The 72,089-nt window shown below is 36.9% G+C and overlaps 1 pseudogene across 1 annotated transcript; it reads left to right on the top strand.

Moving 5' to 3' along the window:
• The first annotated feature begins 18,431 nt into the window (after positions 1-18,431).
• LOC308415143 lies at positions 18,432-46,659 on the top strand (annotated as a pseudogene). Its single transcript has 2 exons — positions 18,432-18,539; positions 45,987-46,659. The product of its transcript is annotated as an uncharacterized misc_RNA (transcript).
• Positions 46,660-72,089: the final 25,430 nt, after the last annotated feature.

Here is a 72,089-nt window from a genome sequence, read left to right on the forward strand (position 1 = left end):
ATCTACAGAACATCTCATCCTAAAACAAAAGAATACACCTTCTTCTCAGCACCTCACAGCACCTTCTCCAAAATTGACCATATAATCGGTCACAAAACAAGCCTCAATATATATCAGAAGATTGAAATACTCCCATGCATCCTTTCAGATCACCATGGACTATGGCTGGTCTTTAATAACAACAGAGACAAGAAAAAGCCCATATACACATGGAAACTACACAATGCTCTAATAAATGATAGTATGATCAAAGAAGAAATAAAGAAAGAAATTAAGGATTTTCTAGAATTTAATGAAAATGAAAACACAACACACCCAAACCTATGGGATGCAATGAAAGCAGTACTGAGAGGAAAATTCATAACTCTGAGTGCTTCAAGAAGAAAAAGGAGAGAGCATAGACTAGCAACTTGACAGCACAGTTAAAAGATCTAGAACAAAAAGAAGCAGGTACACCCAAGAGGAGTAGACTACAAGAAATAATCAAACTCTGAGCAAAATTTCACCAAATAGAAACAAAAAGAACCATTCAAAGAATCAAAAAAAAACAAGAGTTGGTTCTTATAGAAAATTAACAAGATTGATAAACCCTTAGCCAGACTAAATAAAGGTCAAAGAGAGAGTAACCAAATTAACAAAATTAGAAAGGAAAGTGGAGACGTAACAAGTGAAACTGAGGAAATTCAAGAAATCATCAGATCCTAATACAAAAGCCTATACTCAACAAAGCTGGAAAATTTGGAGAAAATGGATGAATTCCTAGACAGATACCAGATACTAAAGATAAACCAGGACAGGTAAATCATCTAAATAATCCCAAAAACACCTAAAGAAATAGATGCAATAATCAAAAGACTCCCAACCAACAAAAAGCCCAGGTTCAGATGGGTTCAGTGAAGAATTCTATCAGACATTTACTGACAACCTAATACCAATACTCTTCAAACTATTCCACAAAACATAGTCATATGGAACACTACCTAACTTATTTTTTGAGGCCACAATAACCCTCGTTCCTGAATCACACAAAGACCCTACAAGGAAAGAGAACTTCAGACCAATCTCACTTATGAACATTGATGCAAAAATACTCAACAAAATCCTTGCAAACTTAATCCAAGAATACATCTAAATAATCATGCACCATGATCAAGTAGGCTTCATTCCTGGGATGTAGGAATGGTTTATACAGAAATCAATCAATGTAATCCACCATATAAACAAACTCAAAAAAAAAAAAAAAAAAAAAAAAAAAACCATGGTCATCTCACTAGATTCTGAGAAAGCATCTGACAAAATTCAACACCCCTTCATGTTAAAAGTCTTAGAAAGAACAGGAAACAATGCCCATACCTCAACATAATAAAAACAATATACAGAAAACCAATAGCCAACATCAAACTTAATGGTGAAAAACTTGAAGCAATCCCACTAAAATCAGAAACTAGACAAGGCTTCCCACTCTCCCTCTACCTATTCAAAATAGCACTGGAAGTCCTGGCTGCAGCAATTAAACAGCCAAAGGAAATCAAAGGGATACAAATTGGAAAGGAAGAAGTAAAAACATCACTGTTTGCAAATGACATGATAGTGTATATAAGTGACCCCAAAAATTCCACCTGAGAACTTCTATAGCTGATAAACAAGTTCAGCAAAGTGGCTGGATATAAAACTAACTCAAACAAATCAGTAGCCTTCCTATACTCTTAGGACAAACATGCAGAGAAAGAATTTAGGGAAAAGATACCCTTTAAACAATATGAAATACCTTTGTATGACTCTAACTAAGCAAGTGAAGGACCTGTATGACAAGAACTTCAAAACTCTCAAGAAGGTAATCGAGGAAGATATCAGAAAATAGAAAGATCTCCAATGATCCTGGACTAGAAGGATCAACATTTTAAAAATGGCCATCTTACCAAAAGCAATCTACAGATTCAATTCAATTCCTATCAAAATTCCATCTCATTTATTTATAGAGTTGGGAAGAGCAATGTGCAATTTCATCTGGAATAACAAAAAACCTAGAATAGCAAAATACATCCTCAACAATAAAAAAGATCTGCAGGAATCACGATCCCTGACCTCAGGTCATATTACATGCCAATTGTATTAAAAACTGCGTGGTACTGGTACAGAAATAGGCATGTGGATCAATAGAATAGAATAGAAGATCCAGAAATGAGCCCTCACATATGTGTCCACTTGATTTTTGACAAAGGAGCTGTGAACATTCAATGGAAAAAGGACAGCTTATTCAACAAATGGTGTTGGTCCAACTGGCATTCAGCATGCAGAAGAAAGAAAATAGACCCTTTCTTGTCTCCTTGTACAAAGCTCAAGTGCAAGTGGATCAAAGATCTCCACATTAAACCAGATACACTGAAACTATTAGAAGAGATAGTAGGGCAAACCTTAATTACATAGGCACAGGGGAAAATTTCCTGAACACTAATGGCTCATGCTCTAAGGTCAAAGATCGACAAATGGGACTTAGTGAGATTGCAAAGTTTCTGTAAGGCTAAGGACACTGTCAAGAAAACAAAATGGCAGTCAATAGATTTGTAAAAGATCTTTACCAACCCCACATCTGATAGAGGCCTAATATCCAAGATATACAAAATCTCAAGAAGCTAGACACCAGAGAATCAAACAACCCTATTAAAAATGGGGTACAGAGCTAAACAAAAAGTTCTCAATTGAGGAATATTGAATGTCTGAAAAGCATGTAAGGAAGTGCTGGACATCCTTAGTCATCAGGGAAATGCAAATCAAAACAACCCTGTGATTCCACCTCACACCAGTCAGAACGAATAAGATCAAAATTTCAGATGACAGGAGATTCTGGTGATAATCCGAGAAAAAGGAACACTTCTCCACTGTTGGTGGGGTGGTAAACTGGTACAACCACTCTGGAAATCAGTCTGGCTATTCCTCAGAAACCTGGACATAGTACCTGAAGACCAGTTATTTCACTTCTGGGCATATACCCCAGAGAAGCTCCAACATACAACGAATACTGAATACACATGCACCATTATATTATGTTCACAGCACTCCTATTTATAATAGCCAGATGCTGGAAAGAACCTAGATGTCCTTCAGTAGATGAATGGATACAAAAATTGTGGTACATTTACACAATGGAATACTACTTAGCTCTCAGTAACAATGTCTTCATGACATTCCTAAGTAAATGGATACATCTAGTGAATGTCATCCTGAGTGAGGTAACCCAGTCACAAAAGAACAGACATAATATGTAGTCACTGATAATTGGATACTAACTCCAGAAAGCTGCTCTGAACACCCCAGAAACAACTCAAAGGCTATATGAGACTCAAGAAAAACAAAGGCCAAAAAGAAAAAAAAAAAAAAAAAGAAAACCTCAGTCATTCATAGAAAAGAAAGTGTATAGCACCCTCTCAGAGTGTGGTATTCCTGGACCTCAGATCATTAATAATCCAAGAGTTAAGATAATAGCCATGTGGTTTTTGGTATTTAGAGATCATTATGCTTAATCTATACCCAACAAGAAATCTGTTTCCATGTTACGTTCTGTCCTACATGTACTTCATGCTTATGGCAACTAGTGGGATTTCAATGCATGCTATCAAACCTCTAAAAGAATTAAGTACTGGCAAAATAATTCATATAATGTAATACCAACGTGTCTTTAAAAATTTGTAAATGTATTCCTTCCTTTTTTAAAAATAAAGCGGTAAGAATAATAAAAAAAGAAAAAAAATAATAGTTCTAAAAAAAAAAAAACATCCTAGTGTACTATTTTAATCTTACATTGGAATGATGAGAAGAAGTTCTTTCCTTCATTGTCATTTGACCTGACATCCCAAGTGTCTTCAGTTTGGTTCACTTCAAAAAAAAAAAAAAAAAAAAATAGTGCAAGGTTGGAATGAGGGTATGATGCAGAAGATATCTAAAGTATATAGATGACAGAAAGCTGAATATCAAGAACTCAAGAAACCCAATCAACAGATGGGCACTGACATAAGCAGCTCTTAAAAGATGAAGTACAAAAGGCCAAACAATGTGGAAAATACCCAAAGGTGAGAGCAACCACAGTAATGCAAATTAGAACTACCAATTGAGGCTGCTTCTTGTCTCATTCAGAGTGGTGGTCATTAACAAAACTAATGACAATAAATGCTGCTGAGCACCTGTGGAAAGGAGAATCCTTATTTACTGCTGATAGACATTTGAATTCATCCAGCCATAGTGGAAATCAGTATGGAGGTTTCAAACCATGAAAAATAGATCTACCGTATTACATAGCTACACTGCTTATGGATATTTATTCAAGGGCTTCAGTAACTCAATATCATCTCAGAGATACATGCAAATCAATCTGTACTGTAGTATAATTCACAACAGCTCTGTTATGATGCCAACCCATGTGTTCATCAGAAGATGGGTAAAAAAAATCTGGTTCATATATACAATGGAATTTCTTTTAAGCAACAAAGAAAAATAATGTTGTGTCATTAAAAAAAATGGATGCAACTGAAGGTATTCATGCTGTGAATTAACTCAGACTCATACAAATATTTTATGTTTTCTTTCATTTGTGGATCGTAGGTTTTGTATAACTATACAAAGTATGAATATATGATATGAAAGTAAGAATGTGATTATTTAGGGGCGTGAAGAGGGTTAGCAGGAGTGGGGAAGTAAGAACAAGGGAAGCAGGAAGAATTATGGGTGAAACGTAGTCAAATTATTCAGTGTACCTACATAAAAACGTCCTTATGAAAGCCATTCCTATGTATGATGAGTATACACTAGTAAAAGCCATGAAAGAGAAAGCAGTTTTAGATTTTTGAGGCATAAAATTTCAAAATGATGTAGGGAAAAACATTAAGTCAAATAAAAGTAGGATAACATTTCCACAGGGTTAATATCATAAATACAATCTTTTCTTATTCCATCTACCTATCTCCCTGAACTGACTGAAGGCAGAGTGTAAACTTCAACAGTGAGGCAATCTCTAACTTCATATGGTGGGGAAAAAGCTTATTCTTTCAGAAGTAAATTACAATGGTCTCTGAAAGACTAGAAAACTAGTGGAGAGTGTCACTCCAATAATTCAAGGACAAGAAATCCAGAAAGAAATATTATTGATACAATAGTATGCATATATAACATTTTACAATGTACTGGTTGCACACCATTGTTTTATTTCATTCTGAAAGGAACCTTGAAGTAACAAGCTAATCATTTCCCTCACTTCATGGAAGATAAAACTGAGGTCTATACATAAGTAACCTCTCCCATAAGACATTAGAGGATAGTTGCTAAGGTAATCTCTAGTCTCATATTGCAATTCTACCGTGGATTTGTAGCCATTGTGGAAAAAAATCTGGATTTGAGATTTTTCTACATTGTGTTATAGATTTAAACCAATGAATTATCATATCATCATGTTTTAGTTTTTGTAATGGCAACAGAGAGAGAACAAAAATATTGAAAATTGTTTATGTCAATGAGAAAAAAATATTCCCTGCTTAAGTTGATAGGATTTAATGGTATTATCTTTTCTAAACATAATATATAAAATCTTTTACTTGGTATGTTTTTCAAAAGCTAATTTTAGTGTTACAGTTTTTATAGGGTGATATAAAATAGAATTTGCTTTCTTCATATTGAAAGACCCCCGGAGGGTATCTTCCGTCTGAAGAGACCCCTCCCAAGGAGCAGCGAGACCACTCACTTCGGATGCAAGTAGCAAGAGGTTTATTTACACAGGTACCTGTGGGCACACAGTCTCTCAGAGGACTTGTGCGCCAGACAAAGGGACAGTCCCCTTTTTATAGGGCTTGGGGGGCAGAAGCAAGGTACAGAAGCAGAAGCATAGCAACAGGGTTTTAATTGGTTAATTTAAATGAAACCAGGGTGAACTGGGGACAAGCCTCAAGTTCTTTGGAAAAGGGTGGCCTTGGTCCCTCCTCTGGGACAGGGTGCTGTTTTTCGTCCTTGTCTCAGCACGTATGGCAAAATATTGTGTCTTTAAAATATTGTGTCTTTACCCCGGTCCAGGTGGTCAACTGCAGATATTTTTGTTTTGACAGAGATTGCGCTGTCCTCTGGTTCACTTTTGTTTCAGTATTTTTCCATCCCTGCCTGCTCTGGGCCTAGCACAAAATGGCGTTACTACAGCTAAAGCAGGAGGGGGTCTTTCAATACATTTCAGACTCAAATTTTGAGTATTAATTTTGTCTTGAATCAACAAAGAGTCCTGGTGTGTTACTCCACAAACTTCCTAGCAACCCTGACTATTTGATGTCTTTTACAGTTTCCTTTTCTGAAAGCACTTTGCCTTTATTTTGTTTTAAAATTGGGCAGTATAAATGAACTACCTTCCAGGATATGGCATTTATTACATCTTCCACACTCCTGTCAGCATTCGTTTAAACTACCTATTCTTTTCTATGTAGCTTAAACCATTTCAAAGCATCTAAATGCTTATTGTTTTTGGGAGGGGACACTTTTTACAACTGCTGAAGTCTGATTCATACAACTTTTTTTTTAAATCAAAGAAACTACATTTATTTTCTAAACTTTGTGAGATTATCTACTCAGCAAAATCAAGCAAGTATAGATGTCATACAATGGTTATTTTTTTTCTATTTTTCCACATTTATTTATTTACTTATTTATCTGTTCACTTCACATCCTGATTGAAACTCCTCCCCATTTCTTCCCTCTCATGGCTTCTCCCCCACCCCTTCCCTTCACGTCTGAGAAGAGGGAGGTCACCCCACTGAGTCCCATCCCACCCTGATACCTCAGGGTTAGAGTTAAGGTTAGGGTTAGGATTAGGGTTGCTGTGTGCCAGGATGGAATTAATGGCCACTCCTGCTTCTGTGTGCCTGGATACCAAGGCAAATATTGTGACTTGAACATGGATCCAACACTTTTTGAAAATTAAATTCTATCTATCTATCTATCTATCTATCTATCTATCTATCTATCTATCTATCTATCTATCTATCGTGTGTGTTTGTGTGTGTGTCCACATATGGAAGCCAGAAACAAAAATCTGAGGGAGCCAGTTCTCTCCTTCCTCTATATATGTTGTAGGGATTGGAAAAAAGCATCTACTTGGTTGCATGAGCCTAAACCTGCTGAGCCATATTACCAGCCCCACACAACACTTTTATGACTCTTTCTGCATGCAAGAACTCTTACCATGTGGAGATTGTCAAATGATTAATTGTATTAATGTCACAGGGTTGTGTCTATGATGAAGTAATATAATTTTGACAATGAATAAAAATTAAAAAATAAACAAAAAGTCAAGACTGGTGTAAAGCAAAAGGGTTTTATTGACAACTAAGTGAAAATCTTGTGAACTTCTCCAAATCTTGATCATTTATTGAATGGCAGGCATGCAAATTCTTCCTTTCAAATAAAGCAGACATAAAAGCTTGATATATGGCAAGGACTTGGAGATATCAATTTAACAATTACATTTTTTCTATTGGCTACTGAATATATTAATTTTGATTTAGACTTTTCAATGAATCAGCTTTGAGCTAGCTGAATTGTTGGCTGATCCTTCACAGTGCACCCCCTATTATTTCCCACACAGTATCTTTTTTTTTTTTTTTGCCCGACCCAGATCATCTCAGCACTAGGGATCATGTCCTTGCTATTTTCATGGTACTCCTCAAGTACCAGCATCCACTCTTGCATGCTCAGCTGTCATGTTCTCCCCAGGCCCCTTACTACATTTTGGTTCCCAATCTCCAGTTTCCTCTCAGAGGCAGCTGGTTCAGTAGCTGTTAATTCAACATCACCACGAATGCTTGTTATTCCTCTGCCCCATTCACATCCCCTGGGGTAGCCTACCCATGTGCTATAAGGGTTTGAGACAGGAACCAAAAAGGTCAGAAAGGCCAGCTTAATCTGGTAAGAACTGATTGGGTGGCCGGAAGTGGTGATGGGAAGGACTGAGGTTCTAGTGTTAGCATGAGTGAGAAGCCACTGAACACTTTACAGCTATTGTACAGGGGGACACGCTGGAGGACATTTACAACCAAGTGAAGCAGATCATAGAAGAGCAGTCTGGTCCTTACATCTGGGTCCCAGCAAAAGAAAAATTATGAAGACGGATGTTGCTCTTTCTTTTTTCCATGGTCTCACCTCTCTGCCCTGCTCGGGAGTCTGTCTTCAGTGTTCCTTCCACGCTGAGGCAGATTCCCTCCTCATGGTCAGCAGTTGTGCCCATTCTTGACATGTGTCCTTTCATGTTGCATCATCTGTATTATTCTGTGTCACTATTGGTTTCTGGCCACTCTTCAGAATGGAAGACGAACAGCCTGACCAGCTATCTAGGGTTTGGGGAGATGTAAAATTGTAAAATTCCTTAATATTTAAGGGAAAGTTAACTTTAAGAAAATTTCAGAAAAGCTTTATATACATTCTTTCCAATTTCAGTACAAATGAGAGAAAAGTGGTTTTAATCATTGACTCAGTGGGCCTTGAGCAACTGTGCACACTTAACTCTAATAGAATGGTTAAGCCAATGTATTAGCTGTCAAGTTCTTTCCTCAATTGACTTCTGCCATTAAAGTAATTACTTAATTAAAAACAAATAAGAAAAAATAGGATTTGTTTTTCAAAATTAATGTCCGAGTTAGCTCAAGATTTCAGGATGGCTGTTTGTTATTCATGAAAGGTCTTTATTGTGTTCCCCACCCCTGGGACACTTGCCAGGAATAACTATGGGAGTGTTTTTAATTGGCTTATGCAGCACTGTGGATAGTGGCCCTTGAGCATTGTCTGTACATATTGTGGTTACTGTTCCATCGGGCACAGAGAGCTCACTTCACACACAGATCTGCAGACGAGGAAATGTCTTGGTGCACATGTAGCAGTCATGGCAGTAGAAAAGAGTCCAATTCATAGCCTAAAATTTGAGGGGAAGATTTGAATATTGGATAAAGAGAAGGGGCAGGATCTGGTGATAAGCCTGGACATGATACTGGAAGCCTGTAAATTCAGGATATTTGGTTCACCTTTTAAATGTTTGGATTTGATGTACTCCATTATGCACTGGATCTGGGACAATGACTAAATCTCAGCCTGACTCCATATGGCAGCTCATGATTTGGTTTCCTAATGAGTGGCCCTTCAATCAAGTTCCAGATGTCCTAGAAAACAAGTATAGTAGATACTTTCTGTAAATATGAAGGCTAGGACCTATTCCTGGGCCAGGACTTAAATGTAAGCATGATTTTTGTCCTAGACCTGGCCTTGAGCTGATTCTGTGGCTCAACTTGGGCCTATATCTGCCCACGAATGCCTATCAGTTCCTGGAGCACAAAACTAGAGAAGATGGCTTTTCTGGTGATGGCCCACCATTTTGAAGGTCTTGCCATGGGTGAGCTCTGAAACAAGGTCCCTTCTTGTTGTTGATATGCCTTTTCTTTTCATAATATATAACCTAATAATTTCTTTCTTTTTTTACTTTTTAAAAACTTTATTTAAAAAAAAACAAAGAAAAAAGAACAAATTTTAAGCATTTTTGCATAAATGTATATGAATACATTTTTGTCAGTGCTTGGCTCTTTTTTTAAGGTTTGATACTCTGCATTAAGGTCTTACTAGTTACAATGAGCAAAAAGTACATGTAAAGCAGGATGTAACCCAGAATTAGTCAAAGTATTCTTGGTGTGTAAGGATTGAATATAATGTTTTTTTTTCTTGAACTTCACACAGTCTGTGAGTTGTTTCTGGGGTAGTCTGAGCTTTTTGGGTTTAGTATATCCCATTATCAGTGACTGCATATTATGTCTGTTCCTAATAATTTCTTGGCATTAGCTCACACTATTGGGCAGATTTAACATGAAGATGTACTCTAATGTAGTAATGCTGTGTAGACTTGATGATTTCATAATTTCTAATAATGATTTTATAAAATTCCAAAATTTATACAAGTAATTACTTTTGAGTCTTCTAAAAGCAGCAAATAGGTCTCTATAAACCTTCATGTGTCAAGGGCTAATTTCATTAAGATGAGAAGAAAGCAGGCTGAGAACAAATTTACAATCAGGGAAAACATTCCTTCTAAGTGAAATTAAAAATCATAAATGGGGAATGGACAATTTATTATAGGAACAAGGCCAGAAAATAAAATATTGACTGGGCATCTATACAAAACTTCAAAATAATAAGACACCAGAAAGATGATTCATCTATTGACAAAACCAGGGTGACTTGTGACAAAAATTATTGCTTTAGCTGACTGAGACAGATGCAGATACTTACAGCCAACCACTGGACTGAGGTCAGGGACCCCTATGGAAGAGTTAGGAGAAGGACTGAAGGAGGGGAAGGGGGTTGCCACTCCATAGGAAGAACAACAGTATCAATTAGTCTGGACCCTTCAGACCTCACAGGGCTAAATCACCATCCAAAAAGCATACAAAGGCTGGTCCATGGCCCCTACTACACATGTAGCAGAGGACTGCCTTCTCTGGCCTCAGTGGAAGATGATGTGCCTAATCCTAATGCCTCAAATGAAGTGCCTGATCCTAATGCCTCACAGAAGGGTGATGTTGGGGAGCACCCTCTCAGAGGTTAAGTGGAAGGAGGATCGGGTAATTTGAAAGAGAGGACAGGGGCTTGTGAGATGGCTCAGCAGTTGGGAGCACTGACTGTTCTTCCAGAGATCCTGAGTTCAATTCCCAGCAACCACATGGTGGCTCACAACCATCTGTAATGGGATCTGATGCCCTCTTCTGGTGTGTCTGAAGACAGCTACAGTATACTCATATACATAAATAAATAGTTCGTAAAAAAGAGAGGAACAAGGGTTATATGTGAGGGTTTGGAGTGGGGGAATAAGAAAATTAAAAAGTTAACTTAAATGTTCATCTGAAAAAGAAGCTTTTGGGTCTGGAAAGATGACTCAGTTAACAACATGCATTATTTTTATATAGGACCCGAGTTCAGTTCCTGTTATCCATATCTGGAGGCTTACAATGCCTGTTAATCCATTTCCAGGGAATTCTCTGGCCTCTCTGGTTACTTGCTCTCATGTTCATATACACCCTTCTCATGTACATGACTAAATACTACTTAAAGAAATAATAAACTATAGTTTCTTAACTAAAAAAAATTCTCAATGGCTAGTTCTCAGTGCAAGAAGTACTTAAGGAGCAAGGGAAGCACAGGATCTACCTTATGACATATACCTGGTAAAGGACATTGATTCAAGTGCGCTTTTCTCAAATATAATGAAAAGAAGTAAAAATCCAACCAAGTAAAGATGAAATGTTGTCAAAACGACAAAAAATAAATACTATGAAAAAGAAAGTTTTCATATAGGAAATAGAAAATGTCGCATGTGCTTTTTGCTGTTAGCAAAACCAAGCAGACATTGGTTTTGTGAGCAGTTGCTCTAATAATGAATGTGAAGGCACAATTAGATGTCCAGGGATGAATATCTGTTCAAAGAGGAGGCCAAATGACAGAAATAACTACCCTTTTGTGTCTCTAGGAAAATGAACGAGGTACTGATCATGTATTGAAAGGAGGCTCTTCCGTTATGTTTGGTGAGTTTGAGGAATGGCATAAAAGGATAACTTTTAGTGAACCTGGATAAGGCTCTAAAATGGTCTGCCTCCTGGCACATTTTAACTCCCACTCTGGCTGTTCTTATTGGAAACAGTGTCACCAAAATAAAAGCTATATCTTAGTAAAGGAGGAGACAGACTATTTCCATTACAGTGATCTGCCCTCTTATGAAAACTTTTGCCTTCTAACCTTTCCCTTTAGGGTTTCCCTCTTTTTTATGGATGGGGTTAAAAACTCACAGGGCAAGTGGTGGAGAATCTTTCCATTATAGTAACTTTTGAGGTATGTGGCTCTAGAGATGAGAGAGACCAATTTTTAAAATTGACTCCCATGGATAGATAGTTCATTTCTCAGTGGCTGTTAGTCTGTACACTTCTGTGACAACAATATCTGAAACAATTTATTTTGTGAGTTGTTGTTGTCTTTGTCTCTCTGTTCCACAGGTCTCAGTCCATGGTCCTTTGCCTCTGTCTTCATGGGGCCGGTTCTAAAGTATAATAGCACAGTGGCACGAGCACATGACAGGAACAGTTTATATTTTGGTGGACAGGAAACAAAGGTAGTGATACAGACAAGTGCCAGAGACAAATTTGTCCCTGGAAAACATACTCCATGGCATTTGTCCTTCAGATAAACCCTGAACTCCAAACTTTCACAACCAGCCAAAATAGTGGACTAAATAAATAACACATGCAAAGGTGACAGGCATTATTTCACATATCCAGTCTATAACATTCCACTCCCCAAGGGTTGTGACCTTCTCGAATTAAAACTTGAAGATAAATTCATCTCTAAGAGACCTCAAAGATTTAACCACTTTAACATTTTTCAAATGTTCCAGTCCAGACCACAAACTTTTAACTTTCAGCCTTTTGAAAATTCAAGAACAGTTCACATATTTGTAATGTACAATGGCAGAGAATAATAGTTTCATTCTAGAAAAAGAGGAATGAAAGGCCAGCAAGGAAGCAAAGAATCAGAGCAAGGCTGCAACTCAGCAGGCAAAACAGGAAACTCCGTGTCTCCATGTCAGGTATCAGGACATGTGCTGTTATTACTTGAGCTTGAGTATACTCACCCCTACATCTTCCCAACTATCTACTCGTATGGTTTGTCTCTTGATTTACTTGCACTCATAACTGTGACTTTTCTCAAGAGATCATCCATGCTCTTGGCATTTTCAGCATCTTGGATTCTCATATTTACTTTTGGTCCCTCTTGGAGGCTTCTTGAAGGATCATTCCTTTGTCAGGCATTGTGTGGCTTCCTGAGGCTTCCTGTACAATCTCAGTTTAGGTGACTATGATTGCATGTATCACACAACAGTTTGTGAGTGCATGGATGATTAAACCTGGTTAAACAATTCTGTAGATTTACACTGGTGAGCAGGCATCATGTATTTCTCTCTTCTGACAGGGGAAAAAAAAACTTTCTTTTTTTCTCCAACATTTTTATTGATTATTCTCTGCATTTATATTTTAGATGTTTTCCTTTCCCACAGTCCCATCCCCCTCTTCCTCATATTGCCTACATGAAGGTACTCCCTCTCCCAACCACCCTCTCTTACCTCAGCACCTTGGCATTCCCCTACACTGGGAAAATGGGCCTCCTCCCATTGATGTCAGACAACACTATTCTCTGCTGCATATGCACCTGGGGCCATGGGTCTCTCCATGGAAATTCATTAGTTGGTGTTTTAGTGCCTGGGAGCTGTGGTGGGTTTGGTTAGTTGATAATTTTGTTCTTCCCATGTGGTTGTAGACCATTTCAGCTCCTTCAGTCCTTTCTCTAGCTCCTTCATTGGGGTCCCTGAGTTCAGTCCGATGGTTAGCTGCAAGCATCCTGCTCTGTATCAGTATGGCTCTGGCAAAGCCTCTGAGGAGGCATCAGGTTCTTGCCAGTAAGCACTACTTGGCATCAGCAATATTACTTGGGTTTAGTGGCTGAATATGGGGTGTATCCCCAGGTGGGGCAGTCTCTGGATGAGTTTTGCTGCAATCTCTGCTCCTCTATTTGTCCCTTTATTTTATCCCATGAACGTTTTGTTCTTCCTTCTAAGAAAAACTGAGGTATCCACCTTCTGGCCTTCCTTCTCTTTGAGCTTTATAACTTCTGTAAATGGTTTCTTGGATATTCCGATCTTTTGGGGCTAGTATCTGTTTATAAGTGAGTACATACCATGAGTGTTCTTTTGTGACTGGGTTATCTCACTCAGGATGATAGCTTCCAGTTCCATCCATTGGCCTAGGAATTTCATGAACTCATTGTTTTTAATAGCTGAGTAGTACTCCATTGTGCAAATGTACCAAAATTTCTGTATGCATTCCTTTGTTGAAACACATCTGGGTTCTTTCCAGCTTCAGGCTATTATAAATAAGGCTGCTATGAACATAGTTGAGCATGTGTCCTTGTTAGATGTTGGTGCTTCTTTTGGGTATATGCCCAGGAGTGGTATGACTCGGTCCTCATGTCCAATTTTCTGAGGAACTACCTGACTGATTTCCAGAGTGGTTGTACCAGTTTACAATCCCACCAACAGTGGAGGGGTGTTCCTCTTTTTCCACATCCTTGCCAGCATCTGCTGCCACTTGAGTTTTTGGTCTTATCCATTCTGACTGGTGTGAGGTGGAATTTTATGATTGTTTTGATTTGCATTTTCTTGATGTCTAGGGATGTTGACTATTCCTTTAGGTGCTTCTCAGCCATTCGATATTTCCCAGATGAGCATTCTTTGTTTAACTCTGTACCCCATTTTTGATAGGATTATTTGATTCTATAGAGTCTAACTTCTTGAGTTCCTTGTATATATTGGATACTAGCCCTCTATCAGATGTAGGATTGGTAAAGATCTTTTCCCAATCTGTTGGTTGCTGTTTTGTCCTTTTTACAGCAATGCTTCTGTAAAGCAAAAAACACTGTCCAAAGAACAAAATGGAAAAAAAAAAACCTTTCAAATAACTATACAGTTGTATACCCTGGAGACTGGAATGGATGGTGGTGGGTAACTATTTGGCTGCCTTCAAGGTACTGTTCCTATTGAATGGGTACAAAGTTTTTGATTTCTTTTTAAGATGGAGATGTTTTAATAATTCTACCATCCTTATCCATTATTTTGCACTTATAAATATTTTAAACCTTTGAGAATATCAGAACCCTTCTGACCTAATTGCATTTGAAATCACCTACCCACGCACAGTGGTGTGCATTATTAATCTTTTAGGCATACTTCAATGCAATCCAGGTGAAAGTCCATAACTATCACAACTCTATCTCTATAAAGGCTCTGTGTACTCAAGGAACATCTCTACTATCTCCTTTCCTTAATAACTGCTTGATCTTAAGCAAATACATTGGAGGCACTCACATTCACACAGTAAATCATGTATCTCACTGATAAGAGTTCAAAGTTACCAGCAATCATTGTGATTTGTTTTAGCTCTACTGATGATCATAGGACATGACAAAAGAGTTTAAGACTGAATAGATATTAGACTTTTAGAAAATATACCAGATATGACATCTATCTTGGAGGGGCTACATTCTACAGGTATGTCCAAATACCCTGGAAGGACATAGGAATGATGGGAAAAGAGGCATTTTTAATTTTTTTAATTTAATTTTTATTGGGTAGTCTCTGTATTTACATTTCAAATGTTATCCCCTTTTCCCCAACTCCAATCCCCAAAAGGAAGCATTTAAGTTCTGCTCTCTTTGGTTTCACATGTCAAACAAGCCTGATACAAAAACAGTTCTGGTGGACACACATTGGATCAACACAGACACACAGCAAACTTGCTATCTATAAAATGTATCATTTAATGCATTAAGTTGGTTAATTTTGATAAAAATGAAGATGTGAGTAGACACTGACTGGGACAGTTGTGACAAAAATGGCAATAGAATGTAGTAACTATGATGGTAGATCAGAAGGTCTACTTTCATTGTAAGTGAAAAATGCTTGGGTGGTACTCATTCCCCTATTCTCAATTACAGGTATTTCTTAACACTCCACCCACAGTCATTTTCTAACCCTGTTAACATTGTCTGCTTTCTCAATAATTATTTTTTTCCATGCCTTTACTCTTAGTCAACAAGCCAGTGATCTACTAGTAGTCAGATACCTTGTGACCCCCTGAGTACTCTTAGCATCACCTGTTAATGGCACATTTCAGAATTATCTCAGGGAGACTCAATTAGGGGGTTTCTTTAATCTGATTGGCCTGTGGGCTTGTGTGCAGGGATGTTTTTGAGTGATAATAGATATAGCGTGGTCTAGCCTACTATTTGTTTGGCAGTACCATCCCTTGTTGCCTGGGCTATATAAGATGGCTAGCTGAGCAAAGGCTGGGAGAAAGTAAGCAGCGTTTCTCTGTTTGCTACCACTGTTCCTGCTTGAATTTCTCTCCTTGACTTCCCTCAATGATGGATTATTACTTGGAGTTGAAATGTAACATAAACCCTTGTCCTACCCAAGTTGCTTTTGATTGTGGTGCTTATCACACCAACAGAAAGAAAACTAGAACAAGTACATTTCCAAGCAGCAATTAGCTTCTGTCCTCTAAGCTGTCTCTCAGCCACAAATATCATAGCACTCCGTGCTGTATCTTAGTCTGTATTTCAGAACTTTCCAACTTTTGCTAATTTTACACAAGGGTGTCTTGAGGTGACCATGTTTGTGAGTCTTTAGTCTCTACCACAATTTGCAACATGTAGCAAGTGTATGTTCTGTGAGTGATGGAATGGGTTAAGTCTGAGATATCCATCTCACAGCTTCAAGTAGATAGTCAGCTCTTTGTGAATTAGGAAGGTACTTGTGCCAAATGTGTGTATGGTGTATTATTTTATCTCCCAAACAAATACATCTACTTTGGTCCCAGCTGTTTTTTATTTTTACCTTCCCTGGGGTCCTAGGATTACAGACTGTGTAAGATACTGAATATATTAGAAGATGACTGAAGATATTACCCTGCTATTAAGCATAAAACCGGACAAGAAGAAAAACCCCAAGAGACTATATAAGACAACTTGAAATGAATTTATTCAATATCTTGTACTTCTCAATTGTCTGCATTTGAAATGCTAAATAGTGGTTCTAGTGCAGAAATGAGTTCTCTTTATAAATTTTTAATCTTTTGAGAACTTCATATACAAGTACACTGTATTTACATCATTGGCACCGCTCCCTTCCCTTTCCAGCTTCTCCCCTGTACTCCTTGTTTTGAATTCATGAACTCTTTGTCTATAATTGTTGTTAAACTAAGAACATCTCTCTCCCTCCCTCCTTCCCTCCCTCCCTCTCTCCCTCGTTCTCCTCCGTGTGTGTGTGTGTGTGTGTGTGTGTGTGTGTGTGTGTGTGTTTAGAGCTGGTCACTTGAGATTGGATAGCCAGTCAGGGACTTGCCTCTAGAGACAATTGATTTTACCCTCTCCTTTGACTATATGTAACTTTTCATTTTCATCTAGGTTTGGAGCTTTTTGAGCATTCCCTCACCTCAACTGACATGTAAACTGGTGTGATCAGATGAACATTCTTAATGGGGAAGTATTATTGATTGAGTGACTATGCTCCCATCCTAGTATATTGTTGAATTTGAGCCTTCAGTGACTAGATAAGGCCAGAAACATTCTCATACTAAGATTTTGGGAAGCTCCTTTATATTGGCCATGTGAGAATACAGCAAGAAGATAGCTATCTGAGCTGAGGATATTATAAAGCGATAAAAGTGATGTAGCTATTGTGTGGCAAATAGTCTTTCCCAGAATAGCAAGGAGATGGAGAAAAGAAGGCAGAGGAGAAAAATGAGGAGGGAGGATGTGAGGGAGAAAAAGAGGGCCATGAGAGCTAATCTTGGTTATCAACTTGACTGTATATATGGATCTAATAAAATCCAAGTTTCTAGGCACTCCATCGAGGGATTTTCTTAATTAGATTATTTAGAATAAGAAGACCCTAAATCTTAGCCACACCTTCTAGTTGCAGCCTATACAAAAGAAAATGAAAGGATTTTTTTTTTTTTTTTTTTGGTTTTCTCGCCCTGACTCCCACAGACAAGTTTATCTATCCAGTGTCTTCAGAATTGCAGCATAGACTGGCTTTAGTAGCTGTCCAAGAATCCCCCAGAATCTAATGACAAATTGGGATTAATGTGATACTTAGCCTCATAGACTGAATGACTATTACATTCTGGGTCTTAAAATCATGAGATAGCCTTGCACTACATCTTAAATCCTAAATCCTGAGTAATATGTATAATATATATATATATATATATAATATATATATAATACATATATATATGCGTTCCTTAATATAATCTTAATACAGGGGAATATTATGACAAAGAAAGAAAAGGGAGGAAAAGGAGGGAAGGAAAGAAATTGGGAGAAGAAGGGGTGTGGTTTAGAGAAATACTTTCAATATTTGGAGGATCATCTGCTTAAAAAAATGTAACATTGTAATTAAACATTCTTTTTACTAATGTAGTTAACTATTCACATGACCCTGGGAATATATTTTAGTGTATATATAAAAACATAATGAAATAATTTTTCTAAATAGATACCTACACTCTGAAGTTAATTTAAGTACTGTTCACAACAGCCTGATTAGAGCATCAACAAAAGTGTATCAAGGGACGAACTGAGAAAGAAGTAAAGGTACACAATGGAATAGTATTCAGCCTTTAAAATGAAAGAAAAAAAATCTTCCACTTATGACAACATCATGAAAGAATTTGGAGAGCCTTGTGCTTGTTGAAATAAACCAGGAAAGAAAGGTGTATGTTGTGTGTTCTAATGCATGTGTGGAAAGTATAAAAAAAGGATTTGAAATGCAGAGATTGTATTTTTGTATTTCTGGGGATGAGAAGCCAGAAAATGAGAAGATGATAGTTAATGCTTATAAACACTCTCACGGGAAGCATGGATTAGATCTTCAGGTAAACTGCCATTGTAGTCACTGCACCTTATAACAAAATAAGGAACATTGAAGTTGTTACTACAATTTCAGAAGTAAACTTCTGATGTTATTGTCACACACAAACACACATACACAACACATTAGATGTTTGAGATGATGAACATTTACCTATATTTATTCATTCAATATTGTATGTAAACTTATATCATCACTTTGTATACATAAGCACATATTATAATTTTCAAATATGTAATTACAATACTTTAGCCTGACAAACATATGAATGTATATAGGAAAATGGTGCTAAGAAGCTTCAGATAGAGTGAAACCTTCCTCTCTCTTTTGCTAAAAGTCACCTTAACCAGAAAGGAAATTGCATTCCTTCCTCTCTCACAGTGCTAACAAGTGATGGCTTTCATCTGGCCTCACAACCTGCATTCATCATCCTAAGCAAACACACAGCCCAGGGATTGTGAGTTGCTTTACAGTGCAACTGCAATGCACTGTGTGAACACCACCTCTACCTCTCCCCTCTCAGGTCTCCACTAATAAAGAAGTTTGGGAGTCACTCTCTTCTCTCTCTTCAGAAAATTATATAATCCTATTTCTTATAAGATGCTAAAATAATGAAGAGATGCTTCTCAGGGAAGAACAAAGCTCAAGATTGCACAGAAGATTCAAGAATCCTAATAATCATAAATCTTACCCCGAGTATTGATTGAATAAATAACCCCGGGTGCTCAAAGGCTTCCTTGCCATTTATGCCTCCTCAGAGGCTTCAGGGGAAGATGGTGATTTCTGTATTGATCAGTTAAACCGCCAGCTCCCAGGTCTCACATCACATTACAATCTACCAGAGGACTTCAAAAATGCTTGGTTCTCATCTTTAGACATTCTGATGGAATTGGCACAGGTCCACACCAAGTATTTGGATTTTAAAATTTTCTCTCTGTTTCTATTATGCAACAATTCTTGGGAATTTCTGACATAAATCCTCAAATCTCTGTCTCAGTGTGTAATATTTCTTCAATCACTCCTGCATTATTTTAGACACCCATGTGCAATGTGTGTGTGTGCAGGTGTGGAGTGTGTGTGTGTGTGTGTGTGTGTGTGTGTGTGTGTGTGTGTGTGTGTGTGGTTTTATAATAGATGTGCAGCTTTCTTTGATTTTTAGTTAGTCTTAAGCCAACTTTCCATTCACTTGCACTTATTTTTGTTATACATTTTAATCCTACCCACAACAAAAAACATAGCTAGACAGATTCTTGAGCTAAATGCCCATCCCTAGACATTTTTGTAAGACAAAATTGCTCCCCTATGACCTGTAAAGAGCAATTTTAATTTCAGTGTTACACCTTTCCTTGAGAACTTAGATTTTATGGACTACCTCTGGGATATGAACTTTGTCATAAAGCTCTCTAGTGTGAGTATTCTCAGAGTCTTTGGCTGGAGGACTACCCAGATATCCTGAGTTAACCTCCACATTCGACCTATGCTTTCATACCCTTACTAACCTTTGTCTTACTTTTGCTTTACATCAGTAATGCTAGTGAAAATGAGGTTATTAATGAGGTTGTATGCTCATACAGTACAAGGACTTTGTGCTGACTTTTGTACAAACTTGGGATTTGGGGTAGAAAGTTATTTGAAAACTTGTTACATGGATGCATCCTTTCTTTCCAAACTAGAAAGCCAGGACACAAGTAGATAAATGAGCTCAATCACTAAGACACTCAGCAAATCTTATAGGACCTAGGATTAGAAATTGCTCTATATCCTTGTTCTATAATAAATACTAGCTACTGTTTTCTCCCACTGATCTGAACAGCAATACAGGAAAGTCCTTAGGAATGTGGACCTTGTAACCAGAGTTCTGATAGTCCAATCACCCACAGCCCCCCCATAAACACAGCTAGCTAAACATAGCCTGGAGCAAACTATCCATTCACAGATATCTTTACAAAACTCAGTTGCTCCCTCTTGAGCTGTAAAGATCAATTTTAATTTTATTTTCAGTGTTATGAACCTCCTGGAGGATGTAGATTTTCATTGACTGGCTATCATGTACTATTCTGTTTCATCTACCTCTGTTTTAACCTGTATTTCCATCCATATGCTACTTTTGGATACTGATTACTTTTATTTTTCTGTTTTCTAGCTTTACAAAAATTAGGTGATTGATTTTGTGATATAGTCTCTGTTTTTACACACATATTTCAAACCACAGGTATAGTTGCTTTTACCTCCATGTTTTTTCCATGCTGATTTTGTTTTTATTTTCATGAAACCCTTGCCTGATTTTACTTGTGAGTTCTCTCTCTCTCTCTCTCTCTCTCTCTCTCTCTCTCTCTCTCTCTCTCTCTCTCTCTCTCTCTCTCTCTCTCTCTGACTCACTGATTGCTTACGGTAAAGTTGGATGGTCATCTCCAATTTGTGCTTGGAACCTGAAGTCAAAGTTGGATGCTCCATTTTGAGGTAGAGCCTAGATGGAAGAAATAAGTCCCTGGGCCATGCCTTGAAGAGCAATATCTTGTCCCTGGCCCCTTCTTTATTTCCTGTCTGCTGTGATTTTAGAAGCTTATGTTTCTGCCTTTCAATAGGATTAGATGCAATAGACCCAGCCAGCTGTGGGCTGGAATTTCTTAATGAGTTATGCTCGTGGGTCTCAGAAGACTGGAATGCTGATAAGGCTGCACAGGAGTGCAGACAAAAATGATTGTGCTCTTGAGATTTCAGATTGGAATGAAGTCTCCATTAGGAATTTGCTATTCATGGTACATTATTGCCATTCAGTTTTGCCCATACTTTGAAACTTCTTAGGAGACTGATTTTAAACATGGAAAACAAATCTGGTGAATAAAATATGGCAGCATAACCTCAGGCTGTTGTAGCAAAATTTTAAGTGAAACTTAGAACACAATACATAATGAGATGATTTATAAAATGTATAGTTTGGCCAGAATAGGAAAAAAAAAATTGGATCAATGAATGTGTGTCTTTGCATCTGGACAATAGGTATTAGTTGGAAACTAGTCATTAAAGATTCAAGGGTATAAAGCTGTAACCGTACTTGAAAGGTTTTGCTTTGAGAAAAGTACTTCAAGTTGCTCACCTGAACAGGGCCACTAGGGAAATATTCCCCCAAGTTTATCTAATCATGTTCACAGAGGCCATTGCAACCACGGTCCAACGGGTTTCACCTAATGCTGATTTTGGAGACATACAGAATACAACAGTTATAGAACACTGGAAGCAGATACATTTTTAAAGGCACAGAAAATCAGTCACTGTGTGGCTAGGTGAGAATCCCAGGAATCAGTTCCCAAGAGAGAAGGGTCTGAAGCCATGATATTCTATCTGATGATGCAATGCGGGCTCCAAGAAGTTAGAGATATCAGCAGTGTAGAAAGCCTGCTAAGAAAAGCTGTAAGCACTGAGCAGAACCAATTTAAGAAGTGAGCCACAGGGATCAGGCTATGCCTTCTGGTGCTCACACTATATCATCCTGTATGAATTTCATGCATGGAGATCCAGGATTAGATGTTTGCCCCAGTGACTTTTTATATTGCTTTGGCCCTATCCCTCTTCTGTGCCACTCTTTCTTCCTTTTGGATTGTTAGTAGTTTTTGTGCTTATCTCCTCAGTGAGTTTTGAAAGCATGTAAGTGGATCTTGAATTTCACAGAACTTGGGAGCTAAAATTTTCTTTGTGTCTTGGAGAAAAATGGACTTTTCAGCAATGCTGGAGCTGCTGAGACTGGAGGAAGTCAGAGATGGGCTTAATAGATTTTGCACCATGAGGTGCACTTGGGGGGCTGTTAGAGTGTTTTTTCTTTCCTTCCTCCCTTTCCTTCTTCCATTTTCTTCTTCAGTCCCCTCTCTTGTCTCAGAGACCACCACATGTGCCTGCTGCCAGGATTTTCTGCCCCGCCTCAGGTCCAAAGTGCTGGAGCCAGCCAACCATGGACTGAAATCTCTTAAATCATTCTTCTTTTTAAGTTTCTTTGATAAACACATTGTTTTTTTCCCACCAGGACAGAAAGTTGATTGACACAAGTGTATTAATCTGGTGACTCATTTAGATTTCTTTCATATGTGTGTATATTTTAGGACGCTTCTACATAGTAGGTTTCCATTCCTTGCTCAGGCTTTGAGGAAGGCCAATAATCTCCCAGCCTTCTTGCTCTTAATGGCAGCAGTAGCAGAATCTTTCCTTAAAAAATGTGTATCTGTTCCAGGGCTAGTGTGTCTTAGACAAGAACTAGGTCACAGAGCTTCATCCTGAGACAGGTAGGGTTTTTGTAAAGGTGGAAGGAGCAAGGTCTTACTCTATAGTTCAGTCTGGCCTGGCACATGCTATTACTTCAAATGTTCAGTGATCTACCATACCGTTTGAGAAAAGTCATTTACTAGAACATACTCCTATTCTGGCTTTTAGTAAGTTTGTTCTAGAAAATTTGTGTTTGAATTTGTTACTAATATGGAAAAATTATTTCTGTCATTTGGTCATTTGTTGCTTCTGTTTCTCATGCTATTCATTTTCCACACCATTCCAGTTTTGCCTTTTGTGATTCTTCCCTTTTATGCCATTTTGATGCCTTGCATGTTTTTAAATTCTCTGTGTATATTAGTTGATTATTGTTCATTATTATAAGAATATTTATTATTATTATTAAATTATGGGAATTGCAACTAGGTAGGCAGTTCAATGTACAGTCCTGAGAGAGTTTAGGTCTGGAGAAAACATTGATAATATTTGGTGCATAGATTGTATTAAACTTGTATTGGAACTTGGTAGAGAAGAGCAGAAAATGCAGTACTAACCCCTGAGGAGCATGAAGTCATAACCTCCCTATTGATGGATGATTTATATTTACTCATTACAACTGCTGTTTGGGTGTTGGTACTGCTTCTCATTGCTAAGGCAACAAGGTAAAAAAAAAGGATTTTCTATTATTTCTAAGTAATAAAACCAGATAAATTCTGTTATTTTATTTTTTTTTTAGCTGTAGGGTGCTCTTTTAACCTCTTTTCTTGATTATATCAATTCATTACTTACTCTTTTAGTTTCAAAAGCATTAATTTTCTTTACAACTTAAAATAATAACATTCATTTTTTCCTGGAGAACATCTATCTTTAGAAAAAGTAATACTTTGTGTTTCTTGATTCTCCAGATGTGCCTAATAAGGTCAAATATTTTGTTAATAAACTCAAAGGCATTCATATTAAACCATGTAAGTGACATAGGTCAGCTACATGTCATTTTACTGGATTGCAGCTTTTATGCTTGCCTTGATCAACTTTCTCTCAAAAGTGAGGTGGGGTGGGGATGAATTTTTCGAGAAACAACACTACATTCACTACTTTTTTGGAGAGAAGTCTGAGACTCTTAGTTTTTAGCTGAATAATGGTATACCCTGACCCTTAAAACTAAGCAGTTTGTGGGAGACAGATGGATTATGAATGATGGGGCATACGTACAATGCAGCATGTAAAATTACGTTATAAGCTAATGGAATACAGTTTACAAGTTGCCTCACCCCTACTTGTCTAATTCTCATTATTTTCTCTATGAGTCACTTATAGTTGCTTGCCATCTGCAAAACAGATTTTTCACCAATTCTTGACATCTAAGAATCAGAGAATTTGAAAGTATGTACTTTGAACTCTCCTTTGGATGGGGCAGAATTAAGCAGGTTGGAGTCATTTCCCCACCAGTGGATCACAAGTATTTCTCAGCATAACTGGAAGACAACTTCAACAATGACTGGGCTCATAACATTTGGTTAAGCCCACAGAGGAAATGTAGTCTATTTTCTCTGCCCTGATGTCTACCTAACCTAGAGAAGCTGGAAAACAAATTCACTAAACGTCTATAAATTTTATTTCCTAATTGCCTCACCATGGCAACACTATCTTTGCCCAGGAATGCACTTTATGTAGTTCTCTTTGAGAACATAAGCATTTGTTAAAGGAGCCCATACATGTCTTCTATGGGATTTTAAAACACGTTGTTTATTTTCAGGGTTAGAAGAAGGCTCAGGCTTGGCCTCAAACTCCCAGTTTAGCAGGGCAGTTAGACTAAATACTTACAGCTGTTCTCAGCATCATATCACTGATGGTCTCTGAGGATCATGGGAACCTTAGTAAATGTAATTCAGTGTTTAATGCATATGCAATGCTTTTGCTATACCACCCACTGGGGCTCCAGAAAACTGTTCTGCTTCCATTGTACCTTTAAGAGTTCTCCCTTTATCTGATCAGTTAGATCATTCTGTAACTCCTCTTTAAATGCCACTGAAATACTGTGAAAACAAATGGATTAGATTAGAATTGTAACTAGGATCAAAACCTACAACCTACTTGCTGCTTTATCATGCTGGGAACTGACAGGCCACACTTCAACTGTACCTGCCCACAAAACCCATGACATTAAATGTCACAGAGTTTTCACTGGAAAAAGGTGCAGCCCCAAGTTTAAGAATGGCTGAAGACAATTCTCATTGCTATTAAAGGATTGTTTTGACATTGACTCTAAACCAAATTATGAGTCAGATGCTGTGCTTTATACTTTCATAAATGAAACTCAATTTCCACAACCACTTTGTGAGGTAAATATTGATATCTTAATTCTGTAAGCTTGGAGGAGTGAAATGACTTGCCAAATATGTTAGGGAGATGTCAGAAGTGAAAATGAATCTTCCCATTGCTGCTCTTGCCTGGGGTCTTGTGGGAGTAGTGAATGTGTCCCAAAGACTGGTTTGGAGCTGATTCTCCTCTTTGAACTTGAAAAACAATTCACTTCCCAACAGTTGAGGAGAGGTTCTAGGGTGCCACAGTGACTTCAAAAGGTGCAAGTACTATTATTCCAGAGGCCACTGTTCTGTCCCCTGGAGCAATTTGAAGTCTGCCCGTATGTTCTCTAAATAACAGTGGCATTAGCCCACACTGAAGCCACCTCCTCAGGATTTTGAAGTGCTGTGCAAACAGCTAAGAGAGAGCATTGTCTAAAGCCACATGAAAAGACTGGGATTTGTCTGGTGAACGAACATTTTGCAATCATAACACCTTTTACTCCCACAGCAAGCAGAACTTTTCCTTTGTGAAGCAAGCAAGCAAGCAAACATTTCATTTTCAGAATAATGATGCTCTTTAAAGAGACAGTAACAGCAGTTTAGCTCTTGATTTCTTGTGCATTTAATGGCATCAGAGGAAAAGAAGCAGGCTTTCAGATGTATAGTCTTCAAAGCACTGAATGTCTTGTTGCTTAAGTGGCTACATGTGGGCTGTATTGACAAGCTAACAGGCACAGCATTTTGAAAGCAATGCCTATTTTATCCCCAAGATTATAATTACCTTAGTGTTATGGAAAATGTAGATATTTAGATTTCATCATAAAGCTACATTCAGAGCCTCTTGAGTGGGAGGAGGCATAGAGCTTTGGCATATGTATTTTAGATGCACCTTTAAAGATTTTTTAGATCCATTAGTCTGAAAATAATTGCAGTGGAAGGACCACCTCCATAAAAAGATGAGTAAGAATATTTTTGTTATAATGGCATTTGGTTAAAATGAATCCATTAACTACTTACATTCTGAGAGGAAGAGCCAAACTAAAAGTAGCTTTTCTGTAGTGAGTTTTGTACATGAAAGATAGTTGGAAAAATCTTGTGGAGAGGAAACTTAGGCTTTTCAAGAGCAAGAAGGGAGAGTAGACATAGTTTGTGACACTCTGGAGGTCATATGTATAAGTATGTGAGGTTGTCACACTTTAATACTGTGTAGCTCAGGCCTAAAATTCACAATCCCTTTGACTTAGCCTGCTACGCACTAGAATCAAAGGTGGGTTACAAGTGTCATAGAACACTGTCCTCAGATCATAGCGGCCACTACTCTCTTCATCGGAGCAGCTGTGACTACTTGCAAGTCAGCCTTGAGATTTGGCTTGTTGACATTTGCTCAGGATAAAAAGAATGGGAGGCTAAGCAGAACCATACCTGAGATCTGAGTAAGCTAGTCCCTTGCAGCAACCCCCTGTCAGCTATAGAACTGTGCCCAGTCCAAATTATACATGGGTTCATAGTCTAGAAATACTAGAATACACAGAGAGGAGAAGGTTAACTGAAGCAGGGCAGTGTGACTACTACCACTCAGTTATTGTCAAGGAAATCATAGTCCATGCTGAGGCAAGACTTTCTGCAGCTGTTTTGTTGTCTCCCATACCCTGCTTCCCAAAAGAAACCCATCACCCATGCTGTCTAAATAAGCTAGATGAACCAATTGGTTCACCAAGTCAGATTTTTCTGGACTTGTACCATGCATGTCCTATCAGGTATGGCCCATCCAGGGTAAGTAGATGTTTGTTTACATCTTTCCAGTAAAGTTCACATAACTTGCCATCACACCCTTGCAAATAAACAGACATAATTGGTTGAGGCCGGTGCAAATCTACTTAGAGTTTCTAAGAGGAATTTACCAGTGCAGTAGATAGAACACATGACCTAAAATATGAGAGTAGAGCATTTGAGAGGTTAGGTCAGTAATTAACTATGCATGTGAATGTGAATATGAGTGTATGTGTGTATGTGTGTCTGTGTGTGGATTTGAAAGCATATATTTATAAGATGAGGTGAGGCAACTCCACTGGAAAATTAAGGCTTAAAACATGACAAAGGAGCAGTAAACATTCAATGGAAAAAGGACAGCCTTTTCAACAAATGGTGCTGGTTCAAATGGCAGTCAACATGCAGAAGAATGAAAATAGATCCTTACTTATCTCTTTGTACAAAGCTCAAGTGCAAGTGGATCATAGATCTCCACATAAAACCAGGTATACTGAAACTATTAGAAGAGAAAGTAGGAAAAACCTTAGAACACATAGGAACAGGAGAAAATTTCCTGAATAGAACACCAATGGCCTATGCTCTAAGATCAAAAATTGATAAATAGAACCTCATGAGATTGCAAAGTTCCTGAAAGGCTAAGGACACTGTCAAGTAAACAAAACGGCAACCAAAAGATTGGGTAAGGATCTTTACCAATCCCACATCTGATACAATATATACAAAGAACTCAAGAAGTTAGACTCCAGAGAATCAAACAAATCTATTAAAAATGGAGTACAGAGCTAAAGAAAGAATTCTCAGCTGAAGGGTATCGAATGGCTGAGAAGCACCTAAAGAAATGCTCAACATCCTTAGTCATCAGGGAAATGCAAATCAAAAAGACCCTGAGATTCCACCTCACACCAGTCAGAATGGCTAAGATCAAAAACTCAGATGACAGCAGATGCTGGTGAGGATGTGGAGAAAGAGGAACACTCCTCCATTGTTGGTGGGGTTGTAAGCTGGTACACCACTCTGGAAATCAGTCTGGTGGTTCCTTAGAACATTGGCCTTAGTCCTACCTGAAGACCCAGTTATTCCACTTCTGGGCATATACCCCAAAGATGCTCCAACATACAATAAGGACACATGCTCTGCCATTCATTGTTTTTTGTTACATGCATACATACATTTTTTGAAAACCAAGTTATTTTTAACTGATAGTTAACTACTGTGTATATTTATAGCTGACTCTCTTATTTTATCTTGAAATATTTCCTTGGATGCTACATACTATTGATTCTTCATCAACTGCAGTGCTTTTGAATACTTTACCATTGTTTTTTTTTTTATTTTGAGCACTGTTATATGAAGATCTAAATTTTCATTTTTCCCAGTTTGTCCTGATCCCCACAGCTGGTATTACTCATTTGATTATTGAGGATGAAAATGCCCTTTTGTTTGTAGTTCAGAGTCAAAGTTTTATGGGGAGTTGCTAGATAATTGTAGCTATTCCCTAGGCTTATTCTGTTTTTGGAGCCTTTTCATACAAGAAAGAATATATTTATGGAGCAATCTACTCTCAATTTTAGTGACAGATTATTGCCTAATATTTTATGGAGGTGTACATATATACATACATGTGTGTGTGTGTGTCTGTGTGTGTGTGTGTGTGTGTGTGTGTGTGTGTGTGTGTGTGTGTGCATTCATGCAATCAAATAATTAAGTAACCAGGAAAGGGCATCCAAATTAAAAACATTTATTCAGGACACTAGTATTTTGCACATTTTCCTTTCCTGATACTCAGTGACCTTGACCTACCTTGGTAAAAGAATAGTTATAAAATTTGAGTCTCTTTTGTCCTTGGAAAAGGGAAATTTGGATTTCTAATGCTTTGAATTTGAACTCACCTCTAACTCAGGACTTGGAGACACTGAATACAGATTTTGAAAGGTTTGGCCAGGCTGAGGGTTGAGGATGGAACACTAGTAAGAATTCATCCTAAGTGAATTGAATTTGACCTCATAGACTCTTTACATTTGGATAATTGCATTTAAGGCAAATTTTGAAATAGTGACAAGAATAGATCTTTAAATTTGTTTTTAAAATCTAAATAATTTATAGTCAGAGTTTAAAAAGTTGACTTGTTGTATAAGGCAGATATGAGAAAGCAGTAGTCATCCTGTACTTAAGTATTTTATTTTTTCATATTTCTAAAAAATTAATTAATTTTTATTGGTTTTGAACCTTGAGACACTATTAGCAGTTTAATATGCCAATAACCAATATTTAGTTTTTTATGGCATAGAAATGCAAATACTGTGAACTATGTTGTGTATAACTCTACTTTTCTTTACAAGTCCTGTTTTATTTGGAGTTCATGATGATCTGATATCTACTTTCATTTTTTATTATCTATTATATATATCTACCAGAGCGGTATGCTTTTTGGATATCAAGACCCAGAGTCATTGATCAATTAGTTGCTCATGAATTTCCTGTTCACTCAACTCCATCTGAACTGTATGTTATGTCTTCTGAGCAGCTGTCCTCTTCATTTCCCTCCACCACAATCAGAGTTGGTGTCGAAGTTTTCCTGGTTCTGTTTTGGGGATGCTATGGTGTCATATCTATTGTCTTCTTTCTGATGGAGCTAATTATTCTTTGAGACTTAGCATGTCTGGAAGTGTCTAGTCTATTGTCACATTTGACAGAAAGTGTGAAATTCTGGGTCCAGAACTGGTTTGCCTCAGACTCTGAAGGTCTTAGTCCTCTCTTACCTTCTAGTGTTGATGGTAAGAAGCTCTGTTATTTGCTTTCATAGTCCAATGCGTGTCTTATATTATGTCCCTTTGACAGTTTAAAACACTTTCTATCCATTTGAGGTGCTCTATTGTATGTTGTATGTGCTCTGTGCTTTTAAACCTGCGATGACATAACTTCTAAATTGAAGCATTATTTTTTGAATTGTTTAATTTCCTTCCTATTATTTCTTACTCTGTGGCTATTGAATGCCTTGGCCAGACCTTATATTTTACTATTTCTCTGTTATTTCTTATTTCTTTGTCTTTTTGTCTTGGTTTCTAGGAAAAGGTTTTTAAACTTTTCTCCCAATATGTATAAACACATGTTTATATGGATGCAAATATCTCATCCTATTCCCTTTTTCGTTCTCTTTATTCTTTATTTTCTTAGCAGCATTTTTGTTTAGTTTGTAGAATATCATCTCTTAACTCTCCAAAGATGTTAATCGATTAACATGTTTCTGTTTCCTGCATTGTTTTTCATTCATGTTTCTCTTGTTTATATCTGTTCATGTTATAGTGTGTCCATAGATGGAATGATGGCATGGGTGGTCATCTTTCCACGGTTGTCACAGAATATAAGAAGAAAATGCTTTAAAGAAGCAATCATTTATTGATGCTCATAATTTTAAAGCTTTGAGCACATGGTCAGCTGGCTTCATTGTTATGGGCCTGTTCCCAAGGTACAACATTATGCCATAAGTGTGTGAGAGAGCAAATTTTCTTTCTCCATGGTTGCCATGGAGAAAAGAGAGAAAAAGATGGGTCAAATTTTCAATATCTGTGTTCAATACACAGCCCAAATAACTTCAATTCCTAATATTCCTATAACCTTCAAAGAGTGCATAGGAGTTAGCACATGGGTTTTTGGGGGATTTTCCAGATCCAACTCTCACAGTGATGTATGATTATGGGTTAACATTTAGCAGTATATCACTTAACACTAACTGAGAGATACTTTTTCGCAGTGGTAAGGATCAAACTCTATGCTTCATGTACAATAAGCAAATAGATTATTTATCTATACACAGTGCAAAATAATCTGTAATAATAGTCTATCTCTCTTTTCTCTCTTCCTTCCTCTCACCCTCTGTATCTCTTCTTCCTTCCCTTCCCTTCCCTTCCCTTCCCTTCCCTTCCCTTCCCTTCTTTTTTTTTCTTTTCTTTTCTTTTCTTTTCTGATTGTGATGATTAAACCTAGAATTTGGTACACGCTAAGCATATTTTCTTCCATTAAGTTGTTCCTCCAACCTAGGAGGCACTTCTGATATGATGGAATGATTGATATGTCCTTGTTTTCCAGCAATCAATTAGTAGAAATCTGGAGATGGCAGATGAATGAACTAGTTTTGGATTTTGGACTACAAACAGCAAGTCTGTGATCTCTGGGGGAATGGAAATAACTCGGTGATCATTGTTATCAGCTCAGTTTTTGGCTTGAAGGCACATTCCAGGCCTAAAAACAAGGAACAGGAGGTCCAATCAGAAAAACCGAAGTTGGAGTTTTGGAGAGTCCAAGTTAGCTGGAGTTTTCCCTGTAAGATACTAGTTTTTTTTTTTTTTTTTAGTTTTACCTTGGCCACAGGGGGGAAAAATCAATAAAGGTTGTTGGTACATTTGTTTGTATTATCAGTGGCATGTACCAAAAGAGCCTTTTGGTACATGCCACTGATAATATTATTTACCTATAGATACCCATTGACTTGGAGAAGTGGGACAAAATAGAAGTTGTATTAACATGATGTAATATCCTACCATAATGAAAGGAGGGCAGTATAGATATAACCAGCAGTAAAATCTGAAATACACTGATGAAAACAAACCAAATCCCCAAATGTACACAGGGTGTGATTCTGTTTGGATGAAATAAATATTCAAGAAGTTCTATACCAGAATGTAGATTGAGGTTGCCTGAAATCCTTTCTGATGTCTCGAAGACTGGCTGCAAAGTTGATAGAAGGCACTTTCTGTTGCATAGAAGTGCTCTATATGTCAATCGTGGTATGCATTAGTGTGCTCATTTTTCAAAATTATTAACTTTACACTTGAGTCTGTGAGTTTTACTCTGAGAGTTATATCCCAATAAAGCTGATTTAAAAAGAGAAGCAATGCTAATGTGGAGTTGTTTAGAAATGAACAGGGCTTATTATTTTTGCTTCCCCCTACTGGATGTCAATCTGATTATTCACTAAGAACTATCAGTTGTCATTAGGCTTTTCTAAAACAATGCCACTTAGATTTTATAGAAATAATTTGTCTTTTGTGAAGTCACATTTCACTATTTTATGTAAACCTTGTTTTATAACTGATTATAAGCATAAATGGCATCTAACAGATTTAAGAATTCATAGAGCTGACTCATCCTATGTATGCAATTCAACTGGAGACAGCTGAAGTGAGAACAAATCCTAGAACATAGTGTATGTGGTTTTAACGTGCTGAAGGCTTCGGTGTATTTTAAAGTTGGAACTAAGAACTTATCTTCCTTATTTAAGTAAAAATACTTTGGTTACGAAAACTAAAAGTGCTATACCTTGAGCAGTCCAAAATATGTGAATGTCACTGCATTGCTGTGCTTTACCCATGGATCTGGTGGTATGGAGAAGAAGGACAGTATCCAAGGAAGGTGACTGCTGATGGGTGATATGGCTGCACTTAAAATCTCCATTCGGTATACAGAAGATGTTTTTACAAACCAGAAAAAATAACAAAGCACTGCCATTAACCACTGAACATTAATTTAGACTTCATTTCACATTAGAGGCAATTACGCAAAAAGACAAAAAACGAACTCTTACTCATTTAGAGTACGCTGTGTGTTAATTAGATGTACTTATCCAAAGAAAACTCAAGTTTCTTGTATCTTTCTGATAAGCAAGAAATTATATATTGGAGGTAAATTTCCACAAGGAAAGAGGGCACAAGGAAAAAGGAGACCATCTCTCATGATTTTGAGTGTGTGTGTGTGTGTGTGTGTGTGTGTGTGTGTGCTTGTGTGCATGCACACATGTCCACATATGTGTGAACAAGTGTGCACATATGTGTGAAGGCCGGAGGTTGATACTTGGCATCTCCTTGATCACTCTCTAGCTCATGTATTGGGGCAAATGAATTCAGAGCTCTCTACCCAGGCTCAGCTGGATACCTAGACTGCTCTGGAAATCCTGTTTCTGACCTCTGAGACAGGAATTAGATGCAAACTCCTCACACACCTGCTTATGTGGGTTTGGGGATCTAAACTCTAGTTTTTACACTTGTACACCAAATATTTATTGAGCCTTCTGTTCTATGGCTTTCATTTCTAAAAGACGCGATTCTTTGGCTGCCAAGGATAATGTGCTTGTGGTACAAAACTATCAAGAAGTCTTATTATAATTGTATTCATGATCTCAATTTCACAAAGGAATTGCTAAAGAGAACAGGAATGGAGAAAGTTCTTCATTCTTACACACTGAGAAAAATTCTCCACACTTGATCTTTCCCGTTCCACTCGCCAACCCCTCCCCCAATCGGTTCCCTTCCTCTATGTCCCTGATGTCCATGTCTATTCTATTACCCCTTCCGAGTGATATTCTAGTGTCCCTCCTTGGGTCCTCCTTGTTACTTAGCTTCTTTGGGTGTATGGATTGTAGCATGATTATCCTGTACTTTATGGATAATATCCACTGATAAGTGAGTACATACCATGTTTGTATTTCTGGGTGCTGCTTCACTCAAAATGATCTTTTCTAGTCCAGTCCATTTGTGTGAAAATTTCTTGATGTTATTGGTTTTATTAGGCAAGCAACATTCCATTGAATAAATACACAATATTTCTTTATCTATTCTTCAATTGAGGGAAAGCTAGGTTGTTTCCAGTTTCTGGCAATTATGAATAAAGCTGCTATCAACTGATCAGATATTCTTGTGGTACGGTGGAGCATCTATTAGGTATATACCCAGGAGTAGTATAACTGGGTCTTGAAGTATATCTGTTCCAAATTTTCTGATTTGCATTTCCTTGATGACTAAGGATGTTGAACAGTTTTTTTTTTTTGTGTGTTTCCTGGTCATTCTGTACCCCATTTTTAATTGGTTTATTTGGGTTGTAGGTATCTTACTTTTTTGAGCTATTTATATATTTTGGATATAAGACCTTTCTTGGATGTCAGGTTGGCAAAAGCCTATTCCCATTGTGTAGGCTGCTGTTTGGTCCATTTGATGGTGTCCTTTGCCTTACAGAAGCTTTTTATTTTCATGCAGTTCCACTTATTAATTGTTGATCTTAGTTCCTGAGCTGTTGGAACTCTATTCAGAATGTTGTGCCTTGTGCCAATGCATTCAAGGATATTCCCCACTTTCTCTTCTATCAGATTTAGTGTATCTGGTTTTATCTTGAGGAGAATAGAGGGAGAGAGAACTGGGAGAGATAATTAGAATTGTGGGAAGAGCTAGAAACCTTGGACAATGTAAATTCCCAAGAATGAGGCTGATCCAAGTTAAGACTACTAGCAGTGGGGTATATGGAAACTGAAACAAAGACCTACTGTAACAAGGCAAGACTTCCAATGGAGAATGAGGACACCAACACAGCAACAAAACCTTAGATCCACAGTATGTCCCGCCTATAAGATGTGAAGAGATAAAGATGGATAGGAAATTGAGGGAATGGACAACCAATGACTGGCCTAACTTGAGATCTGTGCCATGAGAGAGATCGCACCCCTGACACTATTAAATTTTGCTATAATTGTAGACAGGATCCTAGCATGACTGGCATATGAGAGGTTTCACCCAGCAGCTGATGGAAAAAGATACAGAGACACATGAACAAATTTTAGGTGGAGCTTGGTAAATCTTGTGGAAAGGGAGAGGAAGAGTCGAAGGAGCCAGAGAGGTCAAGGACATAAGAAAAATCTACAGAATCAACTAACCTGGGTCCATAGGGGTCCACAGAGACTGAACTGTCAACCAAGGAGTAAGCATGTAGTGAACCTAAACCTCTTACACATGTGTAACTGATGTGAATCTTGGTCTTCATGTGGGCTCCCTAACATCTGGAGCATGGGGCTGTAAAAACTCTGTTTCTTGCCTTTAGGTTCCTTTCAACTAACTGGGCTGCCTTGTTTAGCCTGAATTGAAGAAGACTGACCTATTCCTACTACAACTTGATGTGCCAGGGTGGGTTGATATCCACGGGAGGTTTCCCCTTCTCTGATGTGAAAAGGAGGAGAGATGGGGAGAGAAGAAATAAGAGGGAGAGACTGGTAGAAAAGGAGGGAGGGAAATTTGTGATCTAGATGTAAAGTAAATTAATTTAAAAAGGAAAATCCTTTAGATTTGTGTTTACCCTCACATTTTTTCCCTATTTCCTAGTGAAATTAGTATTATAGTTCTCCATAATGCCATTTCTCATTTCCTCTGGGCAGTTTGCAGCACAGAAACTAACCAATAAGTCCACGGTGAAACATAAAACAAAGCAAACATAAGAATTAAAATGGGATAAAATAAAAATTAGTACAACATTCAACTTAGAAGAATAATCTGAAGTGTTGCATACCAATGATGAATGATTAAGGCAGATTCTTCATTAGCAATACATAATTTTTCTAATCGTGCATTAATTTTATGAGCTATTGTCATATATTTATTATTTCTGCTTTCAAATGACTACTTGAGAATTATTTTGCAGTTTTTAATGAAATTCTACCATCTCAAAGCTTAATGTGTAGCATAAATCTGGAGTCTGTTAATCTGGTTTTATCTGAAACTTTCTTATAAGGCCCAATAAATTTCCCTAGAGTTCTCATTGTTTTTAACAAGGAACAGAAAGCTCACATTCTATACTACCTCCAGTGACTATCCCATCAACACGAATAATTTCTCCCAGGAGCAAAACACAAAGACAGCGATGATGAGTACTTCCTGCAGGGCAGAGATTGAATGTGTAGTGTTTTAGGTTCAAGGTATTAAGTTTGGATAGCCAATATGATCTGTGAGATGTTTTTCACCTTGGTTCAAACTAGTGGTTACATTAGCTATTTAGATAGCTATAACTTCACACACACACACACACACACACACACACACACACACACACACACACACACACATTTGTTTCCTTAAACTAAAGAAATGACATCAAAGTCATATTTTATAGTCTTTATCTGTAAATGACAAAGAAACTTTAGCAACATACTCCTGTGTGTAATTGAGAACCTGAAATTTTGGATGTATATTGGTTATTCTTACTTCAATATTAAGACAATAATGAATATGATTGCATTTTATTCTGCCCTAACCCAAGTGCTAGAGTTATGCCCAGGCTATATATAGAGTAGAAGAACAATTTAGGTAGATTGGAAATGTGATGATAGAAACTACTTGGACTATAGAAAGAAAAATTTTACAAACAATGTTAATATTTTAGAAAAAAAAAGTTTTTTTTTTTTTTTTTTTTTTTTTTAACTGAAAACACGATCCATGCCTATTTGGAGAGCAAGACAACCAATGCTAATCACAATACCTTCTTTCAGCCATGTTCAATACCGATGCCAGTCACTCAGGATATCATTGGTAAGGACGTTCATGCTCATGCTCTCAAGTTACCTGTTGAAAGCATGGTTTAATTCCGAGGAACTGGCCCCATACAGGAAACATGAGTTCATGCAGATTTTCTTTCAATTTGACAGACATATAAATAGGCAAGAGTACTTCAATGGGGTCCATCCAACATGGTTAGAATCTGTCACCCTTCCTCTAGAATATGTATGAAGAAGTGTACATCTTTTTTTAAGATACTCTGTATTTACATTTGAGATGTTATCCTTTTACCCCACCCCGATCCCATGCCCCCTCCCCCTCCAGTTGCCTTCACAAAAGTGCACTCCCTCCTGATCACCCTCTCTACCCCATTGCCTTGTCATTCCCTTACATTGGGAAAATGTGCCCTCAATGGGCCAAAAGCCTCTTTTTATATTGACACCAGACACTGCTATCTTCAGTTACATATGCAACTGGATCAATAGGTCTCTCAATGTGTGCACAAAAGTTGGTGTTTTAGTGTCTGGGAGTTTTGGAAGGTTTGGTTGGTTGATAATGTTGTTCTTCCCATGAGGTTGCAACCCCTTTCAGCTACTTTGGTACTTTCTTTAACACCCTCATTGGGTTCCCTGAGTTCAGACTGATGGTTAGCTGCAAGCATGCTCAGCTGTAACCATATGCCTCTAAGATAGTCCCTGAGGGGACATCTCTATCTGGTTATTGCCAGTGAGTACTTCTTGGGATTAGCTATAGTGCTTGGATTTGGTGGCTACATATTATGGTGGATCCCAAGGTGTGGCAGCTTCTGAGTGAATGAGTGATCTTTTCAATCTCTGTTTCTCTATTTGACCTTGCATTACCTCCCCTGAGTGTTTTGGAGAGCTGTACATCTTTTGTTGTTAGTGTTACTCATGCTGGATTTGGACTCTTATCCTTAAGTCAAGCTTAGTTTCTTAAGAAGCTGAAAATACAAGTACACACCCCATGCTTGGCTTAATTGTACAGTTTGATAAAGCAGATAGATTTCTTCCAGTGAAATTTGACTTTGTATCAGGGTTTCTAGAAAAAGAGAAGACTTACAAAGTACTGAGTATGATTCAGTTAAAGAAGACATTGTGAGTGTTTCAGACTCAAATTCATGGGCCTGCCAAACAGAAATTCAGGGAGATATAACGGTATTTGTTGTAAGACTCAATCTAACTTTTAGCAAAGCAAATATAAACAAGGCAAGAAGCAAGCCTCCAGGTCATTTCAACCCTGTGGATTGCTGAATAGCAGCCAAGGATTTTTTTTTTTTTTTTTTTAGAGTTTAAGTTATCCGTTCTACCCGGAGTGTGACAGCATGTTTTGTTTTAAGATGAAGTCTTGTTGTATTGTAAAAATGGCTGTGCTCAAATGTGCCTCATATTGCAGCCTGCCAAATAACCCAGGCTCTAGACATGCACCATCATGCCCAACTGTAGAATGACAGCTTTTCTTTTTCAGATATTTGTTTTAATTCCTGGCTAGCAGTGACAATAAAACAATTCCCTTTGTTTTTTAATAAACTGTAATTTCCTAACAGTGGGGATTAGGATATTTTTAATTTTCCTCTTATTATATTAGCAGGGGGTACCTGCTGGAATTGGGGTCTGAGGCAAAGCAGCAAGTGGGCTGAGGGATGATAGAAGGCGATGGTTTGTGGGAGTCACAGGAGTTGTATTCTGTTGCAGCTCTAGGGAATGAGACTGGGAAAGTGTGTCTGGGGCAATAGAGAAAGAAGTGAAGTTATGCAGGTAGCCTACCTGGTTTTCTGGCAGGCATTGCCTGTGGTTTAGCAGAGGTTGCTAGCAGAGTTGGTGGCTGGGATCCAGTGATGAGTAGGAGGCATGGGGTGGATTAGGAGAGGATGGCTTGTGGGATCCACAGGAGGTGTGGGCAGTGCAGGAGGGATGGCTACATCTGCTGTTCTCTAGGAAGAAGAGAGTTTTAACTACTGTCTAAGAAGAAGTTTTAGGAGCAGCAAAGTCTTCCAGCCACTCAGATATCATATATGCCATGGCTAGAAAAACAGAACCCTCCTACCTTTTATAGGCTCGATTTCTCTGAAATCTGTCATCACCTTTCTTGTGATTTGAAACTTTCTGTACTTACTTTGGAAGTGGATTGTAAAGAATTCTGCTGACTAATGCTTATTTCACACAGCATGTTCTGAGCATGTTTATCTTTTTTAAAAGGTAGAGTAAAGAGTCTAGTGTATGTAAGCTCCCCGTTACTTAGACAACTTTGCTGATACCATACTAAAACTAAATAAATACAGACTGTTTCATAGAACTTGTTTGGAGCTAATTCCTCTGGTCCAGTTGAATTTTGTTTTAAGCCTCTTTCAATCATTTGTCCATTTCTCTCTTCCTAAATCTTTAAAAAATATTTTCTCTTAAAAGAACTTATTTAATTTTTATTTCAGGTTCATTGTTGTTTTAACTACATGCATGTCTGTGAGAGTGTCAGCTGGAGACAGTTGTGAGTGCATCAGATCTCATTACAGATGGTTGTGAGCCACCATGTGGTTGCTGGGAATTGAACTCAAGACCTCTGGAAGAGCAGTCAGTGCTCTTAACTGCCGAGCTGTCTCTTTTGCCTCTTTTCAAATTCTTATTTTTGAAACTTAACAGAAAATTCTCTTATTGATATTAGAGCTTTCAGGTTTGATGCTTTTCATGTTTTAATAACAGCTATTACATGGCTTTTAGATTTTTTTTCTGTCCTGAGTGATTTCTACAATAAGTTACTGATATTTGAATATTTGGAAAGCCTCTAACAAACCATCTTTGAGTTTTCATCTCCAAAATATAACTAATAGGACTGAATGGAATGCTTATTTGTAGTCAGGCTAATAATAGGTGAAAATTTATGTACTTATAAGTATTATAATTATCATATGTCATATATAATTATAAATAACATGTGTGGAATATACTTATCACACCCATGACCTACTGCATTTTTGTTTCTCATAATTGGTTGCCCCCATGGTTCAGACACTTTCCAATGTTGTGTCATAGTTTTCGATATAAACTTAAGAGTTAAATTTCCACTAGTTGTAGCTGTTTTCATTAATACACAAGTAGAAAAATGTTTTTCTCTGAAATTTGAATTCCTAAAACTGGAGAGGATATATAGCCAATTCTAATCGTTCAAATACTTGTCTGAATTTAAGGGCAAAACCGGGGGATCTGGGGGATTATAATCCAATTGCATTGTCAGAAATGTCTGAAATAGTGTGGTGTGTGTGCGTATGCATGTGTGTGTGCATGTGTAGTAGAGGTGGTGGTGGTGGTAGGTCCTTCATTTGCAAACCTGGTTGACTTTTAGAATATGATACCTTTCAGCATTAATCTGAGAATGAATGGATCAAATATGTTTCTTTAGTAAGGCTTTAAGTCCTCATGAAGCTAACCTATGAGTTTTGACTGGTATTTCAGTTTCCAAGACCCCCAGCAAATTATGTATTTACTAAATGATTAAGATTTTCTATAAACAACTGCAAAGAAACAGTCCTAAAACCTTTTGTAATTCTCCAACTGTATAAACTTATGACTCTCTTATACATGAAAACAACTAGAGTTTATATTTAAACACAGGAAATGAAAAAGCATAGCATAGATTAACTAGAGAGGCATATGTTCCAAATGATGACACTGAAGTAAGGAAGTCACAGGGCTGGGAATTACCCCATTTCATTTACTGTTTTATGATTGTGCACAAATCTATTTAGCATTTGACATATTTTTATCAAATTTATCTTCCCCTCTTGTGGAGAATATGAGATTACAGTGTGACTGCACTTTAGAAGTTATTCAGTTTTCTACCTTAATGTTTTAATAATAGGCTTTATTGCTTCAAATTGAACTCTAAAGACTATTGTTTTACACACCACCACCACTCACCTTTTAGGTATGGTATTTCTATTAGTTTCTAATATTGAATTAAACCAATGTCATTACTTTTTGTAGCTCACAATGATGCATCAATTTATTTTTTTCCCTGTCAGGAGGAAGGAACCAATCCAGATGCTCCTTTGCCAGAGTGTAGAAATGTTAGCCTTTAGTTTGCACTGGAGGGCCCTTCATAGCTGATTTACAGAAGAGTCATAAGAGAAAAAAACCTGGCCTTCAGTCTCTGGACAGTGATAGAAAAGAAACAAAGAGAAGGCAAAGTCATTGAGGCATATGATTGCCCATTTCTTACCCAGGAGATTTCTTTTTGTCTATCTATTTGCCGTTTATACTTTAGTTAAATTTTTTGTCCTGTTCTGTTGTGATACTGGAGATTGAACTCAAGGCTTTACACATGCTTAGCACACACAGTTATCACTGATCTAGAACCAAAACCATGTTTTGGGGTTTCTTAATTTTCTTGCTCATAAGAGTGTTGAATCTGATCCTCCAATGTTCTGGCACTTCTTAAATAACAACTTGCACTTTTCTGTTTTTCCTTTGTTTCCTGGAAAGAATAGTTGACTTTAGTAAAAGCCTCAGCTAATGCCAACTCCTGACTGCCTGTCTGTCTGTCTAGAAGTGCATGTGCCATGGTGCAGTTTTGGAGTTCAGAGGACAAATTGCAGGAATCAGTCCATTCCTTCCGTTACATTGGTTCTGAGTGTTGAACTTAATGAGCTGATTCCTTGGCCTTTAAGAATGACATTTCTGAAGTATAATTGGTGAGAGGCTTATTTAGTTTTGAAAGAAATTTATACTCACTTCAAGGGGCAGAATTTTCTAATCATTTTTTTTCCTGAAGAAAATGCTGGAACAAAGTAGAGGGAGCAAAGATATCATTACATTTTTCTTTTACAGCAGGAAAATTTTAAAACAAATTAGTTTTTTAAAAATTTGCTCTTATACAGAGAAGTAAAGACAAGGTCAATCCAGTGTAATAAAAGAAATTCCTGCATAGGAAAAAGAAAGGGCCTTAATAAATGAATCTGGAATATGAATTGAAATCCCATTGTTAAGGAAGAGGCAGTTACCTGTTTACAAGTTCAGAGTCATAGTAGCAAGAAACATTTTGTATATTTTGAATGCATATATTTTAGAATCTATACTACAGATCAGTTTATAGATGGTTTGGACCAGAAAACCATTTGTAGAATAAGAAAGGATATTTTATAGACACTTTTGTAATAAGTCTATTATATTTCCCAAATAATCTAAAAACTTAAATAGAAGGTTCATGATGCTTACCTTTGTTCCATCTTCTATTCAAAACATTTTCATTGGTACTATGATCTATATCATAGCATATCTAGATGATGTGGTTCACAATCCAAAAAGTGGTTATGAGAAGGCAGACTGTGAATTTATGAAGGAAGGCATCCCTTTAAGTACAATTCCTTTAAGTACAATTTATATACTAAACCTACTTCCAATGGTTTCATACAATAGGATTCAAAGTTTTTGGGTCTTCACGGAACTGGGGCAAACAGGATTGTAGTGGTAAGGAATGTGTGCGCTTACAAATGGACTGTGTTTCATGTGAAGCATCTACTGGAAGAAGATAGTTTATCAGAACTGGCATCTAATCAATGAAAAATTCAAGGAGAAACTGGTAGACATCATTGGCTGATTGAAATTTGATTATAAGCAAGCAGGAAAACTATCAACCTATGGAAGATGTGGGATTAGGCTGTGTGGTGAAGAATGTGAAAGGCAAAATAGTGTATGACTTCAAATCCACTCTTGACCTTGGTGTTCATGATAATAGTGAACAGGCATAAAGGAAGGAGTTTGCAGTTCTTTTCTTTTTGTGAATCATTTTTTTCTTAGATACTCTGTATTTACATTTGAGATGTTATCCCTTTATCCCATTCTGCTCCCATCCCCCCCTCCACCCTCCAGTTGCCTTCACAAAGGTGCACTCCCTTCTGATCCCCCTCTCTACCCCATTGCCTTGTCATTTTCCTGCATTGGGACAAAGTGCCCTCTCTGGAACAAAAGTCTCCTCTCACAATGAGGCCAGACACTGCTATCTTCAGCTACATATGCCACTAGATCAGTAGGTCTCTCAAAATGCACACAGAGATTGGTGTTTTACTCCATGAGAGTTTTGGAGGGTTTGGTTGGTTGATAATGTTGTTATCTTTCCATGAGGTTGCAACCCCTTTCAGGACCTTAGGTCCTTTCTTTAGAAACCTCATTGGGATCCCTGATTTCAGACCTATGGTTAGTTGCAAGCATGCTCAGTTGTATCTATATGACTTTAGCATAGTCCCTGAGGGGGTACCTCTGTTTGGTTCCTGCCAGTAAGTACTTTTTGGGACCAACTACCAGGCTTGAATTTGGTGACTGCATATGTAGTGGCTCTCCAGGTGAGACAGCTTTTGAGCGATCTTTTCTTCAATGCCTGGTCCTCTATTTGACCTTGCATTTCCTCCCATGAAAATTTTGTTCTCTTTTCTAAGAAGGATGGAGGCATCCCCATTGTGGCCTTCCTTCTTTTTGAGCTTCATAATGTCTGTGAATTGTTTCTTGGGTATTCCAAGCTTTCTGGGGCTAGTATCCACTTATCAGTGAGTACATATTATGTGTATTCTTTTGTGACTGGGTTACCTCATTCAGGATGATAGTCTCTAGTTTCAGCCATTGGTCTACAAATTTCATGAAGTCCTTGTTTTTAATAGCTGAATACTACTCCATTGTGTAAATGTACCACATTTTCTGTATCCATTCTTCTGTTGATGGACATTTGGGTTCTTTCCAGCTTCAGGCTATTTTAAATAAGGCTGCTATAAACATGGTGGAGCATGTGTCCTTGTTATATTTTAGAGCATCTTTGGGTATATGCCCAGAAGTGGAGTGTCTGGGTTTTCAGGTAGTACTATGTTCAATTTTCTGAGAAACTGACAGATTGATTTCCAGAGTGGTTGTAACAGCTTACAATTCCACCAACAGTGGAGAAGTGTTCCTCTTTCTCTACAGCCTTGCCAGCATCTGCTGTCACCTATGTTTTTGATTTTAGCCATTCTAACATGTATGAGGTTGAATCTCAGGGTTGTTTCAATTTGCATTTCCCTGATGATTGGGGATTTTGAGCATTTCTTTAGGTGCTTCTGGGCCATTCAATATTCCTCAGTTGAGAATTCTTTGTTTAGCTCTAGACCGGTTTTAAATAGGATCATTTAATTCTCTATAGTCTAGCTTTCTGAGTTCTTTGTACATATTGTATACTAGCCCTCTATCAGATGTAGAATTGGTAAACATCATTTCCCAATCTGTAGATTGTTCTTTTGTCTTCTTCACAGTGTCCTTAGCCTTACAGAAGCTTTGCAATTTTATGAGGTCCCATTTGTCCATTCTTGATTTTAGAGCATAAGCCATTGGTGTTCTGTTCAGGAAACTTTCCCCCGTGCCTATGTGTCCTAAGCTCTTCCCCACTTTCTCTTCTAATAGTTTCAGTGTACCTGGTGATATGTGGAGGTCTTTGATCCACTTGGATTTGAACTTTGTACAAGGGGATAGGAGAGTATCAATTTACATTCTTCTGTATCAGACTGCCAGTTAAACCAACACCATTTGTTGAAGAGGCTGTCCTTTTTCCATTGAATGTTTTTAGCTCCTTTGTCAAAGATCAAGTGACCATAGGTGTGTGGGTTCATTTCTGGGTCCTCAATTCATTTCCATCGATCTACCTGTCTATTTCTTTACCAGCACCATGGAGTTTTTATCACAATTACTTTGTAATATAGCTTGAGATCAGGGAAGGTGATTCCCCTAGAAGTGTTTTTATTCTTGAGAATAGATTTCACTATTTTAGGTTTCTTGTTATTCCAGATGAATTTGTAAATTGCTTTTTCCAACTCTATGAAGAATTGAGTTGGAATTTTGATGGGAATTGCATTGAATCTATAGGTTACTTTTGGCAAGATGGACATTTTTACAATGTTGATCCTGCCAATCCATACGCATGGGAGATCTTTCCATCTTCTGAGCTCTCCTTAAATTTCCTTCTTCAGAGTCTTGAAGTTCTTGTCATACAGATCCTTCACTTGCTTGGTTAGAGTCATACCAAGGTATTTTATAGTCTTTGTGACTATTGTGAAGGGTGTCGATTCTCTAATTTCTTTCTCAGCCTGTTTATCATTTGAGTAGAGGAGGCTACTGATTTGTCTGAGTTAATTTTTTTTTTTTATCCAGCCACTTTGCTGAAGGTATTTATCAGCTCTAAATGTTTCCTGGTGGAATTGTTGGGGTCACTATCATATCATCTGCAAATAGTGATATTTTGATTTCTTCCTTTCCAACGTGAATCCCTTTGATTTTGTTTTGCTGTCTAATTGCTCCAGCCAGGACTTCTAGTACTATGTTGAATAGGTAGGGGGAGAGTGGGCAGACTTGTCTAGTTCCTGATTTTAGTGGGATTGCTTCAAGTTTCTCTCCATTTAGTTTGATGTTGGCTACTGGTTTGCTGTATATTGCTTTTCCTATATTGAGGTATGGGCCTTGGATTTCTGATCTTTCCAAGACTTTTATCATGAAAGGGTGCTGAAGTTTGTACAAGGCTTTCTCAGCATCTAGTGAGAAGATCATGTGTTTTTTTTTCTTTGAGTTTGTTTATATGGTGGATTATTTTGATGGATTTCCATATGTTGAACCATCCCTGCATCCCTGGTATAAAGCCTACTTGGTCACGGTGGATGATTGTTTTGATGTGATCTTGGAGTAGGTTTGCAATAATTTCATTGAGTATTTTTTTGCATCAATGTTCATGAGAGAAATTGTTCTGAAGTTCTCTTTCTTTGTAGTGTCTTTGAGTGATTTAGGTATGAAAGTAATTGTGGCTTCAAAGAACAAGTTTGGTGTGTTCCTTCTGTTTCTATTCTGTGGAATAGTTTGGATAAAATAGGTATTAGGTCTTCTAAAAAAGTCTGATAGAATTCTCCACTAAACCCATCTAGTTCTGTTGTTGTTGTTGTTTGGGAGGCTTTTGATGACTGCTTTTGTTTCTTTCGGTGTTATGGGACTGTTTAGTTGGTTTAACTAGTCCTGATTTAACTTTGGCATCTGGTATCTATTTAGAAATTTATCTATTCCTCCAGATTTTCCAGCTTTGTTGAGTAGCAGGATCTGATGATTTCTTGAATTTCCTCAGTTTTTGTTGTTATGTCTCTCTTTTCATTTCTGAATTTGTTAATTTGAATACTCTCTAATTGCCTTCTAGTTAGTCTGACTAAGGACTTATCTTGTTGATTCTTTCAAAGAACCAGCTCCTGGATAAGTTGATTCTTTGGTTCCTTTTGTTCATATTTGGTTTCTTTCTGTTCTGAGTTTGATTATTTCCTGCTATCTACTCCTATTGGGTGTATCTGCTTCTTTTTGTTCTAGAGCTTTCAGCTGTGCTGTCAAGCTGCTAGTGTAATTTCTTGCCAGTTTCTTTTTGAAGGTACTCAGAGCTATGAATGTTCCTCTTAGTATTGCTTTCATTGTATCCCATAAGCTTGGGTATGTAGTGTTGTTATTTTCTTTAAATTATAAAAAATCCTTATTTTCTTTCTCTATTTCTTCCTTGGCCAAGCTATCATTGAGTAGAACATTGTTCAGCTTCCATGTATATGTGGGCTTTTATTGTTTTTGTTGTTATTAAAGACCAGCCTTAGTCCATGGTGATCTTATAGGATGCATGGGAGTATTTCAATCTTCTTGTATCTGTTGAGGCCTGTTTTTGACTGACTCTATTGTCAGTTTTGGAAAAGGTACTGTGAGGTGCTGAGAAGAAAGTATATTCTTGGTCTAGGAAGGGCACGTTTTCGCGCTGCTCGCCATGCTACAATGACTGGAGAGACTACATCTTCCTGAGAACCAGGCCAGGAACAGACGTATTATTTTGTAGCTACCAGGAGCCAGGACTATGGAAAGCTGTTTGCTGCTGTGAATATTCTGTACTTACAGGGCAACCTCACAGTCGCTTCAGATCCACCACTGTTAGATACTTCCTACTACCTGTCCTAGTAGTGTGGTAGCTCCTGGAAAGGAGTCACAGCCTCTGTCAGCAGGAATCCTCACCCCACTCCTGTGGTTTTCCTCTCCATCATGCCAAAGAATAAGGGCAAAGGAGGCAAAAACAACCGCAGAGGTAAGAATGAGAATGAGTCTGAGCTCAGGTGATCAAGATGCTGGGAAACGGACGGTTGGATGCAATGTGTTTTGACGGCATGAGGAGGCTGTGCCACATAAAAGGAAAGTTGAGAAAAAAGGTTTGGATAAATACCTCAGACATTATATTGATTGTAATCTTAAAGTATAATTCAGATGAAGCAAGAACTCTGAAGGCATATGGAGAGCTTCCAGAACACGCTAAAATCAATGAAACGGACACATTTGGTGCTGGAGATGATGAAATCCAGTTTGATGATATTGGAGATGATGATGAAGGCATTGATGTTATCTCACCTGACCTAAGCATGTTACATTCCAAGTTCTCTGAAGATAGCTCTACCCAACTGGGATCTTGACCCTCAGCAGTTAAGTAAAGCTTCATTTGGCATGTATATGACTTGTTCATGCAAATTGATGAATTTTACTTTTGAAGTATTACATTTCTTTGAAAAACAAAGATGTTGAGTTATCTAAAGTGACATGTTTACACTTTGTGCTTATGGATATAACTGAACTCAGGGCACAGCAGTGTGCACTGTTAAGAGACTGGACTGCCTTGCCATTTGTGATGCTTCATTTCTGACCCATGAGTGTTTTTGTCAGTAGGTGACCATTGTGGGCTGAAGTGAGTCCTAGTTCAACACACACCTTTATAGTAATCATCTGGCTGCATTTGAGACTTCTCATCCGACTTACAGATATGTAAGTCTGCATGTGGAGTCAAACAGAATATGGCTGTTTTTGTATTTGTGGAGCCATTTTATACTTCCATGTTCTATACATTCGTTTTATCCTTTAAGTTGTTGCCACCCATAAAAAGGTATCTTACAGTGCAGTTTTTAGATTTCATGGGTAGCAATTTTGAGTTTTAAAAATTAGTCATTGCAGAAATTACTTAGAGATAATCCATTATCTTGACTTTAGATATAATTGTTGACAATGCTTATATTTAGTTTTACTTTTCTAAGGCATACCCAAAAATAGACAATGAAAATAGGAAGAGAAGTAAATCTGTTCTGATAATTGCATAGAGAAATTTTCAAAGAAGGTAACTGTTCACACAAAATATATTTTACTTTGCAAAGTAGGTTTGTGTTAAGTCATTTCCCAAAAGTTAGCTACTGTATTGAGGCTTTGGATAATTAATTACCATGTATTGATTAAAGTTAGTTATATAATTGTACAAGTGAAGTTTTTCTTAAACTTAGGTTAAAGGATAAGGAGCCACAGCTTAATAAAAAGGTGGTTCCTGTTTTCTAAATGGAAGAGTCTAGAAACAGAATCAAAAATATGTTGGTATAAAAACATTTTTCTTTTTAAGGCTTTTATTGTTTTGTAAATTAGACTCTGGGATTTAAGATAAACCTTAACTATTTTCCCATTTAAGTGATGCTGGTATTAGGGTTTTGCAGTTTAATTAACCCTTGCTGCTTAGGAAGTAAGTATAAACTTTGTCTGTCAGTCCTCAGATGACTTTTTAAAGAATTTTTCAGGTTTTGTTCTAGACACCTTCAAATGCCTGACCATGAAAACAAGTGTTCACCTTCACTTTAATTTTGTTTGTTTTTCTGTTAGCCCATAATAATGTAGCTTAAGACAATTCCCCAGTCAGGAAGAAAGATGAGCAAATATAATTTTCCTAATCACTGATTGGTGGTTCTCTTCTAGATGTTGATGTAGATCTTTGTAAAGGCTAATTTTATAAATTGAAACTAGATGTGGTGCCAGATTAGAGGCAGATCCCACGTCCCCAGAAGGACAGTGCATCTTTAGAAAGTGAACACATCACTGGACAGTTTTTTTGCTCTACACAATGTATCTGAATATACTGCTACTTAAGATTTATCCCATTACTGCTGTAAATTTTTAGTACAGAAAGGTTGACCATGGGCCAGCTAGTTTGATGCATTCATTCATCAGCAAACAAGTGACTGTCCCAAGTTAGAAGGTAAGGACCAGTGCCTGAAGATGTCCTCTCAGTCCATACCATGTACTCAACATATACACATCATACATGCACAAAGTCACAAAGTTGCACTTAAGGATATAGTATCATGTCTGTCATTGCAAACTATCAGAAGCAAACACTGAGGTATTTACATTTCCTGTTTCCTGCTTACCAGTATCTATATTTTCTCTCACATTCTGGTTGAAGGAATGATTCTTATAACACAAATGATTTACACTGTTTAAGTATATGTTGACAGAAGTATTAGAATTAAAATGACTTGTAGTGAAAAAAAAGTATATTCTTTCGTTTTCAGATGAAATGTCCTGTAGATGTCTGTTAATTCCAGTTCGTTCATAACCTCTGCTAGTTTCACTGTGTCTATGTTCATTTTCTGTCTCCATGATCTGTCCAATGATGAGAGTGGGGTGTTGAAGTCTCCCACAATTATTGTGTGTGGTGTAATATATGCTTTGAACTTTAGTAGGATTTCTCTTATAAATGTGGGCACCTTTGTATTTGGAGCATAGATGTTAAAGATTGAGAGTTCATCTTGATTGATTTTTCCTGTGATGAGTAACAAGTGTCCTTCCTTATCTTTTCTGATAACTTTTAGCTGAAAATCTATTTTATTTGATATTAGAATAGCTACTTCAGCTTGTTTCCTGAGCCCATTTGCTTGGAAGTTTTCCCCCAGCCTTTAACTCTAAGATAGTGTCTGCCTTTGTCTCTGAGATGAGTTTCCTGCATGCAGCAAAATGCTGGATCCTGTTTATGTGTACAGTCTCATAGTCTATGTCTTTTTATTGGGGAATTGAGTCTATTGATCTATTGATATTAAGAGAAATTATGGAATAGTGATTTTTGTTTCCTGTTATTTTTGTTGTTAGAGATAGACTTATGTTTGTGTGCTTTCCTTCTTTTAGTGGTTTTTTTTTTTTTTTTTTTTTTTTTTGGACTTTTCCATTTATCATCTTTTGTAGAGCTGTATTTATGGACAGATATTATGTAAATTTGGTTTTGTCCTGGAATATCTTGATTTCTCCATCTATGGTGATTGAGAGTTTTGCTGGGTATATTAACCTGGGCTGGCATTTGTGTTCTCTTAGGGTCTATATGACATCTGTCCTGGATCTTCTAGCTTTCATAGTCTCTGTTGAGAAGTCTGATTGGTCTACCTTTATATGTTACTTGTCCTTTTCCCCTTACAGCTTTTAGGATTCTTTGTTTTGAATATTCTGTGTTTCTTTTCTGGTCCAATTTATTTGGAGTTCTGTAGGCTTCCTGTATGTTCATGGTCATCTTGTTCTTATGGGCAGGAAAGTTTTCTTCTAGTATTTTGTTGAAGATATTTACTGTGCCTCTTAGTTGATATTCTTTGCCCTCTTCAACACCTATTATCCTTAGGTTTGGTCTTCTCATTGTGTCCTGGATCTCCTGGTAATTTTGGGTTAGAAGATTTTTGGTTTTTGTATCTTCTCTGACTGTTTTGTCTATATATTCTGTGTTCTGAGATCTTCTGTTCCATCTCTTGTAGTCTGTTGGAGATGCTTGCATCTGTAACTCCTGATTTCTTTTTTTGACTTTCCATCTCCAGGGTTGTCTCTTTTTGTGTTTTATTTATTGTTTCTATTTCCATTTTCAGTTCCTTTATCTGTTTGGTTTTGTTTTCCTGTAGTTCTTTGAGTGATTTTTTTCCCCTGGTTCTCTTATTATTGTTTAGAGGAGTTATTTATGCATGTCTCCAAGATCTCCATCATGAAGTAAGATTTCAAGTCTGAGTCTTGTTTTTCTGGTGTGCTTGGCTTGTGGTGGGAGAGCTGGGTTCTGATGTTGCCAGGTTGTTTTGGTTTCCATTGCTCAGGTTCTTTGGCTTTCCTCTTGCCATATTGTTAATTGTGGTTATAGGTGATCTTATCTCTGGGTGGAGCCTGTTTCTCCTGTGGATCCTTCTAATGCATATGATGGAAAGCATTCCTGCTGTTCTTCTGATCTCCCAGGGACCTCTGCATTGTTGCGCCGCCAGTTTAGATGAGGCTGGGCCAGGTCTGGCCTTGGGCAGGGAGAGTATTTGTACCCCTGTTCAGTTCCACTGTGTGAACCGGGAGAGCTCTGTGAAGCTTTTTCCTGAGGTAGAACGTGGGTAGAAAGAGTTGAGTTACCCTTCTGCTTAGGATGGAAAGCATTCCTACTGTTTATGCTTAGGATGGAAAGCTGAGTTTGCAGTTCTTAAGCACCTGGATTTAAGTCATCTTGAATGGGGTTAGTAATTATATTGCCACATCTTTCTTCTAAAATAAAAACATTCACTGACTCAAAGAAGGAGGTCAAGGTGAAGCTATAATGCCAGAAGAGACAAATATTTGAATGCGGGTAATGATATGGTTCATGTGGTACATTGTAAAGGACATAGTAATATAACATAATGCTTTGGTGTAATATGGTTCATAAAATGCTTCTCTGGCTACATAATAATCTGATTAGGGATTTTGGTTCTTGGTGTACCTTTGAGAAGAAATGTTTTCTAATTTGGAACAGTTTTAATTGTTCAAATGATATAAGTGAATATGATCCTCTAATTTGCTTTGTGATAAATACATTCTCTGTGATTCATGAATAGTATGACACATGGAAAAATTTCCTTTTATGTATTTCTGAAAATGTTTCACAGGTTTACCTCAGTTTGACCACACTCTTGAACTCATGTTTTTGTGAAACAGCACAAACATAGTATAAAACCTGTTTACAAGGAATCACCTGGTACTGGATTTTAATTTTCAATTCACATTTTGTCAGAGACATGACCTAGTATATCATTGTTTATACCCAAATCTTCATCTTTAAGTCCTAGTAAAGCTCCTCGACACATTTAGAAATCATTAATTTGTACTATTTTGAACAATATGTATTGATTATAGATATTGATAAGGTTAAGTGTGATATTTCTGTCCACACTTACAGAGTATATTTATCAAGTTCAACTAAAACCACCTTCTGATCTTCACATAGGATTGACTCTTTCCACTCTTTAATGGCTTTTGGTTGATGTTGGTGGTGGTGTTTTCGTTTTCTGCTTTTTGGTTTTTTTGTTGTTTTTGTTTTTGGTACAGTCTTACTCTAGTTTAGGCTGACCAGAAACTCATAGAAATCCTACTACCTCAGCTAAGTGCTGGTATTAAGGGCCTGAAACATGCCGTGCTTAAGTAGCTTTTTTGAATAGTGATTTTTTTTTTTTTTTTTTTTTTTTTTTTTTTTTTTGCAAAAGCTCTGTGGTAAGCTGAACTCTTCAAATAGAGCTCTAACTACCATTTGAAGATGTTTATTTGAGTTCCTATAATTTACCTTAAATTATATTGAACATGTTGGTTTCAGGAAATGTTTGTTTGAATTTAAAGCATTGGTTCCTTGGAATTGTAGCCTAGGCTGATTTGCACATTTCTCCTGCCTCCTAACTATTGTTATTACTGGTCTACCAACAAATGCACCATAATACTTTTTAAAATTATTTGAATCATTTCTCATTTTTAATGTCTTGAGTAATATTAAAATCTCAGGAGATGTGCCAGGTTTCATACTATAAAAACATATTTAATGTTTTCATTCAGTGTTAATACTCCAGCTTGTGACTGAGTGTGTGACAGTAATTAGTATATTGAAAAGCAGGTCATTTACAAGGCCTTAAGAAATTCAGTTTTAAATTTGATTTTTTATGATACATAAAACATGAAAAATGTACATATTTATGGGGTATCATCACACACACACACACACACACACACACACACACACACACACACACACATGCCACATACATTAAGATGAGTAATTCTGTTTTTTTTTCTAGTGTAGAATCTTTTCATAATGTCATATTTTTTTGAGTATTTATCTGTGAAAGACAGTTCAACATTACAAAAGCCAATAAATTATGGAGGTGGTTAGTTTTACTTGCTTTGCAAAATGTCTACCCAGCATTTTCAAATACCATATTTGTTTATAGAAATATAATTCTAGACTTACTGAAATGATATGTTTACTCACACTTTAAGAACCTATGTCTACTGTAATGTAAGCTGGACTCTCTGTGATGGTTTTATTCAATATAGTCCAGAATAAATGTGCTTTTATTTTCATTTACAATGAAACTTTTCAAGATAAGTGAGGGATTGCCATGCCAAATACACCACATACATGATTAAAAATAATTAAAGGGTAGGTTAGAGCAGGAAATTGCTCTTATTAAACATATTATCCATCTCTGCTGAAACAGCAGGCACAATCAAAGCTGACCTTTGCCAAACAAAAAGAAAAATTCAACAGGGAAGTTGTACCAGGTTGAAAATGCTCCATAGACAAGAAACATGTATTAAAAGCCATAAAAACCTTGATGGTATTCATTTAGATGTGGAATTGCTGAAGCCAGAGTTAAAGATTTTTTACAATAATACTCTGTAATTGGTGCCAGAGATTTGGAGAGAATGAGAAATAGTTGAGAGCTGATGAATCTTCACATTTGCTGACATATTTTATAAAAGAAAAAAATATAGCCACATAGGATCTTTCAGTAGAAAGAGTGAGCAGCTGAGGGATGGAGAAAAGAAGAGTGAAAATAAAATCCCTTTTGCAGGTTTGAAATTAATATGCATATCTCTACTGTTTGGAAGAGGGGACCAAGGGCAAAACGTTGAGAACAGTTACTCTGTATCCACTTTATTATTAATGAAGTCCTAGAAAGTTGCATGTAAGAAGATACTAGTTTTATCTGAGTCCACAACTCCATTTCACTACTGCCCTCTTTCCAGTTTGGTGTTCATAGGTGCCAAGGCTGATACTTGAACCTTTAACTTCTTTGGGCCCCTGCCAAACAGCTAATGACAATCAATAAATACCAAAAGTATAAAAAAGAAACTATGTAATTTATGGTGCACCCTTCTTTTTACACAAGACCCTCCCCCCAATCCTTTTCAAATGAGATTCCCACCCCTTCTATTCTGTTCCAAGTGAACTTCAATAATTAAGGTTAGAACATGTGTGCTTCGTAAGATGATACATATAATGTTTATATGGAATTATATTATACATCTGAAATAATAGAGGGGCACTCACAGATCTTTCACCCAGCTTAAGAAATACAATGTTATCAGATACTTTAAATTAACCCCTACAATACCTTTTATCTCCCCCAGCTTTTTGCATGTTTTTATAGGTCATTCATAGTAATTTGAAGGTGTCAAATAAATCTACTAAATGTTTATTTTACCCTATGAATTTCAATAACTAGCTCTGTTGTGTTTTGGGTTTTCATAATTGCATACATATATTTTTGAATTCCTTGTTAGATTTATTTGATTTTACTATTTAATTTTCTTTTTTCTATTTCAACTTAATTATGGTGGCTTTATGAGTGAGATTTTAGAGAGATGACTAAGTAAAAAAATAAAATTTAAGAGTAACTCTTTTCAGGAATATTTTATAAATGTGTGTTTACAATGTCAGTGTTTTAGAGGGCAGGATTCCAGAGTGACTGAATGAGAGATTGGTGAGGGGAAAAGGGCGGATATTACAGCATATATATATATACATATGTCATAATTATTCTAAAAGTCATTTATGCTGTATTTTTATTGTTTCTGAAGTGTTGGGACTGTATACAGGACATTGTTGCATAATAAGTTCTTTTTCATTTACCTGTATCCACAGTTCTAATATACTAAAGTGACATACAATTGTATGTATTTATGGAGTAGACTATGATAGTGAGACACAGCATATAATGTGCAATAATCACATCAAGGATTAGCATTTCCATCTCTTTGTACACCATAGTCATATGGTTCTAATATGTATTAATATGACTGTTGCTAAGTATGTGATGAAGCATGTGGTTTTTATTTCCTTGAGTTAGGCAGAGAGTTCAGTGATAGTGTTTTTGCCTAGTAGATATGAGGTCCTTGGTTTGAACAACTGCCATTAAAATAACAAATTAATTCCATAATGTCCCATTTATTAATTGTTGATCTCAGATCCTGTACTATTCGTGCTGTGTTCAGAAAACTTTTTCTATGTCAGTGAGTTCAAGACTATTCAGTACTTTCTCTTCTATCAGATTCAGTGTATCTGGCCTTATGTTGAAGTCTTTGATTCACATGCACTTGAGTTTTGTGCAGGGTGACAAATGTCAATCTATTTTCATTCTTCTGCATAAAGCTATCCAATTTGACCAACACCATTTATTGAAGATGCCTTTTTTCAGTGTTCATTTCTTGCTTTTTTTTATAAGAACTCAGTTACCAATAGGTGTGTTAACTTATTTCTGAGTATTCAATTCTAATCCACTGATAAATCTGTCTGTTTTGTCCAATACCGTGCTATTTTTTATTACTATAGCAATTCGATACTGGTGATGGGTATACATCCTACACTTCTTCTATCAAGTGCATATGTATGTTTCCTTATGAAAATTGTCCTTTTAAGTTCTGTAAATATTTGTTTTGGAATTTTGATGGCAATTGCATTGAATGTTTAGATAGTCTGGTAAGATGAACATTTTTACTGTAATAATCTTTTCAATCCATGAACATGGGGATTTTCCCATTTTCTAATATCTTCAATTTATTTCTTCAAAAACCAGAAGATTTCATCATAAAAGTGTTTCATTTGCTTGGGTTAGAGTTATATTATTTGAGGCTATTTTGAAGCATGTTGTTTCCCTGATTTCTTTCTCAGTCTATGTGCTATTTGTATATAGGAGGGTTACTGATTTTTGTGAGTTAATTTTGTGTCCTGCTACTTTGCTGAAAGTGTTTATCTGATGTAGGTATTTCCTGATGGAATTTAGGGTCAGTTTTGTAGACTATCATGTCATCTGCACAAAAGGATACTTTGACTTCTTCCCTTCCTATTTGTATCTCCCTGATATCCTTCAGGTGTCTTATTACTCTAAGACTCCAAGTACTATATTAAACAGGGATGGAAAGAGTTGGCAACCTCATGTTTCTGATTTTAGTGGAATCTCTTTGAGTTTCTCTTCATTTAAATTGATGTTGGCTATGAGCTTACTATTAACTGCTTTTATTATGCTGAGGTATGTCCTTGTCTATTTCTCCAGAACTTTCATCATGTAGGGGCATTGGACTTCGTCAAAGACTTTTTGTGTATCTAATGAGATGATGATGACATTTTTGGTCTGTTTATGTGGTGAATTATATCACTGTGCATATGCTGAACTCTGGGATGAAGCCCACTTGATCAAGGTGCATTATTTTTTGCTGTGGTCTTGAATGCAGTTTGTAAGTATTTTTTGAGAATTTTTGCATCTGTATTTATAAAAGAAATCAGTCTGTGGTTTTCTTTTTTTTTTTTTTTTCCGTTTGGTCTTTATGTAGTTTGGGTAACAGGGTAAATGTGGCCTCATAAAACAAATTGCTAAAACTCCTTCTGTTTCTTTTTTGTGGAGTAATTTAAGGATTTTTGCCATACTCTTCTTTGAAAATCTGGTAAAAGTCTGTGCTAAAACTGATCCTGGATTTTGTGGGGTTAGGAGACTTTTAATAACTACTTTTCTTTCACTGGGTGGTTGCTGGTATGTTTAAATTGCTTCTTTGATCTTGGTTTACCTTTGACATGATGTGTATATCAGACAAATATTCCATTTCTCTTAAACTTCCAATTTGATGGAGTTCAGGTTTTTAAAGGATGCCCTGATGATTCTGTGGATTTCCTAGGTGTCTATTGTTATGTCTCCTATTCATTTCTGATTTTGTTAATTTGGATATTCTTTTCTGCCTTTTAATTAATTAGAATAAAGGGTTTTCGAAAGAAGAAATAACACCCCAAAGTATTAGATAGCAAAATGTAATCACACTCAGGGTTAAAATTGCTAAGCTAATAACAATAATAACAAAAATTCCAAAAAATCTTTGAAATAAGAGTCTTTTTTTCATTTTGTTTTTCATTTTTGAAACAGGGTTTCTGTGTGTAACCCCGGTTTTCCTGTAGATCAGGCTGGCCTAAAAGTCACACAGATTCACCTGCTTCTGCCTTTTAAGTACTGGAATTAAAGGTGTGCTTCACCACACCTGGCTTCTGGTTGATTATTTTAAATTATTCAGATAGTAATAATAATAATAATAATAATAATAATAATAATAATAATAATAATAATAATAATAATATTTTATGTGGCAACAGAGACAAAAATATGAATTGATGCTTTTTATATAAGAACATTATAGAAAACTCTTATCAATACATCTAGTATGAAATACATAGAATAATAAAATAAGGGCATATTATTTATAAAATAATAAAATGTGGTTATTCATAAGGTTATAGCTAACTAATATTTATTAAAAATAGTTATCCAGTGTTTACTGAGTATTTTCTGGGTGATTTAAGAAGTATGAAATTTGGTCATTGTGGTAAATAACTTTAATTCTAGTAAGAGAAAGGCAGATCTCTGTGAGTTCAAGAACACACTGACTACTGACAAGTGTACGTGACTTGTTCCAGGACAAATAAAATTACATAGAGAAACTCTTCTTCCAAAAATAAAATGAAGGAAGAAAGAAAAGAAAGAGGATGTGATATTTACCCCGGTTGATTTTGTATTATCTTTGAGATTTGTAGTAAACTTTTGCAGTGTGGACTTTCAGATTCCTATTTCTATCCTTCCCAACTATATTCAGACTTTATGTATTCATTCCTGCCTTTAACAGGAAATTTGCCTCAGGTCATAGAGTCAGGGTAAATTTTGGTACCCTAATTTCAAATTCTGACAAGAAACTCTGTATGCTCCCTTTAGGTGTTAATATCACATGCAGTCTTGATTGTAGTTGGCAGCTATGTTATTACCAGTAATAGATCTATCTTAGAATGATGCCAATCTTGTGTACTGCAGAATAGAAAGTGAGACCACATATTTGAAATCATTAAGTTATGGAATCAAGTACTGTCTAGATGTTCCAGTTAAGTAAGAAAATAAATAATAAATACTCTTTTTTATCTAGGTCACTTTGCATTAGTTATTTTTGTTTTTTGTAACAAAAAGTATTAGTTAACATATACATATGTTCAAAACTCAGGTGATGAATGGTATAATAATTCTTAAGTTCTAGTTGAATTAGTAAGCTTCGTAGATTGTTGGTCTTTATGGTATAGCCCCAGGTAAGCAGTAATGCAATTACTTAGGATGCTAGTAGGAATACAAATTATGGCTCTGTTCCCAGAGCTAGAGCCAGCCCACTGTCATCAGGCCCCACAGCCAGCCTGCAGAGAGCTGATCATTCAAGAGCTCTCTCGCTTCTGAGCCCACTGGTGAGTCCCCACTTTCTCTTCACTGTTGATCCTGGGAGAGAACACCAGGAAATCTCAGAGCATAGGTATCACAGCCTGGGACCAGACACTTCCTGCCTCTATCTGAGGCCAGAGCTAGAGCCAGCCCACTGCCATCAGGATTCACAGCCTGCCCACAGAGAAGTGAGCACCTAGGAGCACTCTCACTCTTAAACCCAGAGGCTCACAGGCCCACAGGAGAGACAAGCTTCATTCAGGGAAAACAAGATCAACTAGCATCAAAGATAACAAAATGACAAGAGGCAAGATCAAGAACCTAAGTGACAGAAGCCAAGACAACCTGGCAACATCAGAACCCAGTTTTCTCATCACAGCAAGTAGTGGACATACCAACGCACCAGAAAAACAATATTTGGACATAAAATCATACCTCATGATGATGATGGAGGGCCTTGAGAATCAAATGAATAACTCCCTTAAAGAAATACAGGAGAACAAAGATAAACAAATAGAAGTCCTTTAAGCAGAAATACAAAAAACACAAAATTTTTGAGAGAATTACAAGAAAACATGAGCAAACTGGTAAAAGAACTGAACAAAGCCATCCAGGATCTAAAAATGGAAACAGAAACAATAAAGAAATCACAAAGGGAGAAAACCCTGGAGATAGAAAACCTAGGAAAGAGATCAGGAGTCATGGACACAAGCATCACCAATGGAATACAATAGATAGAAAAACGAATCTCAGGGGTAGAAGATACCACTGTAAACACTGACACAACAGTCAGAGAAAATGCAAAAACCAAATGCTCTTAACCCAAAACATACAGGAAATTCAGGACAAAATAAAAAGACCAAACCTAAGGATAATAGGTGTTGAAGACATCGAAGTCTCCCAACTAAATGACCTAGTAAATATCTTCAACAAAATTATAGAAGAAAACTTCCTTAACAATGAACATGCAAGAAGCTGAAGAACTCCAAATAGATTAGACCAGAAAGAAAATTTCTCCAGACACATAATAGTCAAAAAACAAAATGTTCAAAATAACAACAAAAAGGTATACTAAAAGCAGTATGGGAAAAGGTACAAGTAACATAAAAAGGCAGACCAATCAGAATTATACCAGACTTCTCAACAGCGACAATGAAAGCTAGAAGATCTTGGACAGATGTTATAAAGACCCTAAGAGAAAACAAATACCAACCCAGTCTACATTATGCATCAAAACCCTCAATTACCATAGATAAAGAAACCAAGATATTTCAGGACAAAACCAACTTTATACAATATCTGTTCACAAATCCAGCCCTACAAAGGATATTAGATAGAAAACTAACACAAGGAGGGAAACTACACCCTAGGAAGAGCAAGAATGTACTCTTCTTGCAACAAACCCAAAAGAAGATAAGCACACAAACATAATTCTAACTCTAACAACAAAAATAACAGAAAACAAAGATCACTATTACTTAATATCTCTTAAAATCAATAGACTCAGTTTTCCAATAAAGAGACATAGACTATCCGACTTGATACGTAAACATGACCCAGCATTTTTCTGCATACAGGAAACTCATCTTAGAGACAAAGACAGATACTGCTTAAGAGTAAAAGGCTAGGATATTTTTTCTAAGCAAATTGTCCCAAGAAACAAGCTGGAGTACCCATTCTAATAGTGAATAAAATATATTTTCAACCAAAAGTTATAAAAAAAAAAAGGAGGGACACTTTTTACTCATCAAAGGTAAAATCTATCCCGGTGAACTCTCAATCCTGAATATCTATGTTCCAAATACAAGGACATTCACATTCATAAAAGAAAACTTACTAAAGCTCAAAGCAATGTATTACACCACACACAATAATAGTGGGATACTTCAACACCCACTCTCATCAATGGACAGATCATGGAAACAGAAACTGAACAGAGACACAATGAAATTAACAAAAGCTATGAACCAAATGGATTTAACAGACATCTATAGAATATTTCATTCTAAAACAAAAGAATATACCTTCTTCTCAGCACCCTACTTGCCTTCTTCAAAATTGACCATACAGTTGGTCACAAAACTGGCCTCAACATATACAGGAAGATTGAAATAATTCCATACATCATATAAAGATTGCCATAGAATAAGCCTGATCTGCAATAACAAAAACAAAATCAACAACAAAAAACAAAATGGAAAAAGTCCACATATACATGGAAGCTGAGCAATGCTCTATTTAATGATAACTTGGTCAAGAAATAAATAAAGAAAGAAATTACAGACTTTTTAGAACTTAATGAAAATGAAGGCACAATATACCCAAACTTATGGGATATAATGAAAGCAGTGCTAAGAGAAAAGCTCATAATTCTGAGTTCCTCCAAAATGAAACTGGAGAGAGCATATACTAACAGCTTGACAGCATACTTGAAAGTTCTAGAAAAAAAAAAAACAAATGCACCAAAGAGTAATAGACAGCAGAAAATAGTCAAACTCAGAGCTGAAATCAACCAAGGAGAATAAAAAACTATTCAAACAATCAATAAAACTGTAAGCTGTTTTTTTCTTTTCTTTGAGAAAAAAAAAAGATTGATAAACTGTTAGCCAGACTACACAGAGGGCAAAGAAAGAGTATCCAAATTAACATGATCAGAAATGAAAAGAAATATATAAAGACAGAAACTGAAGAAAATCAAGAAATCATCAAATCCTAATGCAAAAGATTATAATCAACAAAACTGAAAAATCTAGAAGAATTTTTCTAGACAGATACCTGGTACCAAGTTAAATCAGGATCAGATAAACCATATAAACAGTCCCATAACCCCTAAAGAAATAGAAGCCGTCATTAAAATCTCTTAATCAAAAATAACCCAGAACAAGATGGGTTTAATGTAGAATTCAATAAGACTTTCATAGAAGACCTAATACCAATACTCTCCAAACTATTCCACAAAATAGAAACTGAAGGAACACTAGCCAATTCATTCTTGAAGCCATAAATAAAACCTATTGTCAACAATAAAATAACTTCATGTGTAATCACCATTCCTGACTTCATGCTGTATTACATATCAATCATGATAAAAACTGCATGGTATTGGCAGAGAGAAAGGTAGGCATATCAATGGAATAAAATAGAAGACCCAGAAATGAACCCACACACTTTTGGTTACTTGATCTTTGACAAAGGAGCTAAATATATTCAATGGAAAAAGGACAGCATCTTCAACAAATGGTGTTGGCTCAACCGGCAGTCAGCATGCAGAAGAATACAAATTGATCCTTTCTTATCTCCTTGTATAAACTTCGATTCCATGTGGATCAAAAACCTTCACATGATACCAGATTCATTGAAACTAACAAAATAGAAAGTGGCAAAAAGCTTAGAACACGAAGATGGGCACAAGGGAAATTTTCCTGAACAGAACATCAATGACTTATGCTCTAATATCAAGAATAGACAAATGGGACCTCAGGAAATTGCAAAGCTTCTGTAAGGCAAAGGACACTGTCAAGAGAACAAAACAGCAACCAACAGATTGGAAAAGGATCTTTACCAATCCTCCATCTGATAGAGGGCTAGTATCCAAAATATAAGAGAAATATAGAAGTTAGACTCCAGAGAAACAAATAATTCTGTTAAAAATGGGATATAGAGCTGAACAAAGAATTTTCAGCTCAGGAATACTGAATGGCTGAGAAGCACCTAAAGAAATGTTTGTCACCCCTAGTCATCAGGGAAATGTAAATCAAAACAACCCTAAAATTCTACCTCACACTAATCAGAATGGCTAAGATCAAAAATTCAGGTGACAGCAGATGCTGGTGAGGATATGGAGAAAGAAGAACACCCCTCCACGGTTGGTGGGGTTGTAAGCTGGTACAGCTTCTCTGGAAATCAGTCTGTATCCTCAGAAAATTGGACATAGTACTACCTGAAGACCTAGCTATTCCACTCCTGTACATATACTTAAAACATGGTCCAATATATGAAAAGGCCACATGTTCCACCATGTTCATAGCAGCCTTATTTATAATAGCCAGAAGCTGGAACGAACCCAGATATCCCTCTACAGAGGAATGGATACAGAAAAGGTGGTACATTTACACAATGGAGTACTTCTCAGCTATTAAAAACAGTGACTTCATTCTTAGACAAATGAATGGAACTAGAAGCTATCATCCTGAGCGAGGTAACCCAGTCACAGAAGAACACACATGGTATGCACAATCACTTATAAGCAGATAGTAGCTCAAAAAGCTTAAAATAGTCAAGAAATAATTTACAGACCTTATGAAGCTCCAAAAGAAGATAGACTAGAATGTGGATGTCTCCCTCCTTCTTAGAAGTGAGAACAAAATACTCATGGAAGGAAATACAGGGACAGACAGGTTAGCAGGGATTGAAGAAGAGATCATCCAGAGACTGCCTCATCTGGAGATCCATTCCATATGCAGCCACCAAACCCACACACTATTGGTGATACCAAGATGTTTTTATTGGCAGGAGCATGATATTTATGCTCCTCCTGAGGCTATACCAGAGCCATACTGATACAGGTGAGGATGTTTGCAACTAACCATCAGATTGAGCATTGGGACCCCAATGGAGGAGCTAACAAAATGTTTGAAAGTGTTGAAAGGTTTTGCAACATTATCAATCAACCAAATCCTCCATAGCTCCGGGGGACTAAACAACAACCAATAAGTACACATGGAGAGACCCATGGCTCCAGTTGCATATGCAAGAGAGAATAGCATTGTCTGGCATCAATGGGAGGAGAGGCCTTTGGTCCAGTGAAGGCTCATTTTCCCAGTGTAGGGGAATGCCAAGACACTGAAGTAGGAGCATGTGATTGGGAGAGGAAGCAACTTCTTTGAACTAAGGGGATGGGAGCAGGGATGGCAGTGGGAGGAAATGGGTCAACATTTGAAATGTAAATACAGAGGATATCCAATAAAATTGAAAAAAAAAAAAGAACTGAAAGAGCAGAAGGCTTTGCACCCTCATGGGAAGAACAACACCATCAACAGCCAAGGCACTGAGGTGGAGAGGGTGATTGTGAGAGGGAGACCTTCATGGAAGCAAGTTGAGGGGGAGGACAGAGGGAAGTTGGGGGGAGGGTATAACATTTGAAATGTAAATACAGAGAGTATCCAATAAAATTGGGAAAAATGAAATGTAAATACAGGGAATATTCAATAAAATTAAAACAAAGGAATACAGATTATGTGACTGTACTCTGGTATTTCTGTACCAGAAATTCTTGCATGATGATCTAAGTTATTTGTAGTTATTTATTTTTGTTTTGTCTTAGCAATCTCTAGGAGGTTATATTATATGTTGAAGTTTTTAACCGCTGATCTAGAAGTTTAGAAAAGTAAAGATTACTATTTATTGAAGGGTACTGGAAGATGTCATGGAGGAAAGAAAAGCAATCTAAATCCACAGAATAGGACCCTTAAAAAACAGAATGTTTGAATAAAGAAAAGTAGTAATGAGTATGGTATTTATGATATGTTAACTGAGTATATTAATAAAATAGAGAAATTGATGTTTTGTGGGGAGTAAGAATGGTATGAAGCTAGTGACTAAGGAAGTTTTAAAATTTTTTCCTATTTCTCCCATTTTACCCATATCTCATTTTCATTGAAAATATGAAAAATAGAAATCATATTTTTATTGTTTATTTCAGGTGAATATATGTTGAGATCAGACTATTTAGGTTCTTGTATTAGATTAAGAAGTGCATCAAATAACAGAATGAGAATGAGCTAATTTGCCATGTAGTGGCATTAAATAGAAAGTGTCCTTCCTGAATTTAAAATGTATTCAAGAGAGTTACTTCCGGTCAAAATTTAATATTATCAGGGTAGCAGTAAGTAGTAAGATTTTACCTTACTAGGGCATTGGGAGATGCTTGGTACAATTTTTTTATTTACGTCTATGTTTTATGGGTCAAGTTTCTATATTAATAAAGATGTCACTCTCTGATGTTCATTATCCCTCCAGTCTGATCACTTGCTTTGATAATGTGTGCTTGAGTGGAACTGTTTACATTTTACCTTTTCCCTAAAGCTCCATAAGCCATGCATAATGATGCAATCCTGTGAAATTATCAGATGGGAACTAACTTTGGCTTTAGAGAAGCTGCTGGAAAATGAGAGGTAAGCATTTTACACCTGAAGAGCTAATGGCTGCAATGTCCAAACAGTAGAAGCTTTAAGTCTCTTTTTTGGAACTTGCCTGGATTTGTAATTGTTGCTTGTGGGCAGGAGTATGTGACATTGGGACTGAGGAAGAGATGAATGCTTTAATGTAAAGATGCAAATAGATTTTCCTGTTGAAAGCTTCTTTGCTATGCAGAGCCAGAACAGTGAATAAGCATTTCTAAAGTATAGACATTGCTCAGTGAATTTAGTTATTACTTAATTAGTCTTGATAATGGGACATCATTTTAGAGAGTCTTTAATGATCTTGTTATTGAATGACCTTGTTATGACAAAGATTCACTCTCTCTCTCTCTCTCTCTCTCTCTCTCTCTCTCTCTCTCTCTCTCTCTCTCTCTCTCTTTCTGTGTGTGTGTGTGTGTGTGTGTGTGTGTGTGTGTGTGTAAAATGCAAATAATGCAAGTGGCTTTTGGAGTTGAGCCAGATATCCCTGAGCACCAAGCTAAGGTTACGCTAAATCTGCTTGCTTTGCAGGTCATATTGAAGGATGTCTGAGACAAGCAATAAATTCTTCCTTCCTGCCACTCTGGAAGGACAAAGCAGCCGATGAATCACCTCTTGTTTGTTTAGCTAGACAGAGCCATCACTTGACATGTATGGATGGTCAAAAGCTTAGCTATTTCCTTTCTTTGGAAATTGGGTAAGGGGCGATCATACGCAGAAGCAGTTCAAGTCAAGGGACACTAGTGGTTCAGGGAGGGAGGGGGCAGGAAGAACTATAGGGATTGTTTCGTGGAGGAATGCTATTTTGTTTTGCCTATGAGAAAATTTCTACAGGCACAGTGGTTTCCATGGCCACAGGCTTGAGGACACTTGGATTTGCAAAGCTCTTTGTTTTAAAAGGTGGAATGTTTTGATTGTCTTATCACAGGTTTCATAAAGTCTATTCAAGTCTCATATCAATTTTACAGGCCAGAGCCTTAGAGGCTTTGACTAACATGAAACTTTTTTTCATTCCTTACTCAAGATCTTGTAAATTTATAATATATTCACTTAAGTACCTTATTTGGAGTCCATTTTCAATCACGAAATGCATCTCTGGCTCTAAGCATAACCCACTTGAAGTAAAAAAAAAAAAAAAAAAAAACAGAGATATATGATCTGGAATATCCTCTTCTGTCTTTTGTGAAGTGTTTCAAGTGAGATAAGGCCCTACTGTGCTAACATACTTACAAGACAGCTGATAGGAGCATTTCAATTGACATTGTTAGAGTGAAGATGTAAAGATATTAAATATTCTACATGATATCGACATTCAATTTGTTTGTTGACACCATCATGTTTTCCTATAAAATTGATGAACTATATGCTACATTTTTTTTTCTGTTGCAGAGTACATAGTCCTTTGGATTAATACCTCAGCGTATATACTTTACTCCTTTCTTTAAATTTTATTTCTTTCAAACATGCATGGGCATGTGCATACATGCATCTGTGTGTGTGTGTTTGTGTATGTATGTGTGCGTGGTCTATGTAGGTCAGAGAACAAATTCAGGGGTCATTTCTCAACTGTTTGTGACATGTTTCTTTGCCACTATGTATACTATGCTAACTTGTTTGAAAGCCTGAAGATATTCTCCTGTTTCTTACTCCTATTTTCATATTGGAATGCTAGGAATACAGGTGTATACCAGTGCACCACATTTATGTGGGTTCTGGGGATTAAGTCTCATGCTTATGTGACAAGTGCTTTATACAGAGACATCTTGCTAGCCCTGCATTTTCTTCACAGTGCATCCCTGGGTAAGACTTATTTTTGTAGTTTCAGTTATTTCAATTGTCATTTACAACTTACACTTGATTTTCCTCTTTCATAGGGTTATTATAATTGTAGTAACAGGACATTTAAGTTTAAACTAGAATTGCTTTACCAATCAGATACTCCTAGACACATAGAAAAGAAGCATGAAATATTTTAGTTGAGATTCAGTTGTTATGAAAGACTAGAGTCTCCTAGAAACCAACTCCTCAGTGGGCAGGGAAGGATTCAGACACATGGAACTAACCAAGAACTAAAGATAGGAAGTCACAATAAAAGAAATGCCAAAAGTCTTTAAATGTATCCTTAGAACCAAAAGCAAAAGGACATCTTAAATATTTTAGCTTAATCAGCAGCCTAGAATGTAAGAGTTCTTGAATGTGCAACAACAGGAGTAGGAGATCTTTTGTGGGAAGCAGTTGGTTATTACTCTCAGAATAGCAGAAGTGTCTAGGAAAAGGCTTCAACTTTACAGGGTAGGCTGAGTATAAAGAGGTAGGATGATAGGAGGCTGTCCATTGAGCATATTCCAATCTGCAAGAGGATATTGCACTATGTACTTTAAGTTCTAACATAATTGCTACCTTAAAAAAAAACAAAAAAAAAAAAAAAAAAAAAAAAAAAAAAACTCCTAAACCTTATTTTCATGGCAAATTTTTTCATAACATGGAGCTTGGATGGAAAAGAAGTCAATTGAGGTTTCCCTGCCTTAACTGACACCTACTTTGAACTATACAAAGATCAGCTCTACTTCCTTTCTGTTTGGCTATTTTTCATTTGTTCTAATATTCCTTTTACTTAGCCCATTTATGCTCTTGGGAAGTTTTATTTTGTTTTCTATGTCTATGACTCTTTCAATAGGCATGAAGATTATCTAGCTTAAAAATGGTTTGTATTAAGCAGCAATTACTGCAATGTTTAATCCCCTTTAAAATGACGTTTTGCCATTTTGAATATGACCAAATTCACAGTCAAGAAGTCATTTTTATATCATTCTGGACAGTTAACTTTTCATATAAGTTGTATAAAATCTCTAGAATTAAGGTGTTTTGATTTTTCTGTAGCAGAATACCATGAGCTAGGGCAAAATTCATTTCTTACCATGCTCAGAGTTGAGAAGTATGAAGTCATGGCCATGAAAGATTCACTGCCTAGTGAAGGACCTCTTTTCCTTCCTCTCCATCCACAAGTCTTCCTGTCTCTCTGTGTATCCGTCTCTGTCTTTCTCTTTTTGTATCTCCCTTTCTCTGTCTCCCTGTCTCTTAGTCTCTCTGTCTGTCTCTGTCTGTCGCTTTCTCTCCTCCATCCATTTATGACAGATAGTTACTGTGTAATTGATGCTGCCATTCTGACCTCAAACTCATGATCTTATTGATTCAGATTCTTATTAGTGTAGGCAGACACCACTGTGTCCTTCTCGAACTGACTTGTATTCTGGTCCATTTTATGTGTGTCCTTGAACAGTACAAGAGGCAAGTCAAAGCAAATTAGGGAATAGTAGTGTGAGCCTGTAATGCCAGATATTCAGAACATTTGAGACAAGAGGGTTTCTTGCTCTGATTAGTTTTGAGGCAGCCTGGGGAACACGGTGCTCCATTCTATAACAACATAGCAAAGAAGCTCTCTGCTACATCATGTATAAGAGCACTGCATAAGCATCATGTATAAGGCTCTTTAGTTAGAGCTCTGATGGTTAATATGGATTGTTAACTTGACATGCTCTAAAATTATTTAGGATGTGAGGTGAAGGGGTTTCTAGATTAGGTTACTAGAAGTAGAAAAATTCATCTTAAATGTTGGTGGTGCCATTTCATTTCCTAGATGGAATAAATTGGAGAAATCCAGCTGAGCGCCAGCATTAATCTTTGTCTGTTTCCTAACTTTAGATGCAGTGTGACTACCTACCCCCTACTCCTACTGCACTGTTTTTCCTGCCATGATGGTCTATATCTTGGAATTATGAACTGTTCTGATGTTGCCTTCATTAGCTATTTGCTCATAGCAATATGAAAAGAAGTTAATACAGAAAAGTGGCACCAAGAAGTGGAACCATTGCTGCATTAAAACTGAGTATGTATTTAGGCCTTTAAAAATGGTTTGTGTAGGTTTATGTTAAAGTGATACATGATTGGAAAGTAGAGAGGTAGGCAGGGAAAGGTCTAGGAAGGTCTAAGAGGAGGGAGTAGGTAGAGATTAATGGAGGAAAAGATGGAAGCAAACATGTATATTCCTCTCGGCGCATCTCTAGCTTGATGAAGTTGTCATGATTATTTCTAAGGGTTTCTATGGGTCTAATTAATCTCATATAGATGGGCAATTTATATCTTTGTTGGCTGGTTGTAAGCTTATTGTGTAGAGGATTTGTGGATTGAGAATTTAACATATAAACCTATTTGATAAGTTAATGGTTGTGGAGTCATGTTTGTACCAGGCTATGGAGGACAGTGTATGTAAGCTATGGCTGAAATGGGCAGGCAAAATAAACCACCTTGGAAATGAACTGAGTGGATCTGGAGGCTTGTGGATCTTGTGATATCATTTGGGTGCCCAGCTCCACATTAGGGCGGCTCCTGCGGAGTGAGAACACAGTGCCGATAACAACAGAACATCACTTTTTAATATTTACTGCAACAGGTTTGTGGGAAGAATGTGGAATAGTTTGGAACTTCGACATAGAATGCCCCTAGAGTTATGCAAGCAAAGATAAATAGACCATATGGATAGGAATTTGGAAGAAAAGGAGGCTCAGAGAAAAATGGATATTGGAGTTCTGGGTGCATAAGGCTTAGAGGTAGAACAAGGACTATGTCAAGAATTGTTCTAGAGACCATTCATGGCTTATTCTAATAAATAATCTGGCTACATTCTTCCTGTGTCCTGAGAATTTGAGTGAGATAGAATTTAAAGGCAATGGATAAGCTGTTTTGTAGTGGAAATTTCAAGTCAAGATATCATTCACACTGTGTAGTGGTTATTGATCACTGCACTTATCTTGGTTTGCAGTGAGATAGAAACATGAAGAGAGTAAAATGACATGAAAGATGTGTCATTTGATGGGAGAAAGGAGAGAGCTAATAGTTGCACACAAGGCAAGTGCTTTCCTGTTATTATTAAATCAGCCTCATTAAAGAGTTATCTCTCAGGAGCCCACTGTGAAGCAGTCTCTCTTAAAAATGGCTATATAAAGAAGATGAAAATGATGCAATATCAACGGATGTGTTCATGTGGAAGGGGGAAATTTTTATGGGGTCATACTACAAGGAAGAAAGAACTATAGGGAAGTGATGACTTGTGGGACAGGGTGAATTCACCTTTCCCTGCATGAGCTCCCTTACTGGTTATCCAATGCAGAGTGGTCAATCCTGAAACCATACACACAAATAACAAAAAATGGACTCAGCATATTTTGATTTTTGTTTCGTGTACATAAACATATACAATTTGAGAGTATTGGGAAACATGGGAGGGGTTAGAGGGAGGAAAGGGGACAACAGTGTTACAATAATATTTTGATTAAACGTATTTAAAAATCAAAGAAAATATGTCAAGACTACAGATTATATATTTAGTAAATACAAGTGGAAAAGAGTGGAAAAGTATTTAAGAAACTAATAAAGCTTTGTCACCCAATATGCTTTCTTATATTTGCTATTTGAATAAGAAATCATTTTTCTTAAATTAATTTATGAATTCACACATGGCTATTGTAATTATTAAATAATAAGTCTTCATGACTAGCCAAAAAGAGAGAATCTTTCTGCTCCTCACTGGGACAATAAAAAAGTACCCTAAGGGCAAGAGTCTCTTCTTTAAAGGCTCTATCTTGTGAAAATGCAAATTTATTCAAATGAAGAGAGCTTGAACTGAGAATGCCATAGGAAAAAATTTCCTGTTCTAAAGTAACTTTCCAGGAAAGTGTTTTTGGTTTTTGCAGATTTAAATATGCAAAGCACCCCACAGAAGCCACTACAACATTGGCTTTGTTTGGTCTAAGGGCATGGGCCTCTCTATCCCAGGCTTAGAGCAAAAGTTGAAAACATTGTCCATATATTAGTCGTTTTGCATCTATGACATGAGCAGATTTATGGATTCTAGTACTACAGTTCCAGAAGGCTGCTTAGGCCAGACAATGTGTGACAGGGTTAGAGTGTCTGTAAGGAGATCTTTAGAGTACATAGATTATGTGAAGGTGAATCCTAAGTTGCGTTGGAGACACCAAGATGTTGGAGATACCAAAGCCTTAGTAAGCAATCCACTAAGTAAAGCAGAAGGTAATGAGGGGAACAATCCTTAGGAAGAGGCTATTATGTGCTCTAGAAGGCAGAGATGGAGGGGGCAGGGCTACTGAAACCCTTTGGAGCTCAGATAATTCTATTATAAGCATATGCAGTATTGGAACTTTCTTTGGCCCAATTCTTCCTTGTTATACCATCATTCCTCCTTTTTGGGTAGTTAGATTTACTCTGTGATATCATAGAATTGGAAGTATAACTTGTTTGACCACAGGTGATTCTCTGAAGTCTTAGAACAGACTTATAAGTTTTGGACAAACAAACAAACAAAACAAAACTAGGGGGATGCTTAGAGATAGACTAAACACAATTTATGAGAAGAAAATGAGACTTTTGAAAAAAAGGGTAGAATATTGATAATTTAGAGTGGTATGTTTGACTTTTAAATTGACCAGGATAATACACTGTCGGGATCTAGAGCAGAAGTTCTCAACCTTCTTAATACTGTGACACTTTAATTCAGTTCCTCATGCTGTGGTGACCCCCAACCATAAAATTATTTTCATTGCTACTTTATAACTGTAATTTGCTACTGCTACAAATCATAATGTAAATATATGATATCCAGGATGTCTGATGTGTGACCCCCCTAAAAATGGGGTCATGATCTACAAGTTGAGAATGACATATCTAGACTAACCTAGGTGGCAGACCTCTGAACATGAATGAGTTAACTGAAGTTGGACAACCCACCCTAAACATGAGTGGCTAGGGTCCTTAGCCAAATAAAACAAGATCCCCACTCCATGCTTGCTGAATGCAGAAGTAATGTGATTGGCTGCTTTCCAATACTGTTTCCATGCTTTCTCTTCCACAAATCTGTAACCCAGAAAAAGCAAAACCATTAAACAAAGAAAAGAACCAAAAAACCTCCCTCCCATAAATTCCTTTTTTAAGGTATTTGGTCAGAGCAATTAATTAGAAACGTGACCAATACAAGAGTTTTGCAGTCCTGACCTAATGACTTTCCAAAGGCCTGCCCCCACCCTGGCCAATGCCTTCACATTGGTGATTAAGTATCAGCATATGAATTTCTGAGAATGCAAGTCTTCTGCTGGAAGTAAAAATCTTGATAAAATTTACTGCTGCCCATTTGCTCCCATGTTCCTGGTTTGAGGGATGATTATTAGGTATGTTGCCCAATTGTGGAAACCTTCACCACAGCAAATGACATTTTCCCCAAAGAAACATTTACCGTGATTCTTGAAGAAAATATAAAAAATAAAAATAGAAAATAAAAATCCTTGAGGGATCTCAAGAATAGTCTCCCCATCCTACTCAAATTTAGCTTATGGAGCTGAGTTTACTAACCCAGGACTTTTTTCCACTCACACATTTCTAAAACAGGACAGAAAAAAAAAAAAACAGCAGCTTTATGAAATCTATAGATATTCTATTAGTCTTCATATCATCCAGAATTTATACTTCCAGAATGGGAATACAGTTAAATACAAGAGTGATTTTATAGGTTTATCAGGGCACTGATGTCACCTGGGAATAACATACTTCACTTACACATCATGTGTGAAAAACAGAATCGGACACAAATCACAAAGAAATGTAGTTAATGTTTTATGAGTTCATAAATCTGGAGCTGTGACCAATATCAGGATCTCCAATGGTACCCTCCAGCCTTATAATTCAGGTACTCCAAGGATTAATTTTACCATTCAGAGTTTAGGCTGGGAGCTAAACTACATTTACATGCAAATCCAGACTACTGAGAATAACTAAATACATTTTTACATGGAGATTTGTAAAAATGTAGTGGCAAAACAACTATATAAGGGGCCTTTGAATTGTCACTTGATAGTTGCATGCACAATGTGCAGTATTTGTTACTTCTACTCAGTCAAACCTTAATTTTTTTTGTAACTAGATTTTTAAAAGTTAACCAAAATTAATAGGCATTAAACCATGTGATCATGTAAGTTATATGACTATTTATTGCTATTTATGCTTTCATTTATCTTTGTATGTATGTTTATAATGTAGTGTGAATGTATACATATATATATATATATGTATACACACACACACACACACACACACACACACACACACACATATATATATATATATATGAGTGTACGTGTGGCACAGTATGTAGTCAGAATACAATCTCAAGTATTAACTTACCCTTCCCCCTTGTTTGAGACAGGACATTTTTGTTCATTTTGTACTGTATGCATCACTGTATGTGGCCAGTGAACTTATGGGATTCACCTGTTTCCAACTCCCAGTGCCCTATAGGAGTGCTTGGGT

The sequence above is a fragment of the Micromys minutus genome, assembly GCF_963924665.1.
Source record: "Micromys minutus genome assembly, chromosome: X".
NCBI lineage: Eukaryota > Metazoa > Chordata > Mammalia > Rodentia > Muridae > Micromys > Micromys minutus.